The following is a 72,089-nucleotide window of genomic DNA, read 5'->3' as shown; positions in this document are numbered from 1 at the left end:
TGTGTTTCTCCTTGGCCCTTACACTGTTGTGGAGACCACTAGGAGTTCAGCTTTGTGCAGGATCATCTGACCTGGACTTTTGGCAAGACCTGTACAGCCCTCACACATGCTCAGATGCTACAGGACTTTTCAGACCAGTCCAGACAACAGTAGGCATCCATTCATTGTCTGCACTCTACAGATTCCTAGATGCACGACATTCATTACCATCAAATGCAGAATTTTCATCAAAAACTAATATATATATCATTCCAATCTGAATCAAGAAAATCGGAAATATCCCCAAATCCAAAGAGTGGATCCCCATTGTGATGCTACAAGTTGAAAATTCCACAGCTGACCTCATGGGATGGTTCACAGTTAAAAGACAGCTGCATGAAAAATATTACATGACCTTTCTGCTATTTAAAAAGTGGCATGTGAAGTACACATGCATGTCTTCCTCAGACATGGGTTCATTTGCAAGACACCTTGTGCAATTGAAAATACTCCAAAAGGGGAGAAATCAGAACCATGTCTCCAAAGTATTTCAGCAGAGACCAACTCCATCTGTCTATCTATCTCTCAGTGAGTGTGTGTGCTCTTGTGTGTGTTTGTGTGTCTTTGTTTGTGTTTGTACCATCATAGCTGATACTTCATTGCCCCCATTGGAAAACTGACTCAGATAATGCCATCTGCCAAACTCCTAAAAACCAAAGTTCTTGCTGATAGAATGAAACATTCCTTCCTGTTGGTTTGGATGTGTCCTTTAGGAATCACTGCTACATTTAGTATACTCAAATCATCACAGTAGATCAGGTAACAAAAACATATATATTTTAAAATAATAATAATATATTAATGGAAACAACAAATACAGGATAGAGTAACAACTGTGTTACTAAACAAGGTCAAGGACAATGGCAAACTATAGATTCAAACTTTGAAGAAAATAGTAAACAATGTAAATATTCCTGGGCTGCCTCAGCCCCGCCCAGGCACACAGCAACAGAATGGTTTTGCAAGCATCCTCCGGAGGGCAGGAGCCTTCTTTGCAGGACGAGAGGGAGGTTGAGGCTCGATCCACCCATCATTCTTTTGGGAGAGGCTCCTTTTCCTCAGCACAAAGTTGGATTTTTTGTGAGGATTCTTGGCATCAAATACGTTGGCCTCTGCTGGAATCCTCAGCTCTGGGGAGAGAGGGGTGTACAAAAAGAAGGTGGCACTCAGGAGGTGCTCCCTAGGACACGCCAACATCTGAGAGCCTGTGCCAGAAAAGGCCAGAGCCACACACCTGAGAGCTCTCCAATTCAGCACCAATACCAACAAAGACAGCCTCCACAGTCCTCCCTGAGGAAGAACTAGGCAGAGCACTTCAACAGACCTAATGTCTGTTCCTACCGAAGGCTTTGGACTCCAGAATATCTCAGGTCCTCTTGCATCTGCCAAAGCACACCACTAGGGTTTGCATCTGAAATCTCCCACAAAAGGCTCCTGTGCCGAAGATTCAGTCCCCACATGAGCCATCTTCATAGGTGGGTTTGGAGGGAAGCATTGGATGGTGAGTGCTCTGATGTCAACATGAAATTCTCATTCAAGATGAATACACTACTGGGGGGTGGGAGGGACTGGAAGAAAGGTTGAGCATGGTTGGAGTAAGACCTAAACAGGGTTGTGCCCTGGGCAACAGTACCTTGTTCCTGTTGGCTCCACTGAATCCTCATTCTCCAAGGAGAGGTCCTCCCTCTCCATCTTTCTCTCTCTCCCTCTCTGCCAGCCTCGTTCTCTCTCTCCCAGTCTATGCCTTTGTGGCAAGGGCTGAGGAGCTCTCCACTGCCACACACTAGAGCTTTATGGACAGCCTCAGTGCACAACCAAAGAGAAAGCTATGAAACCCAGAGAAAAAAGGCCTAGGATTCCTCCTCTGAGTTATATTCCTCAAGTATGGCCACAGTGAGGACAGGCTGACCAGCACGGATACCACGTTAGAGCCATGCTTCTGCGTTGGTGGAGCCCGCCTCCATGTGAACCAGGCTTCTGAGAATGGAGGCCACATTCCAATTACTGCCCTACTGAGAACAATGGTTCCAAAGACCAGCAAAGGGACTGCTTCCCTCCAACATGTTGTATGGCCCAGTGGTGCCATGACCCCGAGTGGGGGAATACAACAGCCGCTTCTCCTTCCTCTGAACATGTGTTTCCTGTCGCCCTCCTCTAACCTAGAGACTGTTCTCCATCCCTTCTGGGTTGGATGTGGAGATCTCTGCTATGAATTTCTTAGGCTACCAAGGCCCCAGACAGACTTCCTCTTCCATAGACTCTACTAACCTAACAGTAGGTTAAGATAGGAGACAAGTGATCCTAGAACTCATAGGGATGGTGGTCTTCAGGGTACATAGGCTGGGATAATGGCTGCTGTGGTGTTTGGCTCACAAAAACCAACCAACCAACCAACGAAAAAGCGCTGGCATTATTATCAGATGAGCTCTGTGGCTACGTGCTCAGGAAGCCCTCATCTGACTTTAGTTAGGGATCACAACCTGGCTATTGTGATCACTCCTTGCCTAGTGGACTCAGGTGCGTAAGACCATGGAATTTATGCAAAAACAGATGATTCAGGCTGTCTCCCAGGCTGTGTTTTCTTCCCAATTTCACCCTGTTACTGCTTGCTAGAATCCTGGCAATGCTCTGCCCAGGCAGTGGTTTTTTGGTCACACAGAAGGCTTTCAATAGTACTGCTTCAGTCCACAAAATGCCAGTTCCCTCTTTAGCCCATGCATTCCCATGTTCCTTTGAAACCACTCCTATCCCAGACCATGAAAACATACTGCTCCTGGAGAGAGGCTTTCCTCCTCACTCCTCAAAGATGTCAGCTTTGGATGCCTGTTCATGTCCAGGGGAGGGCACCTGGTGGGGAGCCGCAATATCCACCGGGGTATACCATTGGACCTCAAGACCTTCCACCAGCAGAAGTGCAGTTGGCTTTGTGCACGAACCCAACACACCTGTTGGAGTGTTCTTGGGGGTCAGAGACTACTCTTTGTTGCTAAGAGTTGACCTGAGTCCACATCCTGACCCTTGCTCTCTGCTATCTGATTGTCTCACTTACTCTGACGGCGAGAGATGATTTGGCCCAGCTCATAATCCTCTGGATTCTCCTCAGTGAGGAAGTGTAGGTCGAGGGCGCTGCGGATGACGACAGGAGCCCTATCGTGGCAGGTCACCTGGAGCAGCATGGGAGACAGGCCTTCAGGAAATGGGCCTTGAAGTGACTACTCAAGGACAGTGGGCAGGGGCATTCTGGAGGCACCTCCACTCTAAATACAAGGGCAACATCCATGACCCTACTACCCGAGGCTGACCTCCTGCTCATCGTGTGGGCTCTTCCCACAGGCTACTAGCCCAATCCTTGTACATAGGACTTCCTGGGCCTGCCATTGCTCTTTGTGGAGCTGCACTCCTCTCGGAGTGAAAGGACCCCACTACCTGCATACAGATGCAATCTCATCCCACAAGTTGGGAGGAATGGGACAATAGCCTCCAAGATCCCAGGTCTGCCCGAGGATGCAGGCGGCATTGGGAATGGCCTAGGCACAAAACCTAGAGGCTTTGGTCTGGATTGCCAGGGCCAAAAACAGACCCAGGAACATGACCACACACAGGAGAGCTGAAAGATAGCCACGAGAGCTCCTGGCCTCCAGAGGCTCAGTGCTGGCTGGGATGTAGGAGGCCACCTCATCCGGCAAGGGTGGTCATTGGGTTACCTGGACATTTAGTGTGCTTGCTCCACATCCATATCGACTCTGCAGAGAGACTCTCTCAGCTCCTTGTTCAAGGAACATGGAGAACCTCACACTGCTGTCCTCCTCCATAGACGTCAGCATCCCATACAAGGGAACCTGCAACCTAGTTCCTGTCCTATTCTCATCTGTCACCCATACCTGTCCCTGCCCTTCTGGACTGCATGCTGCCACCTGACACACAGACTCCCTCAGACATGGCAGTGGACAAGCTGCTGCACTCGCTCATCTCAGCTCCAGCCCTTCACACTGACCTCTCCCTTCTTGATTCCCATCTATCCTCCTGATCATCCAGAAGCTCCAAATTCAAGAGGGCATGAGTAGTCCATGGTATTGGACCAGTGTCTGCTCCCCACCCAGGTGTAAGCACCACGGGACACCCCTGCTCCCAGGCTTACCAGAACACTCTTGGCCATCTCTGGACTTTGTGTTTCTAAGTGGACACGAATTAAGCAGGTGTCTCCCACCTGCTTGTGGGAAAGCGGCCTGGAGGACTTGCAGGTTGATTCTGAGAACTGTGGGGGATGGAACATCAGCAAACCCAGAAACAGAAAGCCACCCCAGACTGTCAGTTGGCTCTATGGGCTTCCAGCAAATATGTCCAGGTGCTGAGGCTTCTTATTTCCTCAGGTCGGAGTGGAATGGCAGCACATGCACAGCTTGAATAAGGTAGGTGTTTACCTCCTTTCCCTTGACCTGGGGGCGTTTCCTCACCATGAAATATTGTATTCCCAGATTCATGGACAGACACACGAGTGAGTGGTCAGAGACCTTGATTTCTGCAGAGCGAAGTGGAGAGAATTGTTAGGTGGCACTCAAGGATTATACCACAAAACACCCACAACCCCTGAGAGTCTCCGCCAGGCCCATCACACTTTGGTATTTTGGGGCCAAGGCCCACTTTCTCTTGGCTGTCAGTTATCCTGAGCCCACTGTGGATCATGTCTCCCCACTGTCTGATTGTCCTACTTACTCTCATCCTCAGACATCATATACAGCAGCTCAAAGTTGTCCACATCCTCATGCTGCAACAAATTTTGGTCCAAGGCCCTGCGGATGAGGCTTGTCACCGTCTCCTGAAAGGTCACCTGGATCAGGGTGGGACAAATGTCATCAGAGAATGGCTTTTAGAAGAGCTACCCAGAAGACTGTGGTCAAACATTCAGGAGAAATCTCAGCTACATATACAAGGGCACAATCTTGTTATCCTGCTACCTGAGTGTGTCCTCCATATACCACATGGGTTCTTGCAATGTGCTACTAGAACAATCTTGGTACAAATATCTGCCTGTACCTGCCATCTCCCCTCCCCCTGGGGAGCCACATTCCACTCATGTCAAAGGACCAAACTGCCTATGCACAGACACACTCTCATCTCACTGAGATGAGAGCAATGGGCCAGGGATCTGCGCACCAAGTGTGATCTGGGATGCAGGCTGCCTTTGTGGGTGGAAGAGGCAGATGCACTGAAAATTTGGGTCCTGACTGCCACGACACAAAACAGACTCAGATACAAGAGTGTGCACTTGAGTGCTTCATGATAGCTTTGAGAGGCCCTGGCCTCTGGAAGCTCGGTGCGGGTCTGGTTGTAATGATGTACTTGACTCAGCACTGGCAGTCACTGAACATGTCTCCTCTGCAGCTGGACACCTGCAGCATTAGCGTGTCTACTGCACATCCATAGAAATTCTGCCAAGAACCCCTTTAGCTCCGTATTTACATACATGCAAAGCCTAACATTCCGAAGCTTTGGCATGACCCCCCAGGTGATCCCGACCCCAAATTCCTACACCTAGTCATGCTAAGGAGGTTCTCTTCCCTGCCACCAGGAACACATCCCCTCCTACACATGTGACAAGTCACTGCCACCTCCTCTGCTCCAACTTCACTCATTGAGAATACCAAGTTCTAGGCACTGCAGCCTGCACCCTGGACATATCTCTGCCTTCATCTGTCCACAGCACTTCCGTCTGCACTTCTGGCCTGCAAAACCCACAATACACAGGCCCACTCACCACTGAAGCTGGGCATGCTGATGCTCTCCCTCCTCAGGTCAAGCCCTTAAGACGGACCTCTCTCTTCTTTATTTCCCACCATAGCCCTGGGGTTGGCTGTGTCTCCTGCCTTCCACTGTGTGGACACCCAGGAGGCAGCCCTGCTGTCGGGCTTACCGGGATGCGCTTTGTCTCCCTCAGGCTCTGTCCCTCTAGGAGGACGTGAACAACGCGGCTGTCTTCCACCTGCTCGCTGGAGTGAAGCAGTGAGGAGCTGCTACTCACAGCTGCTGGGGTCCTGGATGCCACTGCCACAGAAGGTTCCAAGAACTGTGGGGGATGACAACATCAGCAAAGCCCAGCAACTGCACCCCACCCAGCCTGGCAGTTGGCTCTGTGGGCATTCTACAACATCCATCCAGAACCTGAGGTTCTTGTCCCCTTGGAGGATGTGGAGTGGCACCAGGAGTAAAGACTGAAGAAGGTGGCTGTTTTGGGAACAAGAGATCCAGCACCTGCTGGGTGGGGATGAAATCCCAGGAGATTAACCCCATGTTGCTGCTGAAATGTAGGTTCCTCCCACAAATGACAGGCAGGAGCTCATTCCTAAGCTGGTCCTGCCTGTAAGGTTCAAGGCTCTGAACCCTGGAGGGCTCCTCCGTGTTCTGATCATTTTCACCCTGGGTTGGGACCAAGAATGGTGGGTTCAAAATGGAAATGGTGACAAACAGAAAAATGACTTGTGCCAATACACTCGAGTCAAAGCACAATGGGACAGTTCCCATCAGTACAAACACACACACACACACACACACACACACACACACACACAAACACAGAGTCAGAATAGGAGTCCTGGGCCATTCATCAGGGATCAGACTAGAGGGCCTGCTGGGCTCACCTGCCCTGTGCTACTCACTGTTACTCTTGAGCTCCTCTGCGACAATCGCCAGAGGCTCTGGCGTCTAAGATGAAGCCTCACCCAGTGTATCCACAAAAGGGCTAGTTGGCCCCCCTGAGATTCCTGGGAGCCTGAGGCTCGGCATTGTCTGCAACCACAGGAGAACATCCTTCTCCCTCCAGTGGCTCCAACCAAGTGAGCTCGGATGGCTTGGTCAGTGAAGTGGGTGCCTGGATACCAGGGTTCCATGTTCTGTTTGATCCATTGTCAAGGCAATGATGTCATTTCCTGTGCCCATACCTGAGCCTCTTTTCACATAAGACCACTTTCAACAGCCCTATGGGCTGCCGATTTCTCCTCCATGCCTACCCATCTCAGGTGCGCAGGTGTTCACCAACAACTACCCAAACATCCCCACCAGCATCTGCCCTGCTTGGTGCCACTAGAGTTCCAGCTTGGAGCCTTCAAAAATGCATTCACAACCAGTCCTTCCCTCTCAGCAGCTTTTGGACCCTGGTCCCATCATTGTGCAACTCATGGTGTGCCCAGTCTTTTCTGGAAAGTAGGGTAGCATCTAATCTCTAGGGTTTATTGTGTCTATTGGCCCATAACACCCTCTGTTCTCTCTGAAACCAGAGATGGGACTCAGAGGAGGCTAAAGCACAAATGTAGAGATGGGATAATCACAAGAAAGGGAGAGACAAAGAATGCACCCTAACTCAATCAGGCCTGTGTCCCACACAGGGACATGGCCAATGTCCGTCCCATCGTGGCTGCAGTTCCCTCTCTACACCATGGCAAGTTGGAGGGGACTGAGATGCAGAGGCTGCTCCCCTCTGCCATACAACTTCCCAAGGCTTCTCCTAAGATTTCAAAAGGGCCAAGTGTGTCTAGTGTTGGGGTCTCACAGAGACTCCGAGGTACCACAGCATCCTGCTGCCCAGAACCGGTTCACCCCTCACCTCAAGGGGGCTCAGCCTCTGGATTCATGGGAATTGAAGTGGGTACAGGTGATGGGATATCACCTCCAAGACTGAGTTATGCCAAGTCCATGACCCCTGTCTGCATCCCTGTCTCCAGCACCACTCCCCCCTCTCTCTTTCCTCCTCAGAGCAAACAAATCCATTTAGCAAGTGTGTCCTGTGATAAAGACATGATGGTCACCCATCCTCTCATTACAAAAACACTGAGGCTCAGCCAACATGGATCCTACAGGGAACACAGGCATAAACTCAGACTCCGATCCTCCCAGCCGAGCCTCAGTGGAGCCTGGACTCCCAGCCTCCTGAGTCAAGGAAACAGAGGTTCCTAGCCGAGCCACCTTGGATGCAGCCGCACACAAACTGAACTCATCAATGCCCCTTGCTCTCAGTTGTGAGTAAGAGGGGAAGTGGTGTTTCACAACCCTGGACATCAAGTGCAGTCTCCAGGCTTTGGGGTGTGCCCTGGCCTCTGTCTATCTGCCCAGGCTCTCCAACCCACACTGGCCTCTTACCCAACCTCCTCCTAGGGCCAAACTCAATCCTGCCTCTCAATTTCTGCTGCCTTCCCCAACACACTGCTCCCCAAAATGAGCAGGGCTGGCTCTCGGTTATCATGCTGGTGCCAGCAGCAATGCCACCCCACTGACATAATTCTGAGTCCCAACCTAGGCACTCCAGCTGTCTTTGCCACACCTGGCCTGTTTGGGCTCTGGCTCTTGCTCTTTTCTTTCATGTGCATGTGTTTTGAGGTTTTGAGTTTCTCCCACTGCAGAACTGCAGCTGTGGCAGGGTAGAGCTCATGAGGGTGACATTCTGAGCCACATCCAATCCCATCAGGACTGTTCACTGGGGTGACTGCTGGAACACAGTGATGAGTGAACACATGGGAGGTGGTTGGACCCACCTTGCCTCTGAGTGGCTTCCTTTCAGGACAGGAATGTAGGCATGGGAGCCCCTGGCGTGGGATGCTTTGCACAAGGCGTGACCATGGGCTCTCTTTCCTGGCAAAAATGGCTCCACTCAGCATGGAGAGCACTGTCATTCCTGGTGGCTAACAACAGCCCTGGACCCCAGAAAGGAACCCACACTCAAGATTAACGTCTGAGTGTGCGTGTCCTCGAGGAAATGAGGTCTCCTGATCCCAGGTGCAAAGGGGTAAGTCCTCTAACTCCAGGGGCCATGAAGGGACATCTGAGTTTCCCTTGTCCTTCTTTCCCTCTCTAACTAACCACAGTTAGGACCCTGGCCTCATTCCCCAGTGAGGATCATTAGGCTCCATAAAGGACAGTCTCTAAGATGCTCAGTGGACCAACACCCTCTGCACAACCCATAACCCTATTCACCCAAGAGGCAAGAGGATTTCTATTCAGGAAAACCAGGAAAGGGAGAGCCTTTCTCAAGGACACAAGGACATTAGTGAGTGAGGGAGTGATTAATGGATGGAGAACTATTTCCAACACCAACTTCCAGGAGCATATATGGCCCCCTGGAGAATTCTGCAGTGTGTTGGTGATTAAGGAGAACGTGTGAATTCAGGGGTCACTAGGTCCTCTCAGCCATAAGGAGGGAAACTGCCATAAAGGAACTAGGACAAGGGTGCGAGGAATGCTCACTGGTGTGAGATCGGAAGGAAGGAAAGTGTACTCATTAGAAAAGTGTCGCCTGAAAATTCTTAGCCAGCCAAAAGCCGTGCGAACTTGTGTGGGAAAAGAGTCTTTGCACAGTGATGAAGCTAAGAGCTCACATGATGGAACACAGCATCAACTGGGACCAAATCCAATATCTGATATTCTTGTAGGAAGAGGAGAGTCTGGACCCAGATACCAGGGAGACTGGGGGATACCGGATATGTGAGGTTGGAGCCAGGGCGGGATGCCCATATGGGAACCACAGATCGTGGGCAGCAATAGGAGAGTGGGCAAGGGCTGGGAGAGTTGGGGAGACAGTCCCCTTGAAACCTGGGAGGGGTTATGGCACTGGGACAGCCCAACACCTACTGTGTTGAGCCTCTGGAGCTCAACGGAAGACACTTCCTCTGTTGTCGGCCACCCAGTTAACAGAGTTTGGTTGCAGCAGCCTAGGACCCAGCTGAAGGTCTGAGCATGTTGGCCATGCAGGTTGGATCTGGACCACAGACACCCTCATCAGAGATTGTAGGGTCTCAGCCCTGAGGCAAGACAGGCACTAAGTCAGGCCAGGTGGGGAAACGGATAGGCACACACTCTGGGGGCTGGTGCCTGTGTTACTGGGAGCACTTCTGATCGCAATTCCCTGATCTGCTGCCAACACAGGCTACAGAGGAGGGTACAGAAACACAGACCACGGATCTGCCCCACTCAGTGGGCCCAGGCCAACACCACACCCAGCAGCCTCGTGCCATACCCAATGAGTCTCGAAGCGGCCCCCTCTTCCCATCCTGAGAGCTCTTCCCTTCCTCATGTGCCAATAGCTCCCTACTGTCACTGGCAATATCTACTCTGTGAGATGTCAACATCCGTGGGTACTGTTCTCTCATCCCAGGACAGTGTGGTCCCACACACCCTGGTGAAATGGGCCACCTGGAGGCTGGACCTGGAGGTTGTTGAGGCTGAATGGCAGCGGTGGTCCTCTGGCACTTAATATTATTTAAGTTAAAAAAAAACAAAAACAAAAATAAAAAACGGGTCTTGGTGCTCAAAAATGTTTGATTTGCATATTCTCATCCCCTAACCCCAATATTTTCATTATTTCCTCACATATGAAATCTTACTAGCATAAAGGTAATTTCGTATTAAACAAAGTGGATTGAAATAACATTGGTAAAAATAATCAATCACCATACTTTCAATTTTTGTTCTGCTTTCCTATTAGAAACCACTTGGATACAAGAGAACAGAGGACAGACTCATGGAAATGCTTGAAATGACAAGAAGCTCCCACTCAAGCTCAGCATTCAGTCCTGGACAGGGTAACACCAGGCCACTTTGACATCTGTGCCAAAGAGTCTACCAGACAGAATCCTCTGACTGATCCCTGACTGAGCCATAGGAACTGGCTAGAAAAGCCTTCACATCCTCAATACATTCTTCACGTCAGAATACTTGACAACCATTGATATCCATCTCTCGTTAACTTGCTCCCCAGCCAACCATTCTTCAACAAATTCAAAGGAGTAACTCATGCAAGCACACAGAAAGGGGTGTTCACTACACACATCCATGTGCGAAAAAGACAACTGGTATTTCTTGTTTGGGCTATTTCAAATGAAATCCCTTCTGCATGACCTCCACAAACCAAAGGAAAATATTTGTGAAATTCCCACGTAGAAGACAAGATACACTTGCCAAGGAGGCAGTGGCAAGAATTTTGACACTCCAAATGTAGAGTGTGTGTTCAGGAAGCAGTCACAGTTTCCATGAGAAAGTCCCATGAAATCAATTAGGAAGATCCATGCTCTAGCCCTACCATGCAAGTGATGTGACTTGAAAGAGTCACTTAGTCTTAGTAACCATCATCACTAACAACTAAGTCAATGAATAAAGGTCCTCAGGTGCCAAGCTACAAAATGTGGGATGAGCATGGATGAGGATGGGTGGGAGAAGTCTCCAACTCTAACACAATTAGGGAAGGATGTGCTGACCTCAAGTGGCTGGGGGGCTGGGATCCTGCCACAGAGGGGGATTCCAAACCTCACATCCCCTGACCCAGGCCAGAAGACCAGGTAGAGTCCAAGGACCCTGGGGTGGCCCAATGGCAATAAAGGTCAAAAGGAACTAGGGATCTGCCTGGTCCCTCAATCCCCTACTCTGAGCAGGGCTGCATGACGAGGCCAGAGGCCATCCACAGCAATCTGCCTTTACAGGAAAACAGGGACTGCAGGCTGCCTCTGGCTCACTGAATCAGGGTGGTGTTTTCATAAAGCAAGACCACTTCCTCACATTTGACCAGCAGCTCATGTGTTGACAGCACAATGACTGACTTGACTCAGGCCCTGATGAATGAAATAGAAAATTCATAGCAAACCCATCTTTAGCTCTTCCACATCATCAGGGGCTCTGATTCAATTCCGTCCAGAAAGGTGTCTGAAATGATTTCTAAACATGCTGGGGACTCACCTCTGTGTGGAACTTTTCAGGAAAAAGGGGATCAAATCTCATGAAGCAACTCTTCTCTCTTCTAGCCCATGGGCAATGCAAGGAACCTGCATGATACCAGAGGCTCACTTCTCTCTTCTCATGTCTTCTGGAAAGGATTCGTTAATGCTTCCTGCAAGGTGAAGCAGAAGCCTGCATCCCCAGCTGCACAGAAGTGTTTTAGGGCAGTGTCTCCCTTAAAACCCAAAAATAAAAAAACAGGTCATTCAACAGGCACATGGATTCGAGTACATGTTCAATGATCCCTCCTCCCTGGAGCCTTCCACATGCCCATCTTCCACATTCACAGAGCAATGCTTGGCCATTCTCAAGACCAGGAGACCATGATGCTCATCACCAGGAAGTCAATAAGGAACATGAAGAGAGCAGCATGGATTGCAGAAGGTGGCACATCAAGGATCTTCAGCTCTGCTGCTAGAACACAAGAGCTTAACTTCAGTATTGACTTTTTGCCAACTACCAAGTACGATAGCAGTGTCAAGCCCAATATGCAGATATGCAAGTAGTAGGTGACACCCCGCATCCATTCACAAAAGTGGGCAACATCTGCATCAGAACAAGGAAGTATCTTACCCTTACTCATAAAAATCATCAGAAACAAAATAAAATGGATGCAAGACTTCTCATTTCACTATTAGGTAGCTGTTGGAATTCCCTATTAAATAATACCTCCTCCAAAATAAAAAGTATCTCAGACATGTGTCAACTATTCAATGGATGACATTTTAAAAACTATGGACTTTACTTAATATTTATGTATGCTATATCCCTGCCTAAGGCTCTATGAGAAAGGAGCACATAGAATTGGATCTTTGAAAATCTCACATTTGCTGATAAATATTACTGCTGATCTCAGGCATGGCGAAGTGAAAAGTGGGACTTTGGATATTCCAAGAATGCTATGTTGTGGGATTGGTGTCCCTGATTCATACATAGCATATGGTTTCTATGAAATCCAGTGAGGGAGCAGGAGTAACGAAGCTGATTGCACAGATGACCTCAGGGAATACTGACAGATAGGCCAAATGAAAAATATGCTCCAGCTAACCATTGGTATTTGGGCTTCTGATCCCAGTCCTGTTTTTAAAAAAGGTGCAGACAGGCAGTGTTCATTAAAAACTGTCTACCATGTAAAAGTGGGTAATTTAAATGGCATCTAGTTACACATCTGATAGAATGGTCTGGCAACATATGAATTTCATTCTAACAACAACAACAACAACAAAACATAGAAAATGAGACATAAAGATAAAACCTTGTCTTCACCAGGATGCCTAAAAATAGGTTTTATTTGGCTCATGCCAATAAATATCTTTCAATAGAATTTCTGATTTCTGAATGAATCCATTCAACTTCATACTGCACAGATCACAAGGTTTTCTTTACAGAATATTCTCTTCTTCTTCTTAAAGCCTCACATAGAAAATGTCTCACAGGACATAGGAGGGGAATGACCCAAAGGATGAGAGAATGGCTGGAACCGTTCTCAAATGTGCCCATGTAGCCTAAAGTTTGAAGGCATCTAATTGTACTCTAAAACAATTATGAACCTATTCGATCCATTATTAATAAATATCACCACTTTACCACTTGAACCAAATCACAGAAAATTGGAAACAGATGATCATTGGCTTTGATACCTTTACTTCTGTTTCATTACTCAGAGTCGATCAACTCTATACTTCAAGTGACACAGATTTATTACAGATTGCCTAAGATCCTAAGGATCTATTTTAGCTCAGCCCATGGTATTGCTTCATTATTTTATTATTTTGTAAGTAATAAAATATAACTTCATGTTGGATGATACATTCAAGCCATGAATATATCATCCAACATTGTTCTTCCCAAAATATTAGCCCAATTTCTGCGCGTGCTCACTTACTGTTCAGGAATTTTACTAATTGTTTGAAGGTTCTAGAGGACCTGTTAGACTCCTAATGGACAAACCATACAACATACTCCAGAGAACGGACGAGTGCCATAAGAAGAAAATAAGGTCAGCCTACAGCAATGGGCAGCTGCCTGCCCTCGGCTGGGAGGAGCCCTGGCCATGGCACCAGGGCTGCTGGGCAGCAGAAGCCTCCACAGCCCTGCAGGGAGCCTGGAGCACAGCTCTGCCTAACCATGCTCAGCCCTGGACAGATGCACATGAGATCGCATCACAGGCTCGAGTGTGACAGTCCCAGGTGCATGCCTGTCATGCCAGCCACCAGGGAGGCTGAGGCAAGAGGAACGTTTGAGGTCAGCCTTGGCAACTTAGACCCCGAGGCAAAGGGGAAATACTTTTACAGGGGTCTCTGAGGGTGTAGCTCAGGTAGGTCACTTGCCTCACAGGCTCAAGGCCCTGGGTTCAATCCCCAGAACCCACGTACACACAAAAAGTGAACTTGGAATATTGTTTAAAATGATGGGTCAGGTACACACAAGGACTTCAATATGACCTCTCAGAGGAGCTCAATTTGAGATCAGACTGAACAAAAGACCACCTGGACCATTGACTCAGTGTCTGAAACCCTCTGTGAGCATGGGAAGCACTGCTGGCAAGACACCAGAGGGCCAAAGCACTTGTGCCCCCTGCAGGGGCGTCTCTTGTCTACCGCCAAAGACTGTTCCCCTCCTGGGGCAGCTGAGAGCAAGCTGGGCCTTGGAGCAAGGACTAGTGCTTTAGATATAGACTATGCAAGCAAGGGGCAATGTCTTTAATAAAACTAAAATTAAAAAGTCACATTGAAAAAATTTTAAAAAGAAGAAAATAAGGTCAAGTAGAGGAAGCCCATTTTCACAGGAAAAAATCCCCCAGTGAAAAGCATCAGAATAGATACCAAGAAAAATACCAACAAAAACAGTGTGCTCCCACTATGTATCTACTCAACCTGCAAAAGTTAGAAAGCTAGATAATACAATCCTGGCCACAGGTAGAGCTATGCAGAAGAGCCACCTGGCAGTGCTTAGTCAAAGAAGTAAACATGCACACTTTGACCTAGAAATTCCACCTGTGTGTAAACCAGGCGGTGCTTAAGCAGTTTCACAAGGGGACATGCACAGGGAAATTTATCCTCAGGTTCTTATAGAGTTGTCTGTGCTTACAGGGAGTTGATGGTTGTCAAGATGCCCACAGCTGCGAAAGTCAAAATCTAAAAAAATAATAGATGCCAACCTGGATATATTAATAATCCCGTATCTATGATCACCTTCATAAGGTAGCTTCCCAACTTCTGTGTGGAAGTGAGTTTCTCCTTGGCCCTTACACTGTTGTGGAGACCACTAGGAGTTCAGCTTTGTGCAGGATCATCTGACCTGGACTTTTGGCAAGACCTGTACAGCCCTCACACATGCTCAGATGCTACAGGACTTTTCAGACCAGTCCAGAAAACAGTAGGCATCCATTCATTGTCTGCACTCTACAGATTCCTAGATGCACGACATTCATTACCATCAAATGCAGAATTTTCATCAAAAACTAATATATATATCATTCCAATCTGAATCAAGAAAATCGGAAATATCCCCAAATCCAAAGAGTGGATCCCCATTGTGATGCTACAAGTTGAAAATTCCACAGCTGACCTCATGGGATGGTTCACAGTCAAAAGACAGCTGCATGAAAAATATTACATGACCTTCCTGCTATGTGAAAAGTGGCATGTGAAGTACACATGCATGTCTTCCTCAGACATGGGTTCATTTGCAAGACACCTTGTGCAATTGAAAATACTCCAAAAGGGGAGAAATCAGAACCATGTCTCCAAAGTATTTGAGCAGAGACCAACTCCATCTGTCTATCTATCTCTCAGTGAGTGTGTGTGCTCTTGTGTGTGTTTGTGTGTCTTTGTTTGTGTTTGTACCATCATAGCTGATACTTCATTGCCCCCATTGGAAAACTGACTCAGATAATGCCATCTGCCAAACTCCTAAAAACCAAAGTTCTTGCTGATAGAATGAAACATTCCTTCCTGTTGGTTTGGATGTGTCCTTTAGGAATCACTGCTACATTTAGTATACTCAAATCATCACAGTAGATCAGGTAACAAAAACATATATATTTTAAAATAATAATAATATATTAATGGAAACAACAAATACAGGATAGAGTAACAACTGTGTTACTAAACAAGGTCAAGGACAATGGCAAACTATAGATTCAAACTTTGAAGAAAATAGTAATCAATGTAAATATTCCTGGGCTGCCTCAGCCCCGCCCAGGCACACAGCAACAGAATGGTTTTGCAAGCATCCTCAGGAGGGCAGGAGCCTTCTTTGCAGGACGAGAGGGAAGTTGAGGCTCGATCCACCCATCATTCTTTTGGGAGAGGCTCCTTTTCCTCAGCACAAAGTTGGATTTTTTGTGAGGATTCTTGGCATCAAATACGTTGGCCTCTGCTGGAATCCTCAGCTCTGGGGAGAGAGGGGTGTACAAAAAGAAGGTGGCACTCAGGAGGTGCTCCCTAGGACACGCCAACATCTGAGAGCCTGTGCCAGAAAAGGCCAGAGCCACACACCTGAGAGCTCTCCAATTCAGCACCAATACCAACAAAGACAGCCTCCACAGTCCTCCCTGAGGAAGAACTAGGCAGAGCACTTCAACAGACCTAATGTCTGTTCCTACCGAAGGCTTTGGACTCCAGAATATCTCAGGTCCTCTTGCATCTGCCAAAGCACACCACTAGGGTTTGCATCTGAAATCTCCCACAAAAGACTCCTGTGCCGAAGATTCAGTCCCCACATGAGCCATCTTCATAGGTGGGTTTGGAGGGAAGCATTGGATGGTGAGTGCTCTGATGTCAACATGAAATTCTCATTCAAGATGAATACACTACTGTTGGGGTGGGAGGGACTGGAAGAAAGGTTGAGCATGGTTGGAGTAAGACCTAAACAGGGTTGTGCCCTGGGCAACAGTACCTTGTTCCTGTTGGCTCCACTGAATCCTCATTCTCCAAGGAGAGGTCCTCCCTCTCCATCTTTCTCTCTCTCCCTCTCTGCCAGCCTCGTTCTCTCTCTCCCAGTCTATGCCTTTGTGGCAAGGGCTGAGGAGCTCTCCACTGCCACACACTAGAGCTTTATGGACAGCCTCAGTGCACAACCAAAGAGAAAGCTATGAAACCCAGAGAAAAAAGGCCTAGGATTCCTCCTCTGAGTTATTTTCCTCAAGTATGGCCACAGTGAGGACAGGCTGACCAGCGCGGATACCACGTTAGAGCCATGCTTCTGCGTTGGTGGAGCCCGTCTCCATGTGAACCAGGCTTCTGAGAATGGAGGCCACATTCCAAATACTGCCCTACTGAGAACAATGGTTCCAAAGACCAGCAAAGGGACTGCTTCCCTCCAACATGGCGTATGGCCCAGTGGTGCCATGACCCCGAGTGGGGGAATACAACAGCCGCTTCTCCTTCCTCTGAACATGTGTTTCCTGTCGCCCTCCTCTAACCCAGAGCCTGTTCTCCATCCCTTCTGGGTTGGATGTGGAGATCTCTGCTATGAATTTCTTAGGCTACCAAGGCCCCAGACAGACTTCCTCTTCCATAGACTCTACTAACCTAACAGTAGGTTAAGATAGGAGACAAGTGATCCTAGAACTCATAGGGATGGTGGTCTTCAGGGTACATAGGCTGGGATAATGGCTGCTGTGGTGTTTGGCTCACAAAAACCAACCAACCAACCAACGAAAAAGCGCTGGCATTATTATCAGATGAGCTCTGTGGCTACGTGCTCAGGAAGCCCTCATCTGACTTTAGTTAGGGATCACAACCTGGCTATTGTGATCACTCCTTGCCTAGTGGACTCAGGTGCGTAAGACCATGGAATTTATGCAAAAACAGATGATTCAGGCTGTCTCCCAGGCTGTGTTTTCTTCCCAATTTCATCCTGTTACTGCTTGCTAGAATCCTGGCAATGCTCTGCCCAGGCAGTGGTTTTTTGGTCACACAGAAGGCTTTCAATAGTACTGCTTCAGTCCACAAAATGCCAGTTCCCTCTTTAGCCCATGCATTCCCATGTTCCTTTGAAACCACTCCTATCCCAGACCATGAAAACATACTGCTCCTGGAGAGAGGCTTTCCTCCTCACTCCTCAAAGATGTCAGCTTTGGATGCCTGTTCATGTCCAGGGGAGGGCACCTGGTGGGGAGCCGCAATATCCACCGGGGTATACCATTGGACCTCAAGACCTTCCACCAGCAGAAGTGCAGTTGGCTTTGTGCACGAACCCAACACACCTGTTGGAGTGTTCTTGGGGGTCAGAGACTACTCTTTGTTGCTAAGAGTTGACCTGAGTCCACATCCTGACCCTTGCTCTCTGCTATCTGATTGTCTCACTTACTCTGACGGCGAGAGATGATTTGGCCCAGCTCATAATCCTCTGGATTCTCCTCAGTAAGGAAGTGTAGGTCGAGGGCGCTGCGGATGACGACAGGAGCCCTATCGTGGCAGGTCACCTGGAGCAGCATGGGAGACAGGCCTTCAGGAAATGGGCCTTGAAGTGACTACTCAAGGACAGTGGGCAGGGGCATTCTGGAGGCACCTCCACTCTAAATACAAGGGCAACATCCATGACCCTACTACCCGAGGCTGACCTCCTGCTCATCGTGTGGGCTCTTCCCACAGGCTACTAGCCCAATCCTTGTACATAGGACTTCCTGGGCCTGCCATTGCTCTTTGTGGAGCTGCACTCCTCTCGGAGTGAAAGGACCCCACTACCTGCATACAGATGCAATCTCATCCCACAAGTTGGGAGGAATGGGACAATAGCCTCCAAGATCCCAGGTCTGCCCGAGGATGCAGGCGGCATTGGGAATGGCCTAGGCACAAAACCTAGAGGCTTTGGTCTGGATTGCCAGGGCCAAAAACAGACCCAGGAACATGACCACACACAGGAGAGCTGAAAGATAGCCACGAGAGCTCCTGGCCTCCAGAGGCTCAGTGCTGGCTGGGATGTAGGAGGGCACCTCATCCGGCAAGGGTGGTCATTGGGTTACCTGGACATTTAGTGTGCTTGCTCCACATCCATATCGACTCTGCAGAGAGACTCTCTCAGCTCCTTGTTCAAGGAACATGGAGAACCTCACACTGCTGTCCTCCTCCATAGACGTCAGCATCCCATACAAGGGAACCTGCAACCTAGTTCCTGTCCTATTCTCATCTGTCACCCATACCTGTCCCTGCCCTTCTGGACTGCATGCTGCCACCTGACACACAGACTCCCTCAGACATGGCAGTGGACAAGCTGCTGCACTCGCTCATCTCAGCTCCAGCCCTTCTCACTGACCTCTCCCTTCTTGATTCCCATCTATCCTCCTGATCATCCAGAAGCTCCAAATTCAAGAGGGCATGAGTAGTCCATGGTATTGGACCAGTGTCTGCTCCCCACCCAGGTGTAAGCACCACGGGACACCCCTGCTCCCAGGCTTACCAGAACACTCTTGGCCATCTCTGGACTTTGTGTTTCTAAGTGGACACGAATTAAGCAGGTGTCTCCCACCTGCTTGTGGGAAAGCGGCCTGGAGGACTTGCAGGTTGATTCTGAGAACTGTGGGGGATGGAACATCAGCAAACCCAGAAACAGAAAGCCACCCCAGACTGTCAGTTGGCTCTATGGGCTTCCAGCAAATATGTCCAGGTGCTGAGGCTTCTTATTTCCTCAGGTCGGAGTGGAATGGCAGCACATGCACAGCTTGAATAAGGTAGGTGTTTACCTCCTTTCCCTTGACCTGGGGGCGTTTCCTCACGATGAAATATTGTATTCCCAGATTCATGGACAGACACACGAGTGAGTGGTCAGAGACCTTGATTTCTGCAGAGCGAAGTGGAGAGAATTGTTAGGTGGCACTCAAGGATTATACCACAAAACACCCACAACCCCTGAGAGTCTCCGCCAGGCCCATCACACTTTGGTATTTTGGGGCCAAGGCCCACTTTCTCTTGGCTGTCAGTTATCCTGAGCCCACTGTGGATCATGTCTCCCCACTGTCTGATTGTCCTACTTACTCTCATCCTCAGACATCATATACAGCAGCTCAAAGTTGTCCACATCCTCATGCTGCAACAAATTTTGGTCCAAGGCCCTGCGGATGAGGCTTGTCACCGTCTCCTGAAAGGTCACCTGGATCAGGGTGGGACAAATGTCATCAGAGAATGGCTTTTAGAAGAGCTACCCAGAAGACTGTGGTCAAACATTCAGGAGAAATCTCAGCTACATATACAAGGGCACAATCTTGTTATCCTGCTACCTGAGTGTGTCCTCCATATACCACCTGGGTTCTTGCAATGTGCTACTAGAACAATCCTGGTACAAATATCTGCGTGTACCTGCCATCTCCCCTCCCCCTGGGGAGCCACATTCCACTCATGTCAAAGGACCAAACTGATTATGCACAGACACACTCTCATCTCACTGAGATGAGAGCAATGGGCCAGAGATCTGCGCACCAAGTGTGATCTGGGATGCAGGCTGCCTTTGTGGGTGGAAGAGGCAGATGCACTGAAAATTTGGGTCCTGACTGCCACGACACAAAACAGACTCAGATACAAGAGTGTGCACTTGAGTGCTTCATGATAGCTTTGAGAGGCCCTGGCCTCTGGAAGCTCGGTGCGGGTCTGGTTGTAATGATGTACTTGACTCAGCACTGGCAGTCACTGAACATGTCTCCTCTGCAGCTGGACACCTGCAGCATTAGCGTGTCTACTGCACATCCATAGAAATTCTGCCAAGAACCCCTTTAGCTCCGTATTTACATACATGCAAAGCCTAACATTCCGAAGCTTCGGCATGACCCCCCAGGTGATCCCGACCCCAAATTCCTACACCTAGTCATGCTAAGGAGGTTCTCTTCCCTGCCACCAGGAACACATCCCCTCCTACACATGTGACAAGTCACTGCCACCTCCTCTGCTCCAACTTCACTCATTGAGAATACCAAGTTCTAGGCACTGCAGCCTGCACCCTGGACATATCTCTGCCTTCATCTGTCCACAGCACTTCCGTCTGCACTTCTGGCCTGCAAAACCCACAATACACAGGCCCACTCACCACTGAAGCTGGGCATGCTGATGCTCTCCCTCCTCAGGTCAAGCCCTTAAGACGGACCTCTCTCTTCTTTATTTCCCACCATAGCCCTGGGGTTGGCTGTGTCTCCTGCCTTCCACTGTGTGGACACCCAGGAGGCAGCCCTGCTGTCGGGCTTACCGGGATGCGCTTTGTCTCCCTCAGGCTCTGTCCCTCTAGGAGGACGTGAACAACGCGGCTGTCTTCCACCTGCTCGCTGGAGTGAAGCAGTGAGGAGCTGCTACTCACAGCTGCTGGGGTCCTGGATGCCACTGCCACAGAAGGTTCCAAGAACTGTGGGGGATGACAACATCAGCAAAGCCCAGCAACTGCACCCCACCCAGCCTGGCAGTTGGCTCTGTGGGCATTCTACAACATCCATCCAGAACCTGAGGTTCTTGTCCCCTTGGAGGATGTGGAGTGGCACCAGGAGTAAAGACTGAAGAAGGTGGCTGTTTTGGGAACAAGAGATCCAGCACCTGCTGGGTGGGGATGAAATCCCAGGAGATTAACCCCATGTTGCTGCTGAAATGTAGGTTCCTCCCACAAATGACAGGCAGGAGCTCATTCCTAAGCTGGTCCTGCCTGTAAGGTTCAAGGCTCTGAACCCTGAAGGGCTCCTCCGTGTTCTGATCATTTTCACCCTGGGTTGGGACCAAGAATGGTGGGTTCAAAATGGAAATGGTGACAAACAGAAAAATGACTTGTGCCAATACACTAGAGTCAAAGCACAATGGGACAGTTCCCATCAGTACAAACACACACACACACACACACACACACACACACACACACAGAGTCAGAATAGGAGTCCTGGGCCATTCATCAGGGATCAGACTAGAGGGCCTGCTGGGCTCACCTGCCCTGTGCTACTCACTGTTACTCTTGAGCTCCTCTGCGACAATCGCCAGAGGCTCTGGCGTCTAAGATGAAGCCTCACCCAGTGTATCCACAAAAGGGCTAGTTGGCCCCCCTGAGATTCCTGGGAGCCTGAGGCTCGGCATTGTCTGCAACCACAGGAGAACATCCTTCTCCCTCCAGTGGCTCCAACCAAGTGAGCTCGGATGGCTTGGTCAGTGAAGTGGGTGCCTGGATACCAGGGTTCCATGTTCTGTTTGATCCATTGTCAAGGCAATGATGTCATTTCCTGTGCCCATACCTGAGCCTCTTTTCACATAAGACCACTTTCAACAGCCCTATGGGCTGCCGATTTCTCCTCCATGCCTACCCATCTCAGGTGCGCAGGTGTTCACCAACAACTACCCAAACATCCCCACCAGCATCTGCCCTGCTTGGTGCCACTAGAGTTCCAGCTTGGAGCCTTCAAAAATGCATTCACAACCAGTCCTTCCCTCTCAGCAGCTTTTGGACCCTGGTCCCATCATTGTGCAACTCATGGTGTGCCCAGTCTTTTCTGGAAAGTAGGGTACATCTAATCTCTAGGGTTTATTGTGTCTATTGGCCCATAACACCCTCTGTTCTCTCTGAAACCAGAGATGGGACTCACAGGTGGCTAAAGCACAAATGTAGAGATGGGATAATCACAAGAAAGGGAGAGACAAAGAATGCACCCTAACTCAATCAGGCCTGTGTCCCACACAGGGACATGGCCAATGTCCGTCCCATCGTGGCTGCAGTTCCCTCTCTACACCATGGCAAGTTGGAGGGGACTGAGATGCAGAGGCTGCTCCCCTCTGCCATACAACTTCCCAAGGCTTCTCCTAAGATTTCAAAAGGGCCAAGTGTGTCTAGTGTTGGGGTCTCACAGAGACTCCGAGGTACCACAGCATCCTGCTGCCCAGAACCGGTTCACCCCTCACCTCAAGGGGGCTCAGCCTCTGGATTCATGGGAATTGAAGTGGGTACAGGTGATGGGATATCACCTCCAAGACTGAGTTATGCCAAGTCCATGACCCCTGTCTGCATCCCTGTCTCCAGCACCACTCCCCCCTCTCTCTTTCCTCCTCAGAGCAAACAAATCCATTTAGCAAGTGTGTCCTGTGATAAAGACATGACGGTCACCCATCCTCTCATTACAAAAACACTGAGGCTCAGCCAACATGGATCCTACAGGGAACACAGGCATAAACTCAGACTCCGATCCTCCCAGCCGAGCCTCAGTGGAGCCTGGACTCCCAGCCTCCTGAGTCAAGGAAACAGAGGTTCCTAGCCGAGCCACCTTGGATGCAGCCGCACACTACCTGAACTCATCAATGCCCCTTGCTCTCAGTTGTGAGTAAGAGGGGAAGTGGTGTTTCACAACCCTGGACATCAAGTGCAGTCTCCAGGCTTTGGGGTGTGCCCTGGCCTCTGTCTATCTGCCCAGGCTCTCCAACCCACACTGGCCTCTTACCCAACCTCCTCCTAGGGCCAAACTCAATCCTGCCTCTCAATTTCTGCTGCCTTCCCCAACACACTGCTCCCCAAAATGAGCAGGGCTGGCTCTCGGTTATCATGCTGGTGCCAGCAGCAATGCCACCCCACTGACATAATTCTGAGTCCCAACCTAGGCACTCCAGCTGTCTTTGCCACACCTGGCCTGTTTGGGCTCTGGCTCTTGCTCTTTTCTTTCATGTGCATGTGTTTTGAGGTTTTGAGTTTCTCCCACTGCAGAACTGCAGCTGTGGCAGGGTAGAGCTCATGAGGGTGACATTCTGAGCCACATCCAATCCCATCAGGACTGTTCACTGGGGTGACTGCTGGAACACAGTGATGAGTGAACACATGGGAGGTGGTTGGACCCGCCTTGCCTCTGAATGGCTTCCTTTCAGGACAGGAATGTAGGCATGGGAGCCCCTGGCGTGGGATGCTTTGCACAAGGCGTGACCATGGGCTCTCTTTCCTGGCAAAAATGGCTCCACTCAGCATGGAGAGCACTGTCATTCCTGGTGGCTAACAACAGCCCTGGACCCCAGAAAGGAACCCACACTCAAGATTAACGTCTGAGTGTGCGTGTCCTCGAGGAAATGAGGTCTCCTGATCCCAGGTGCAAATGGGTAAGTCCTCTAACTCCAGGAGCCATGAAGGGACATCTGAGTTTCCCTCGTCCTTCTTTCCCTCTCTAACTAACCACAGTTAGGACCCTGGCCTCATTCCCCAGTGAGGATCATTAGGCTCCATAAAGGACAGTCTCTAAGATGCTCAGTGGACCAACACCCTCTGCACAACCCATAACCCTATTCACCCAAGAGGCAAGAGGATTTCTATTCAGGAAAACCAGGAAAGGGAGAGCCTTTCTCAAGGACACAAGGACATTAGTGAGTGAGGGAGTGATTAATGGATGGAGAACTATTTCCAACACCAACTTCCAGGAGCATATATGGCCCCCTGGAGAATTCTGCAGTGTGTTGGTGATTAAGGAGAACGTGTGAATTCAGGGGTCACTAGGTCCTCTCAGCCATAAGGAGGGAAACTGCCATAAAGGAACTAGGACAAGGGTGCGAGGAATGCTCACTGGTGGGAGATCGGAAGGAAGGAAAGTGTACTCATTAGAAAAGTGTCGCCTGAAAATTCTTAGCCAGCCAAAAGTCGTGCGAACTTGTGTGGGAAAAGAGTCTTTGCACAGTGATGAAGCTAAGAGCTCACATGATGGAACACAGCATCAACTGGGACCAAATCCAATATCTGATATTCTTGTAGGAAGAGGAGAGTCTGGAAGCAGATACCAGGGAGACTGGGGGATACCGGATATGTGAGGTTGGAGCCAGGGCGGGATGCCCATATGGGAACCACAGATCGTGGGCAGCAATAGGAGAGTGGGCAAGGGCTGGGAGAGTTGGGGAGACAGTCCCCTTGAAACCTGGGAGGGGTTATGGCACTGGGACAGCCCAACACCTACTGTGTTGAGCCTCTGGAGCTCAACGGAAGACACTTCCTCTGTTGTCGGCCACCCAGTTAACAGAGTTTGGTTGCAGCAGCCTAGGACCCAGCTGAAGGTCTGAGCATGTTGGCCATGCAGGTTGGATCTGGACCACAGACACCCTCATCAGAGATTGTAGGGTCTCAGCCCTGAGGCAAGACAGGCACTAAGTCAGGCCAGGTGGGGAAACGGATAGGCACACACTCTGGGGGCTGGTGCCTGTGTTACTGGGAGCACTTCTGATCGCAATTCCCTGATCTGCTGCCAACACAGGCTACAGAGGAGGGTACAGAAACACAGACCACGGATCTGCCCCACTCAGTGGGCCCAGGCCAACACCACACCCAGCAGCCTCGTGCCATACCCAATGAGTCTCGAAGCGGCCCCCTCTTCCCATCCTGAGAGCTCTTCCCTTCCTCATGTGCCAATAGCTCCCTACTGTCACTGGCAATATCTACTCTGTGAGATGTCAACATCCGTGGGTACTGTTCTCTCATCCCAGGACAGTGTGGTCCCACACACCCTGGTGAAATGGGCCACCTGGAGGCTGGACCTGGAGGTTGTTGAGGTTGAATGGCAGCGGTGGTCCTCTGGCACTTAATATTATTTAAGTTAAAAAAAAAAAAACAAAAACAAAAAACGGGTCTTGGTGCTCAAAAATGTTTGATTTGCATATTCTCATCCCCTAACCCCAATATTTTCATTATTTCCTCACATATGAAATCTTACTAGCATAAAGGTAATTTCGTATTAAACAAAGTGGATTGAAATAACATTGGTAAAAATAATCAATCACCATACTTTCAATTTTTGTTCTGCTTTCCTATTAGAAACCACTTGGATACAAGAGAACAGAGGACAGACTCATGGAAATGCTTGAAATGACAAGAAGCTCCCACTCAAGCTCAGCATTCAGTCCTGGACAGGGTAAGACCAGGCCACTTTGACATCTGTGCCAAAGAGTCTACCAGACAGAATCCTCTGACTGATCCCTGACTGAGCCATAGGAACTGGCTAGAAAAGCCTTCACATCCTCAATACATTCTTCACGTCAGAATACTTGACAACCATTGATATCCATCTCTCGTTAACTTGCTCCCCAGCCAACCATTCTTCAACAAATTCAAAGGAGTAACTCATGCAAGCACACAGAAAGGGGTGTTCACTACACACATCCATGTGCGAAAAAGACAACTGGTATTTCTTGTTTGGGCTATTTCAAATGAAATCCCTTCTGCATGACCTCCACAAACCAAAGGAAAATATTTGTGAAATTCCCACGTAGAAGACAAGATACACTTGCCAAGGAGGCAGTGGCAAGAATTTTGACACTCCAAATGTAGAGTGTGTGTTTAGGAAGCAGTCACAGTTTCCATGAGAAAGTCCCATGAAATCAATTAGGAAGATCCATGCTCTAGCCCTACCATGCAAGTGATGTGACTTGAAAGAGTCACTTAGTCTTAGTAACCATCATCACTAACAAGTAAGTCAATGAATAAAGGTCCTCAGGTGCCAAGCTACAAAATGTGGGATGAGCATGGATGAGGATGGGTGGGAGAAGTCTCCAACTCTAACACAATTAGGGAAGGATGTGCTGACCTCAAGTGGCTGGGGGGGCTGGGATCCTGCCACAGAGGGGGATTCCAAACCTCACATCCCCTGACCCAGGCCAGAAGACCAGGTAGAGTCCAAGGACCCTGGGGTGGCCCAATGGCAATAAAGGTCAAAAGGAACTAGGGATCTGCCTGGTCCCTCAATCCCCTACTCTGAGCAGGGCTGCATGACGAGGCCAGAGGCCATCCACAGCAATCTGCCTTTACAGGAAAACAGGGACTGCAGGCTGCCTCTGGCTCACTGAATCAGGGTGGTGTTTTCATAAAGCAAGACCACTTCCTCACATTTGACCAGCAGCTCATGTGTTGACAGCACAATGACTGACTTGACTCAGGCCCTGATGAATGAAATAGAAAATTCATAGCAAACCCATCTTTAGCTCTTCCACATCATCAGGGGCTCTGATTCAATTCCGTCCAGAAAGGTGTCTGAAATGATTTCTAAACATGCTGGGGACTCACCTCTGTGTGGAACTTTTCAGGAAAAAGGGGATCAAATCTCATGAAGCAACTCTTCTCTCTTCTAGCCCATGGGCAATGCAAGGAACCTGCATGATACCAGAGGCTCACTTCTCTCTTCTCATGTCTTCTGGAAAGGATTCGTTAATGCTTCCTGCAAGGTGAAGCAGAAGCCTGCATCCCCAGCTGCACAGAAGTGTTTTAGGGCAGTGTCTCCCTTAAAACCCAAAAATAAAAAAAACAGGTCATTCAACAGGCACATGGATTCGAGTACATGTTCAATGATCCCTCCTCCCTGGAGCCTTCCACATGCCCATCTTCCACATTCACAGAGCAATGCTTGGCCATTCTCAAGACCAGGAGACCATGATGCTCATCACCAGGAAGTCAATAAGGAACATGAAGAGAGCAGCATGGATTGCAGAAGGTGGCACATCAAGGATCTTCAGCTCTGCTGCTAGAACACAAGAGCTTAACTTCAGTATTGACTTTTTGCCAACTACCAAGTACGATAGCAGTGTCAAGCCCAATATGCAGATATGCAAGTAGTAGGTGACACCCCGCATCCATTCACAAAAGTGGGCAACATCTGCATCAGAACAAGGAAGTATCTTACCCTTACTCATAAAAATCATCAGAAACAAAATAAAATGGATGCAAGACTTCTCATTTCACTATTAGGTAGCTGTTGGAATTCCCTATTAAATAATACCTCCTCCAAAATAAAAAGTATCTCAGACATGTGTCAACTATTCAATGGATGACATTTTAAAAACTATGGACTTTACTTAATATTTATGTATGCTATATCCCTGCCTAAGGCTCTATGAGAAAGGAGCACATAGAATTGGATCTTTGAAAATCTCACATTTGCTGATAAATATTACTGCTGATCTCAGGCATGGCGAAGTGAAAAGTGGGACTTTGGATATTCCAAGAATGCTATGTTGTGGGATTGGTGTCCCTGATTCATACATAGCATATGGTTTCTATGAAATCCAGTGAGGGAGCAGGAGTAACGAAGCTGATTGCACAGATGACCTCAGGGAATACTGACAGATAGGCCAAATGAAAAATATGCTCCAGCTAACCATTGGTATTTGGGCTTCTGATCCCAGTCCTGTTTTTAAAAAAGGTGCAGACAGGCAGTGTTCATTAAAAACTGTCTACCATGTAAAAGTGGGTAATTTAAATGGCATCTAGTTACACATCTGATAGAATGGTCTGGCAACATATGAATTTCATTCTAACAACAACAACAACAACAAAACATAGAAAATGAGACATAAAGATAAAACCTTGTCTTCACCAGGATGCCTAAAAATAGGTTTTATTTGGCTCATGCCAATAAATATCTTTCAATAGAATTTCTGATTTCTGAATGAATCCATTCAACTTCATACTGCACAGATCACAAGGTTTTCTTTACAGAATATTCTCTTCTTCTTCTTAAAGCCTCACATAGAAAATGTCTCACAGGACATAGGAGGGGAATGACCCAAAGGATGAGAGAATGGCTGGAACCGTTCTCAAATGTGCCCATGTAGCCTAAAGTTTGAAGGCATCTAATTGTACTCTAAAACAATTATGAACCTATTCGATCCATTATTAATAAATATCACCACTTTACCACTTGAACCAAATCACAGAAAATTGGAAACAGATGATCATTGGCTTTGATACCTTTACTTCTGTTTCATTACTCAGAGTCGATCAACTCTATACTTCAAGTGACACAGATTTATTACAGAATGCCTAAGATCCTAAGGATCTATTTTAGCTCAGCCCATGGTATTGCTTCATTATTTTATTATTTTGTAAGTAATAAAATATAACTTCATGTTGGATGACATATTCAAGCCATGAATATATCATCCAACATTGTTCTTCCCAAAATATTAGCCCAATTTCTGCGCGCGCTCACTTACTGTTCAGGAATTTTACTAATTGTTTGAAGGTTCTAGAGGACCTGTTAGACTCCTAATGGACAAACCATACAACATACTCCAGAGAACGGACGAGTGCCATAAGAAGAAAATAAGGTCAGCCTACAGCAATGGGCAGCTGCCTGCCCTCGGCTGGGAGGAGCCCTGGCCATGGCACCAGGGCTGCTGGGCAGCAGAAGCCTCCACAGCCCTGCAGGGAGCCTGGAGCACAGCTCTGCCTAACCATGCTCAGCCCTGGACAGATGCACATGAGTTCCCATCACAGGCTCGAGTGTGACAGTCCCAGGTGCATGCCTGTCATGCCAGCCACCAGGGAGGCTGAGGCAAGAGGAACGTTTGAGGTCAGCCTTGGCAACTTAGACCCCGAGGCAAAGGGGAAATACTTTTACAGGGGTCTCTGAGGGTGTAGCTCAGGTAGGTCACTTGCCTCACAGGCTCAAGGCCCTGGGTTCAATCCCCAGAACCCACGTACACACAAAAAGTGAACTTGGAATATTGTTTAAAATGATGGGTCAGGTACACACAAGGACTTCAATATGACCTCTCAGAGGAGCTCAATTGGAGATCAGACTGAACAAAAGACCACCTGGACCATTGACTCAGTGTCTGAAACCCTCTGTGAGCATGAGAAGCACTGCTGGCAAGACACCAGAGGGCCAAAGCACTTGTGCCCCCTGCAGGGGCGTCTCTTGTCTACCGCCAAAGACTGTTCCCCTCCTGGGGCAGCTGAGAGCAAGCTGGGCCTTGGAGCAAGGACTAGTGCTTTAGATATAGACTATGCAAGCAAGGGGCAATGTCTTTAATAAAACTAAAATTAAAAAGTCACATTGAAAAAATTTTAAAAAGAAGAAAATAAGGTCAAGTAGAGGAAGCCCATTTTCACAGGAAAAAATCCCCCAGTGAAAAGCATCAGAATAGATACCAAGAAAAATACCAACAAAAACAGTGTGCTCCCACTATGTAGCTACTCAACCTGCAAAAGTTAGAAAGCTAGATAATACAATCCTGGCCACAGGTAGAGCTATGCAGAAGAGCCACCTGGCAGTGCTTAGTCAAAGAAGTAAACATGCACACTTTGACCTAGAAATTCCACCTGTGTGTAAACCAGGCGGTGCTTAAGCAGTTTCACAAGGGGACATGCACAGGGAAATTTATCCTCAGGTTCTTATAGAGTTGTCTGTGCTTACAGGGAGTTGATGGTTGTCAAGATGCCCACAGCTGCGAAAGTCAAAAGCTAAAAAAATAATAGATGCCAACCTGGATATATTAATAATCCCGTATCTATGATCACCTTCATAAGGTAGCTTCCCAACTTCTGTGTGGAAGTGAGTTCCTCCTTGGCCCTTACACTGTTGTGGAGACCACTAGGAGTTCAGCTTTGTGCAGGATCATCTGACCTGGACTTTTGGCAAGACCTGTACAGCCCTCACACATGCTCAGATGCTACAGGACTTTTCAGACCAGTCCAGACAACAGTAGGCATCCATTCATTGTCTGCACTCTACAGATTCCTAGATGCACGACATTCATTACCATCAAATGCAGAATTTTCATCAAAAACTAATATATATATCATTCCAATCTGAATCAAGAAAATCGGAAATATCCCCAAATCCAAAGAGTGGATCCCCATTGTGATGCTACAAGTTGAAAATTCCACAGCTGACCTCATGGGATGGTTCACAGTCAAAAGACAGCTGCATGAAAAATATTACATGAACTTCCTGCTATGTGAAAAGTGGCATGTGAAGTACACATGCATGTCTTCCTCACACATGGGTTCATTTGCAAGACACCTTGTGCAATTGAAAATACTCCAAAAGGGGAGAAATCAGAACCATGTCTCCAAAGTATTTCAGCAGAGACCAACTCCATCTGTCTATCTATCTCTCAGTGAGTGTGTGTGCTCTTGTGTGTGTTTGTGTGTCTTTGTTTGTGTTTGTACCATCATAGCTGATACTTCATTGCCCCCATTGGAAAACTGACTCAGATAATGCCATCTGCCAAACTCCTAAAAACCAAAGTTCTTGCTGATAGAATGAAACATTCCTTCCTGTTGGTTTGGATGTGTCCTTTAGGAATCACTGCTACATTTAGTATACTCAAATCATCACAGTAGATCAGGTAACAAAAACATATATATTTTAAAATAATAATAATATATTAATGGAAACAACAAATACAGGATAGAGTAACAACTGTGTTACTAAACAAGGTCAAGGACAATGGGAAACTATAGATTCAAACTTTGAAGAAAATAGTAATCAATGTAAATATTCCTGGTCTGCCTCAGCCCCGCCCAGGCACACAGCAACAGAATGGTTTTGCAAGCATCCTCAGGAGGGCAGGAGCCTTCTTTGCAGGACGAGAGGGAGGTTGAGGCTCGATCCACCCATCATTCTTTTGGGAGAGGCTCCTTTTCCTCAGCACAAAGTTGGATTTTTTGTGAGGATTCTTGGCATAAAATACGTTGGCCTCTGCTGGAATCCTCAGCTCTGGGGAGAGAGGGGTGTACAAAAAGAAGGTGGCACTCAGGAGGTGCTCCCTAGGACACGCCAACATCTGAGAGCCTGTGCCAGAAAAGGCCAGAGCCACACACCTGAGAGCTCTCCAATTCAGCACCAATACCAACAAAGACAGCCTCCACAGTCCTCCCTGAGGAAGAACTAGGCAGAGCACTTCAACAGACCTAATGTCTGTTCCTACCGAAGGCTTTGGACTCCAGAATATCTCAGGTCCTCTTGCATCTGCCAAAGCACACCACTAGGGTTTGCATCTGAAATCTCCCACAAAAGGCTCCTGTGCCGAAGATTCAGTCCCCACATGAGCCATCTTCATAGGTGGGTTTGGAGGGAAGCATTGGATGGTGAGTGCTCTGATGTCAACATGAAATTCTCATTCAAGATGAATACACTACTGGGGGGTGGGAGGGACTGGAAGAAAGGTTGAGCATGGTTGGAGTAAGACCTAAACAGGGTTGTGCCCTGGGCAACAGTACCTTGTTCCTGTTGGCTCCACTGAATCCTCATTCTCCAAGGAGAGGTCCTCCCTCTCCATCTTTCACTCTCTCCCTCTCTGCCAGCCTCGTTCTCTCTCTCCCAGTCTATGCCTTTGTTTCAAGGGCTGTGGGGCTCTCCACTGCCACACACTAGAGCTTTATGGACAGCCTCAGTGCACAACCAAAGAGAAAGCTATGAAACCCAGAGAAAAAAGGCCTAGGATTCCTCCTCTGAGTTATTTTCCTCAAGTATGGCCACAGTGAGGACAGGCTGACCAGCACGGATACCACGTTAGAGCCATGCTTCTGCATTGGTGGAGCCCGCCTCCATGTGAACCAGGCTTCTGAGAATGGAGGCCACATTCCAAATACTGCCCTACTGAGAACAATGTTTCCAAAGACCAGCAAAGGGACTGCTTCCCTCCAACATGGCGTATGGCCCAGTGGTGCCATGACCCCGAGTGGGGGAATACAACAGCCGCTTCTCCTTCCTCTGAACATGTGTTTCCTGTCGCCCTCCTCTAACCTAGAGCCTGTTCTCCATCCCTTCTGGGTTGGATGTGGAGATCTCTGCTATGAATTTCTTAGGCTACCAAGGCCCCAGACAGACTTCCTCTTCCATAGACTCTACTAACCTAACAGTAGGTTAAGATAGGAGACAAGTGATCCTAGAACTCATAGGGATGGTGGTCTTCAGGGTACATAGGCTGGGATAATGGCTGCTGTGGTGTTTGGCTCACAAAAACCAACCAACCAACCAACGAAAAAGCGCTGGCATTATCAGATGAGCTCTGTGGCTACGTGCTCAGGAAGCCCTCATCTGACTTTAGTTAGGGATCACAACCTGGCTATTGTGATCACTCCTTGCCTAGTGGACTCAGGTGCGTAAGACCATGGAATTTATGCAAAAACAGATGATTCAGGCTGTCTCCCAGGCTGTGTTTTCTTCCCAATTTCATCCTGTTACTGCTTGCTAGAATCCTGGCAATGCTCTGCCCAGGCAGTGGTTTTTTGGTCACACAGAAGGCTTTCAATAGTACTGCTTCAGTCCACAAAATGCCAGTTCCCTCTTTAGCCCATGCATTCCCATGTTCCTTTGAAACCACTCCTATCCCAGACCATGAAAACATACTGCTCCTGGAGAGAGGCTTTCCTCCTCACTCCTCAAAGATGTCAGCTTTGGATGCCTGTTCATGTCCAGGGGAGGGCACCTGGTGGGGAGCCGCAATATCCACCGGGGTATACCATTGGACCTCAAGACCTTCCACCAGCAGAAGTGCAGTTGGCTTTGTGCACGAACCCAACACACCTGTTGGAGTGTTCTTGGGGGTCAGAGACTACTCTTTGTTGCTAAGAGTTGACCTGAGTCCACATCCTGACCCTTGCTCTCTGCTATCTGATTGTCTCACTTACTCTGACGGCGAGAGATGATTTGGCCCAGCTCATAATCCTCTGGATTCTCCTCAGTAAGGAAGTGTAGGTCGAGGGCGCTGCGGATGACGACAGGAGCCCTATCGTGGCAGGTCACCTGGAGCAGCATGGGAGACAGGCCTTCAGGAAATGGGCCTTGAAGTGACTACTCAAGGACAGTGGGCAGGGGCATTCTGGAGGCACCTCCACTCTAAATACAAGGGCAACATCCATGACCCTACTACCCGAGGCTGACCTCCTGCTCATCGTGTGGGCTCTTCCCACAGGCTACTAGCCCAATCCTTGTACATAGGACTTCCTGGGCCTACCATTGCTCTTTGTGGAGCTGCACTCCTCTCGGAGTGAAAGGACCCCACTACCTGCATACAGATGCAATCTCATCCCACAAGTTGGGAGGAATGGGACAATAGCCTCCAAGATCCCAGGTCTGCCCGAGGATGCAGGCGGCATTGGGAATGGCCTAGGCACAAAACCTAGAGGCTTTGGTCTGGATTGCCAGGGCCAAAAACAGACCCAGGAACATGACCACACACAGGAGAGCTGAAAGATAGCCACGAGAGCTCCTGGCCTCCAGAGGCTCAGTGCTGGCTGGGATGTAGGAGGCCACCTCATCCGGCAAGGGTGGTCATTGGGTTACCTGGACATTTAGTGTGCTTGCTCCACATCCATATCGACTCTGCAGAGAGACTCTCTCAGCTCCTTGTTCAAGGAACATGGAGAACCTCACACTGCTGTCCTCCTCCATAGAGGTCAGCATCCCATACAAGGGAACCTGCAACCTAGTTCCTGTCCTATTCTCATCTGTCACCCATACCTGTCCCTGCCCTTCTGGACTGCATGCTGCCACCTGACACACAGACTCCCTCAGACATGGCAGTGGACAAGCTGCTGCACTCACTCATCTCAGCTCCAGCCCTTCACACTGACCTCTCCCTTCTTGATTCCCATCTATCCTCCTGATCATCCAGAAGCTCCAAATTCAAGAGGGCATGAGTAGTCCATGGTATTGGACCAGTGTCTGCTCCCCACCCAGGTGTAAGCACCACGGGACACCCCTGCTCCCAGGCTTACCAGAACACTCTTGGCCATCTCTGGACTTTGTGTTTCTAAGTGGACACGAATTAAGCAGGTGTCTCCCACCTGCTTGTGGGAAAGCGGCCTGGAGGACTTGCAGGTTGATTCTGAGAACTGTGGGGGATGGAACATCAGCAAACCCAGAAACAGAAAGCCACCCCAGACTGTCAGTTGGCTCTATGGGCTTCCAGCAAATATGTCCAGGTGCTGAGGCTTCTTATTTCCTCAGGCCGGAGTGGAATGGCAGCACATGCACAGCTTGAATAAGGTAGGTGTTTACCTCCTTTCCCTTGACCTGGGGGCGTTTCCTCACGATGAAATATTGTATTCCCAGATTCATGGACAGACACACGAGTGAGTGGTCAGAGACCTTGATTTCTGCAGAGCGAAGTGGAGAGAATTGTTAGGTGGCACTCAAGGATTATACCACAAAACACCCACAACCCCTGAGAGTCTCCGCCAGGCCCATCACACTTTGGTATTTTGGGGCCAAGGCCCACTTTCTCTTGGCTGTCAGTTATCCTGAGCCCACTGTGGATCATGTCTCCCCACTGTCTGATTGTCCTACTTACTCTCATCCTCAGACATCATATACAGCAGCTCAAAGTTGTCCACATCCTCATGCTGCAACAAATTTTGGTCCAAGGCCCTGCGGATGAGGCTTGTCACCGTCTCCTGAAAGGTCACCTGGATCAGGGTGGGACAAATGTCATCAGAGAATGGCTTTTAGAAGAGCTACCCAGAAGACTGTGGTCAAACATTCAGGAGAAATCTCAGCTACATATACAAGGGCACAATCTTGTTATCCTGCTACCTGAGTGTGTCCTCCATATACCACCTGGGTTCTTGCAATGTGCTACTAGAACAATCCTGGTACAAATATCTGCCTGTACCTGCCATCTCCCCTCCCCCTGGGGAGCCACATTCCACTCATGTCAAAGGACCAAACTGCCTATGCACAGACACACTCTCATCTCACTGAGATGAGAGCAATGGGCCAGGGATCTGCGCACCAAGTGTGATCTGGGATGCAGGCTGCCTTTGTGGGTGGAAGAGGCAGATGCACTGAAAACTTGGGTCCTGACTGCCACGACACAAAACAGACTCAGATACAAGAGTGTGCACTTGAGTGCTTCATGATAGCTTTGAGAGGCCCTGGCCTCTGGAAGCTCGGTGCGGGTCTGGTTGTAATGATGTACTTGACTCAGCACTGGCAGTCACTGAACATGTCTCCTCTGCAGCTGGACACCTGCAGCATTAGCGTGTCTACTGCACGTCCATAGAAATTCTGCCAAGAACCCCTTTAGCTCCGTATTTACATACATGCAAAGCCTAACATTCCGAAGCTTTGGCATGACCCCCCAGGTGATCCCGACCCCAAATTCCTACACCTAGTCATGCTTAGGAGGTTCTCTTCCCTGCCACCAGGAACACATCCCCTCCTACACATGTGACAAGTCACTGCCACCTCCTCTGCTCCAACTTCACTCATTGAGAATACCAAGTTCTAGGCACTGCAGCCTGCACCCTGGACATATCTCTGCCTTCATCTGTCCACAGCACTTCCGTCTGCACTTCTGGCCTGCAAAACCCACAATACACAGGCCCACTCACCACTGAAGCTGGGCATGCTGATGCTCTCCCTCCTCAGGTCAAGCCCTTAAGACGGACCTCTCTCTTCTTTATTTCCCACCATAGCCCTGGGGTTGGCTGTGTCTCCTGCCTTCCACTGTGTGGACACCCAGGAGGCAGCCCTGCTGTCGGGCTTACCGGGATGCGCTTTGTCTCCCTCAGGCTCTGTCCCTCTAGGAGGACGTGAACAACGCGGCTGTCTTCCACCTGCTCGCTGGAGTGAAGCAGTGAGGAGCTGCTACTCACAGCTGCTGGGGTCCTGGATGCCACTGCCACAGAAGGTTCCAAGAACTGTGGGGGATGACAACATCAGCAAAGCCCAGCAACTGCACCCCACCCAGCCTGGCAGTTGGCTCTGTGGGCATTCTACAACATCCATCCAGAACCTGAGGTTCTTGTCCCCTTGGAGGATGTGGAGTGGCACCAGGAGTAAAGACTGAAGAAGGTGGCTGTTTTGGGAACAAGAGATCCAGCACCTGCTGGGTGGGGATGAAATCCCAGGAGATTAACCCCATGTTGCTGCTGAAATGTAGGTTCCTCCCACAAATGACAGGCAGGAGCTCATTCCTAAGCTGGTCCTGCCTGTAAGGTTCAAGGCTCTGAACCCTGAAGGGCTCCTCCGTGTTCTGATCATTTTCACCCTGGGTTGGGACCAAGAATGGTGGGTTCAAAATGGAAATGGTGACAAACAGAAAAATGACTTGTGCCAATACACTCGAGTCAAAGCACAATGGGACAGTTCCCATCAGTACAAACACACACACACACACACACACACACACACACACACACACACACAGAGTCAGAATAGGAGTCCTGGGCCATTCATCAGGGATCAGACTAGAGGGCCTGCTGGGCTCACCTGCCCTGTGCTACTCACTGTTACTCTTGAGCTCCTCTGCGACAATCGCCAGAGGCTCTGGCGTCTAAGACGAAGCCTCACACAGTGTATCCACAAAAGGGCTAGTTGGCCCCCCTGAGATTCCTGGGAGCCTGAGGCTCGGCATTGTCTGCAACCACAGGAGAACATCCTTCTCCCTCCAGTGGCTCCAACCAAGTGAGCTCGGATGGCTTGGTCAGTGAAGTGGGTGCCTGGATACCAGGGTTCCATGTTCTGTTTGATCCATTGTCAAGGCAATGATGTCATTTCCTGTGCCCATACCTGAGCCTCTTTTCACATAAGACCACTTTCAACAGCCCTATGGGCTGCCGATTTCTCCTCCATGCCTACCCATCTCAGGTGCGCAGGTGTTCACCAACAACTACCCAAACATCCCCACCAGCATCTGCCCTGCTTGGTGCCACTAGAGTTCCAGCTTGGAGCCTTCAAAAATGCATTCACAACCAGTCCTTCCCTCTCAGCAGCTTTTGGACCCTGGTCCCATCATTGTGCAACTCATGGTGTGCCCAGTCTTTTCTGGAAAGTAGGGTAGCATCTAATCTCTAGGGTTTATTGTGTCTATTGTCCCATAACACCCTCTGTTCTCTCTGAAACCAGAGATGGGACTCACAGGTGGCTAAAGCACAAATGTAGAGATGGGATAATCACAAGAAAGGGAGAGACAAAGAATGCACCCTAACTCAATCAGGCCTGTGTCCCACACAGGGACATGGCCAATGTCCGTCCCATCGTGGCTGCAGTTCCCTCTCTACACCATGGCAAGTTGGAGGGGACTGAGATGCAGAGGCTGCTCCCCTCTGCCATACAACTTCCCAAGGCTTCTCCTAAGATTTCAAAAGGGCCAAGTGTGTCTAGTGTTGGGGTCTCACAGAGACTCCGAGGTACCACAGCATCCTGCTGCCCAGAACCGGTTCACCCCTCACCTCAAGGGGGCTCAGCCTCTGGATTCATGGGAATTGAAGTGGGTACAGGTGATGGGATATCACCTCCAAGACTGAGTTATGCCAAGTCCATGACCCCTGTCTGCATCCCTGTCTCCAGCACCACTCCCCCCTCTCTCTTTCCTCCTCAGAGCAAACAAATCCATTTAGCAAGTGTGTCCTGTGATAAAGACATGACGGTCACCCATCCTCTCATTACAAAAACACTGAGGCTCAGCCAACATGGATCCTACAGGGAACACAGGCATAAACTCAGACTCCGATCCTCCCAGCCGAGCCTCAGTGGAGCCTGGACTCCCAGCCTCCTGAGTCAAGGAAACAGAGGTTCCTAGCCGAGCCACCTTGGATGCAGCCGCACACAAACTGAACTCATCAATGCCCCTTGCTCTCAGTTGTGAGTAAGAGGGGAAGTGGTGTTTCACAACCCTGGACATCAAGTGCAGTCTCCAGGCTTTGGGGTGTGCCCTGGCCTCTGTCTATCTGCCCAGGCTCTCCAACCCACACTGGCCTCTTACCCAACCTCCTCCTAGGGCCAAACTCAATCCTGCCTCTCAATTTCTGCTGCCTTCCCCAACACACTGCTCCCCAAAATGAGCAGGGCTGGCTCTCGGTTATCATGCTGGTGCCAGCAGCAATGCCACCCCACTGACATAATTCTGAGTCCCAACCTAGGCACTCCAGCTGTCTTTGCCACACCTGGCCTGTTTGGGCTCTGGCTCTTGCTCTTTTCTTTCATGTGCATGTGTTTTGAGGTTTTGAGTTTCTCCCACTGCAGAACTGCAGCTGTGGCAGGGTAGAGCTCATGAGGGTGACATTCTGAGCCACATCCAATCCCATCAGGACTGTTCACTGGGGTGACTGCTGGAACACAGTGATGAGTGAACACATGGGAGGTGGTTGGACCCACCTTGCCTCTGAGTGGCTTCCTTTCAGGACAGGAATGTAGGCATGGGAGCCCCTGGCGTGGGATGCTTTGCAAAAGGCGTGACCATGGGCTCTCTTTCCTGGCAAAAATGGCTCCACTCTGCATGGAGAGCACTGTCATTCCTGGTGGCTAACAACAGCCCTGGACCCCAGAAAGGAACCCACACTCAAGATTAACGTCTGAGTGTGCGTGTCCTCGAGGAAATGAGGTCTCCTGATCCCAGGTGCAAAGGGGTAAGTCCTCTAACTCCAGGGGCCATGAAGGGACATCTGAGTTTCCCTTGTCCTTCTTTCCCTCTCTAACTAACCACAGTTAGGACCCTGGCCTCATTCCCCAGTGAGGATCATTAGGCTCCATAAAGGAGAGTCTCTAAGATGCTCAGTGGACCAACACCCTCTGCACAACCCATAACCCTATTCACCCAAGAGGCAAGAGGATTTCTATTCAGGAAAACCAGGAAAGGGAGAGCCTTTCTCAAGGACACAAGGACATTAGTGAGTGAGGGAGTGATTAATGGATGGAGAACTATTTCCAACACCAACTTCCAGGAGCATATATGGCCCCCTGGAGAATTCTGCAGTGTGTTGGTGATTAAGGAGAACGTGTGAATTCAGGGGTCACTAGGTCCTCTCAGCCATAAGGAGGGAAACTGCCATAAAGGAACTAGGACAAGGGTGCGAGGAATGCTCACTGGTGGGAGATCGGAAGGAAGGAAAGTGTACTCATTAGAAAAGTGTCGCCTGAAAATTCTTAGCCAGCCAAAAGTCGTGCGAACTTGTGTGGGAAAAGAGTCTTTGCACAGTGATGAAGCTAAGAGCTCACATGATGGAACACAGCATCAACTGGGACCAAATCCAATATCTGATATTCTTGTAGGAAGAGGAGAGTCTGGAAGCAGATACCAGGGAGACTGGGGGATACCGGATATGTGAGGTTGGAGCCAGAGCGGGATGCCCATATGGGAACCACAGATCGTGGGCAGCAATAGGAGAGTGGGCAAGGGCTGGGAGAGTTGGGGAGACAGTCCCCTTGAAACCTGGGAGGGGTTATGGCACTGGGACAGCCCAACACCTACTGTGTTGAGCCTCTGGAGCTCAACGGAAGACACTTCCTCTGTTGTCGGCCACCCAGTTAACAGAGTTTGGTTGCAGCAGCCTAGGACCCAGCTGAAGGTCTGAGCATGTTGGCCATGCAGGTTGGATCTGGACCACAGACACCCTCATCAGAGATTGTAGGGTCTCAGCCCTGAGGCAAGACAGGCACTAAGTCAGGCCAGGTGGGGAAACGGATAGGCACACACTCTGGGGGCTGGTGCCTGTGTTACTGGGAGCATTTCTGATCGCAATTCCCTGATCTGCTGCCAACACAGGCTACAGAGGAGCGTACAGAAACACAGACCACGGATCTGCCCCACTCAGTGGGCCCAGGCCAACACCACACCCAGCAGCCTCGTGCCATACCCAATGAGTCTCGAAGCGGCCCCCTCTTCCCATCCTGAGAGCTCTTCCCTTCCTCATGTGCCAATAGCTCCCTACTGTCACTGGCAATATCTACTCTGTGAGATGTCAACATCCGTGGGTACTGTTCTCTCATCCCAGGACAGTGTGGTCCCACACACCCTGGTGAAATGGGCCACCTGGAGGCTGGACCTGGAGGTTGTTGAGGCTGAATGGCAGCGGTGGTCCTCTGGCACTTAATATTATTTAAGTTAAAAAAAAACAAAAACAAAAACAAAAAACGGGTCTTGGTGCTCAAAAATGTTTGATTTGCATATTCTCATCCCCTAACCCCAATATTTTCATTATTTCCTCACATATGAAATCTTACTAGCATAAAGGTAATTTCGTATTAAACAAAGTGGATTGAAATAACATTGGTAAAAATAATCAATCAACATACTTTCAATTTTTGTTCTGCTTTCCTATTAGAAACCAATTGGATACAAGAGAACAGAGGACAGACTCATGGAAATGCTTGAAATGACAAGAAGCTCCCACTCAAGCTCAGCATTCAGTCCTGGACAGGGTAAGACCAGGCCACTTTGACATCTGTGCCAAAGAGTCTACCAGACAGAATCCTCTGACTGATCCCTGACTGAGCCATAGGAACTGGCTAGAAAAGCCTTCACATCCTCAATACATTCTTCACGTCAGAATACTTGACAACCATTGATATCCATCTCTCGTTAACTTGCTCCCCAGCCAACCATTCTTCAACAAATTCAAAGGAGTAACTCATGCAAGCACACAGAAAGGGGTGTTCACTACACACATCCATGTGCGAAAAAGACAACTGGTATTTCTTGTTTGGGCTATTTCAAATGAAATCCCTTCTGCATGACCTCCACAAACCAAAGGAAAATATTTGTGAAATTCCCACGTAGAAGACAAGATACACTTGCCAAGGAGGCAGTGGCAAGAATTTTGACACTCCAAATGTAGAGTGTGTGTTTAGGAAGCAGTCACAGTTTCCATGAGAGAGTCCCATGAAATCAATTAGGAAGATCCATGCTCTAGCCCTACCATGCAAGTGATGTGACTTGAAAGAGTCACTTAGTCTTAGTAACCATCATCACTAACAAGTAAGTCAATGAATAAAGGTCCTCAGGTGCCAAGCTACAAAATGTGGGATGAGCATGGATGAGGATGGGTGGGAGAAGTCTCCAACTCTAACACAATTAGGGAAGGATGTGCTGACCTCAAGTGGCTGGGGGGCTGGGATCCTGCCACAGAGGGGGATTCCAAACCTCACATCCCCTGACCCAGGCCAGAAGACCAGGTAGAGTCCAAGGACCCTGGGGTGGCCCAATGGCAATAAAGGTCAAAAGGAACTAGGGATCTGCCTGGTCCCTCAATCCCCTACTCTGAGCAGGGCTGCATGACGAGGCCAGAGGCCATCCACAGCAATCTGCCTTTACAGGAAAACAGGGACTGCAGGCTGCCTCTGGCTCACTGAATCAGGGTGGTGTTTTCATAAAGCAAGACCACTTCCTCACATTTGACCAGCAGCTCATGTGTTGACAGCACAATGACTGACTTGACTCAGGCCCTGATGAATGAAATAGAAAATTCATAGCAAACCCATCTTTAGCTCTTCCACATCATCAGGGGCTCTGATTCAATTCCGTCCAGAAAGGTGTCTGAAATGATTTCTAAACATGCTGGGGACTCACCTCTGTGTGGAACTTTTCAGGAAAAAGGGGATCAAATCTCATGAAGCAACTCTTCTCTCTTCTAGCCCATGGGCAATGCAAGGAACCTGCATGATACCAGAGGCTCACTTCTCTCTTCTCATGTCTTCTGGAAAGGATTCGTTAATGCTTCCTGCAAGGTGAAGCAGAAGCCTGCATCCCCAGCTGCACAGAAGTGTTTTAGGGCAGTGTCTCCCTTAAAACCCAAAAATAAAAAAACAGGTCATTCAACAGGCACATGGATTCGAGTACATGTTCAATGATCCCTCCTCCCTGGAGCCTTCCACATGCCCATCTTCCACATTCACAGAGCAATGCTTGGCCATTCTCAAGACCAGGAGACCATGATGCTCATCACCAGGAAGTCAATAAGGAACATGAAGAGAGCAGCATGGATTGCAGAAGGTGGCACATCAAGGATCTTCAGCTCTGCTGCTAGAACACAAGAGCTTAACTTCAGTATTGACTTTTTGCCAACTACCAAGTACGATAGCAGTGTCAAGCCCAATATGCAGATATGCAAGTAGTAGGTGACACCCCGCATCCATTCACAAAAGTGGGCAACATCTGCATCAGAACAAGGAAGTATCTTACCCTTACTCATAAAAATCATCAGAAACAAAATAAAATGGATGCAAGACTTCTCATTTCACTATTAGGTAGCTGTTGGAATTCCCTATTAAATAATACCTCCTCCAAAATAAAAAGTATCTCAGACATGTGTCAACTATTCAATGGATGACATTTTAAAAACTATGGACTTTACTTAATATTTATGTATGCTATATCCCTGCCTAAGGCTCTATGAGAAAGGAGCACATAGAATTGGATCTTTGAAAATCTCACATTTGCTGATAAATATTACTGCTGATCTCAGGCATGGCGAAGTGAAAAGTGGGACTTTGGATATTCCAAGAATGCTATGTTGTGGGATTGGTGTCCCTGATTCATACATAGCATATGGTTTCTATGAAATCCAGTGAGGGAGCAGGAGTAACGAAGCTGATTGCACAGATGACCTCAGGGAATACTGACAGATAGGCCAAATGAAAAATATGCTCCAGCTAACCATTGGTATTTGGGCTTCTGATCCCAGTCCTGTTTTTAAAAAAGGTGCAGACAGACAGTGTTCATTAAAAACTGTCTACCATGTAAAAGTGGGTAATTTAAATGGCATCTAGTTACACATCTGATAGAATGGTCTGGCAACATATGAATTTCATTCTAACAACAACAACAACAACAAAACATAGAAAATGAGACATAAAGATAAAACCTTGTCTTCACCAGGATGCCTAAAAATAGGTTTTATTTGGCTCATGCAAATAAATATCTTTCAATAGAATTTCTGATTTCTGAATGAATCCATTCAACTTCATACTGCACAGATCACAAGGTTTTCTTTACAGAATATTCTCTTCTTCTTCTTAAAGCCTCACATAGAAAATGTCTCACAGGACATAGGAGGGGAATGACCCAAAGGATGAGAGAATGGCTGGAACCGTTCTCAAATGTGCCCATGTAGCCTAAAGTTTGAAGGCATCTAATTGTACTCTAAAACAATTATGAACCTATTCGATCCATTATTAATAAATATCACCACTTTACCACTTGAACCAAATCACAGAAAATTGGAAACAGATGATCATTGGCTTTGATACCTTTACTTCTGTTTCATTACTCAGAGTTGATCAACTCTATACTTCAAGTGACACAGATTTATTACAGATTGCCTAAGATCCTAAGGATCTATTTTAGCTCAGCCCATGGTATTGCTTCATTATTTTATTATTTTGTAAGTAATAAAATATAACTTCATGTTGGATGATATATTCAAGCCATGAATATATCATCCAACATTGTTCTTCCCAAAATATTAGCCCAATTTCTGCACGTGCTCACTTACTGTTCAGGAATTTTACTAATTGTTTGAAGGTTCTAGAGGACCTGTTAGACTCCTAATGAACAAACCATACAACATACTCCAGAGAACGGACGAGTGCCATAAGAAGAAAATAAGGTCAGCCTACAGCAATGGGCAGCTGCCTGCCCTCGGCTGGGAGGAGCCCTGGCCATGGCACCAGGGCTGCTGGGCAGCAGAAGCCTCCACAGCCCTGCAGGGAGCCTGGAGCACAGCTCTGCCTAACCATGCTCAGCCCTGGACAGATGCACATGAGTTCCCATCACAGGCTCGAGTGTGACAGTCCCAGGTGCATGCCTGTCATGCCAGCCACCAGGGAGGCTGAGGCAAGAGGAACGTTTGAGGTCAGCCTTGGCAACTTAGACCCCGAGGCAAAGGGGAAATACTTTTACAGGGGTCTCTGAGGGTGTAGCTCAGGTAGGTCACTTGCCTCACAGGCTCAAGGCCCTGGGTTCAATCCCCAGAACCCACGTACACACAAAAAGTGAACTTGGAATATTGTTTAAAATGATGGATCAGGTACACACAAGGACTTCAATATGACCTCTCAGAGGAGCTCAATTTGAGATCAGACTGAACAAAAGACCACCTGGACCATTGACTCAGTGTCTGAAACCCTCTGTGAGCATGGGAAGCACTGCTGGCAAGACACCAGAGGGCCAAAGCACTTGTGCCCCCTGCAGGGGCGTCTCTTGTCTACCGCCAAAGACTGTTCCCCTCCTGGGGCAGCTGAGAGCAAGCTGGGCCTTGGAGCAAGGACTAGTGCTTTAGATATAGACTATGCAAGCAAGGGGCAATGTCTTTAATAAAACTAAAATTAAAAAGTCACATTGAAAAAATTTTAAAAAGAAGAAAATAAGGTCAAGTAGAGGAAGCCCATTTTCACAGGAAAAAATCCCCTAGTGAAAAGCATCAGAATAGATACCAAGAAAAATACCAACAAAAACAGTGTGCTCCCACTATGTATCTACTCAACATGCAAAAGTTAGAAAGCTAGATAATACAATCCTGGCCACAGGTAGAGCTATGCAGAAGAGCCACCTGGCAGTGCTTAGTCAAAGAAGTAAACATGCACACTTTGACCTAGAAATTCCACCTGTGTGTAAACCAGGCGGTGCTTAAGCAGTTTCACAAGGGGACATGCACAGGGAAATTTATCCTCAGGTTCTTATAGAGTTGTCTGTGCTTACAGGGAGTTGATGGTTGTCAAGATGCCCACAGCTGCGAAAGTCAAAAGCTAAAAATATAATAGATGCCAACCTGGATATATTAATAATCCCGTATCTATGATCACCTTCATAAGGTAGCTTCCCAACTTCTGTGTGGAAGTGAGTTCCTCCTTGGCCCTTACACTGTTGTGGAGACCACTAGGAGTTCAGCTTTGTGCAGGATCATCTGACCTGGACTTTTGGCAAGACCTGTACAGCCCTCACACATGCTCAGATGCTACAGGACTTTTCAGACCAGTCCAGACAACAGTAGGCATCCATTCATTGTCTGCACTCTACAGATTCCTAGATGCAGGACATTCATTACCATCAAATGCAGAATTTTCATCAAAAACTAATATATATATCATTCCAATCTGAATCAAGAAAATCGGAAATATCCCCAAATCCAAAGAGTGGATCCCCATTGTGATGCTACAAGTTGAAAATTCCACAGCTGACCTCATGGGATGGTTCACAGTCAAAAGACAGCTGCATGAAAAATATTACATGACCTTCCTGCTATGTGAAAAGTGGCATGTGAAGTACACATGCATGTCTTCCTCAGACATGGGTTCATTTGCAAGACACCTTGTGCAATTGAAAATACTCCAAAAGGGGAGAAATCAGAACCATGTCTCCAAAGTATTTCAGCAGAGACCAACTCCATCTGTCTATCTATCTCTCAGTGAGTGTGTGTGCTCTTGTGTGTGTTTGTGTGTCTTTGTTTGTGTTTGTACCATCATAGCTGATACTTCATTGCCCCCATTGGAAAACTGACTCAGATAATGCCATCTGCCAAACTCCTAAAAACCAAAGTTCTTGCTGATAGAATGAAGCATTCCTTCCTGTTGGTTTGGATGTGTCCTTTAGGAATCACTGCTACATTTAGTATACTCAAATCATCACAGTAGATCAGGTAACAAAAACTTATATATTTTAAAATAATAATAATATATTAATGGAAACAACAAATACAGGATAGAGTAACAACTGTGTTACTAAACAAGGTCAAGGACAATGGCAAACTATAGATTCAAACTTTGAAGAAAATAGTAATCAATGTAAATATTCCTGGGCTGCCTCAGCCCCGCCCAGGCACACAGCAACAGAATGGTTTTGCAAGCATCCTCAGGAGGGCAGGAGCCTTCTTTGCAGGACGAGAGGGAGGTTGAGGCTCGATCCACCCATCATTCTTTTGGGAGAGGCTCCTTTTCCTCAGCACAAAGTTGGATTTTTTGTGAGGATTCTTGGCATCAAATACGTTGGCCTCTGCTGGAATCCTCAGCTCTGGGGAGAGAGGGGTGTACAAAAAGAAGGTGGCACTCAGGAGGTGCTCCCTAGGACACGCCAACATCTGAGAGCCTGTGCCAGAAAAGGCCAGAGCCACACACCTGAGAGCTCTCCAATTCAGCACCAATACCAACAAAGACAGCCTCCACAGTCCTCCCTGAGGAAGAACTAGGCAGAGCACTTCAACAGACCTAATGTCTGTTCCTACCGAAGGCTTTGGACTCCAGAATATCTCAGGTCCTCTTGCATCTGCCAAAGCACACCACTAGGGTTTGCATCTGAAATCTCCCACAAAAGGCTCCTGTGCCGAAGATTCAGTCCCCACATGAGCCATCTTCATAGGTGGGTTTGGAGGGAAGCATTGGATGGTGAGTGCTCTGATGTCAACATGAAATTCTCATTCAAGATGAATACACTACTGGGGGGTGGGAGGGACTGGAAGAAAGGTTGAGCATGGTTGGAGTAAGACCTAAACAGGGTTGTGCCCTGGGCAACAGTACCTTGTTCCTGTTGGCTCCACTGAATCCTCATTATCCAAGAAGAGGTCCTCCCTCTCCATCTTTCTCTCTCTCCCTCTCTGCCAGCCTCGTTCTCTCTCTCCCAGTCTATGCCTTTGTGGCAAGGGCTGAGGAGCTCTCCACTGCCACACACTAGAGCTTTATGGACAGCCTCAGTGCACAACCAAAGAGAAAGCTATGAAACCCAGAGAAAAAAGGCCTAGGATTCCTCCTCTGAGTTATTTTCCTCAAGTATGGCCACAGTGAGGACAGGCTGACCAGCGCGGATACCACATTAGAGCCATGCTTCTGCTTTGGTGGAGCCCGCCTCCATGTGAACCAGGCTTCTGAGAATGGAGGCCACATTCCAAATACTGCCCTACTGAGAACAATGGTTCCAAAGACCAGCAAAGGGACTGCTTCCCTCCAACATGGCGTATGGCCCAGTGGTGCCATGACCCCGAGTGGGGGAATACAACAGCCGCTTCTCCTTCCTCTGAACATGTGTTTCCTGTCGCCCTCCTCTAACCTGGAGCCTGTTCTCCATCCCTTCTGGGTTGGATGTGGAGATCTCTGCTATGAATTTCTTAGGCTACCAAGGCCCCAGACAGACTTCCTCTTCCATAGACTCTACTAACCTAACAGTAGGTTAAGATAGGAGACAAGTGATCCTAGAACTCATAGGGATGGTGGTCTTCAGGGTACATAGGCTGGGATAATGGCTGCTGTGCTGTTTGGCTCACAAAAACCAACCAACCAACCAACGAAAAAGCGCTGGCATTGTTATCAGATGAGCTCTGTGGGTACGTGCTCAGGAAGCCCTCATCTGACTTTAGTTAGGGATCACAACCTGGCTATTGTGATCACTCCTTGCCTAGTGGACTCAGGTGCGTAAGACCATGGAATTTATGCAAAAACAGATGATTCAGGCTGTCTCCCAGGCTGTGTTTTCTTCCCAATTTCATCCTGTTACTGCTTGCTAGAATCCTGGCAATGCTCTGCCCAGGCAGTGGTTTTTTGGTCACACAGAAGGCTTTCAATAGTACTGCTTCAGTCCACAAAATGCCAGTTCCCTCTTTAGCCCATGCATTCCCATGTTCCTTTGAAACCACTCCTATCCCAGACCATGAAAACATACTGCTCCTGGAGAGAGGCTTTCCTCCTCACTCCTCAAAGATGTCAGCTTTGGATGCCTGTTCATGTCCAGGGGAGGGCACCTGGTGGGGAGCCGCCATATCCACCGGGGTATACCATTGGACCTCAAGACCTTCCACCAGCAGAAGTGCAGTTGGCTTTGTGCACGAACCCAACACACCTGTTGGAGTGTTCTTGGGGGTCAGAGACTACTCTTTGTTGCTAAGAGTTGACCTGAGTCCACATCCTGACCCTTGCTCTCTGCTATCTGATTGTCTCACTTACTCTGACGGCGAGAGATGATTTGGCCCAGCTCATAATCCTCTGGATTCTCCTCAGTAAGGAAGTGTGGGTCGAGGGCGCTGCGGATGACGACAGGAGCCCTATCGTGGCAGGTCACCTGGAGCAGCATGGGAGACAGGCCTTCAGGAAATGGGCCTTGAAGTGACTACTCAAGGACAGTGGGCAGGGGCATTCTGGAGGCACCTCCACTCTAAATACAAGGGCAACATCCATGACCCTACTACCCGAGGCTGACCTCCTGCTCATCCTGTGGGCTCTTCCCACAGGCTACTAGCCCAATCCTTGTACATAGGACTTCCTGGGCCTGCCATTGCTCTTTGTGGAGCTGCACTCCTCTCGGAGTGAAAGGACCACACTACCTGCATACAGATGCAATCTCATCCCACAAGTTGGGAGGAATGGGACAATAGCCTCCAAGATCCCAGGTCTGCCCGAGGATGCAGGCGGCATTGGGAATGGCCTAGGCACAAAACCTAGAGGCTTTGGTCTGGATTGCCAGGGCCAAAAACAGACCCAGGAACATGACCACACACAGGAGAGCTGAAAGATAGCCACGAGAGCTCCTGGCCTCCAGAGGCTCAGTGCTGGCTGGGATGTAGGAGGGCACCTCATCCGGCAAGGGTGGTCATTGGGTTACCTGGACATTTAGTGTGCTTGCTCCACATCCATATCAACTCTGCAGAGAGACTCTCTCAGCTCCTTGTTCAAGGAACATGGAGAACCTCACACTGCTGTCCTCCTCCATAGACGTCAGCATCCCATACAAGGGAACCTGCAACCTAGTTCCTGTCCTATTCTCATCTGTCACCCATACCTGTCCCTGCCCTTCTGGACTGCATGCTGCCACCTGACACACAGACTCCCTCAGACATGGCAGTGGACAAGCTGCTGCACTCGCTCATCTCAGCTCCAGCCCTTCACACTGACCTCTCCCTTCTTGATTCCCATCTATCCTCCTGATCATCCAGAAGCTCCAAATTCAAGAGGGCATGAGTAGTCCATGGTATTGGACCAGTGTCTGCTCCCCACCCAGGTGTAAGCACCACGGGACACCCCTGCTCCCAGGCTTACCAGAACACTCTTGGCCATCTCTGGACTTTGTGTTTCTAAGTGGACACGAATTAAGCAGGTGTCTCCCACCTGCTTGTGGGAAAGCGGCCTGGAGGACTTGCAGGTTGATTCTGAGAACTGTGGGGGATGGAACATCAGCAAACCCAGAAACAGAAAGCCACCCCAGACTGTCAGTTGGCTCTATGGGCTTCCAGCAAATATGTCCAGGTGCTGAGGCTTCTTATTTCCTCAGGTCGGAGTGGAATGGCAGCACATGCACAGCTTGAATAAGGTAGGTGTTTACCTCCTTTCCCTTGACCTGGGGGCGTTTCCTCACGATGAAATATTGTATTCCCAGATTCATGGACAGACACACGAGTGAGTGGTCAGAGACCTTGATTTCTGCAGAGCGAAGTGGAGAGAATTGTTAGGTGGCACTCAAGGATTATACCACAAAACACCCACAACCCCTGAGAGTCTCCGCCAGGCCCATCACACTTTGGTATTTTGGGGCCAAGGCCCACTTTCTCTTGGCTGTCAGTTATCCTGAGCCCACTGTGGATCATGTCTCCCCACTGTCTGATTGTCCTACTTACTCTCATCCTCAGACATCATATACAGCAGCTCAAAGTTGTCCACATCCTCATGCTGCAACAAATTTTGGTCCAAGGCCCTGCGGATGAGGCTTGTCACCGTCTCCTGAAAGGTCACCTGGATCAGGGTGGGACAAATGTCATCAGAGAATGGCTTTTAGAAGAGCTACCCAGAAGACTGTGGTCAAACATTCAGGAGAAATCTCAGCTACATATACAAGGGCACAATCTTGTTATCCTGCTACCTGAGTGTGTCCTCCATATACCACCTGGGTTCTTGCAATGTGCTACTAGAACAATCCTGGTACAAATATCTGCCTGTACCTGCCATCTCCCCTCCCCCTGGGGAGCCACATTCCACTCATGTCAAAGGACCAAACTGCCTATGCACAGACACACTCTCATCTCACTGAGATGAGAGCAATGGGCCAGAGATCTGCGCACCAAGTGTGATCTGGGATGCAGGCTGCCTTTGTGGGTGGAAGAGGCAGATGCACTGAAAATTTGGGTCCTGACTGCCACGACACAAAACAGACTCAGATACAAGAGTGTGCACTTGAGTGCTTCATGATAGCTTTGAGAGGCCCTGGCCTCTGGAAGCTCGGTGCGGGTCTGGTTGTAATGATGTACTTGACTCAGCACTGGCAGTCACTGAACATGTCTCCTCTGCAGCTGGACACCTGCAGCATTAGCGTGTCTACTGCACATCCATAGAAATTCTGCCAAGAACCCCTTTAGCTCCGTATTTACATACATGCAAAGCCTAACATTCCGAAGCTTTGGCATGACCCCCCAGGTGATCCCGACCCCAAATTCCTACACCTAGTCATGCTAAGGAGGTTCTCTTCCCTGCCACCAGGAACACATCCCCTCCTACACATGTGACAAGTCACTGCCACCTCCTCTGCTCCAACTTCACTCATTGAGAATACCAAGTTCTAGGCACTGCAGCCTGCACCCTGGACATATCTCTGCCTTCATCTGTCCACAGCACTTCCGTCTGCACTTCTGGCCTGCAAAACCCACAATACACAGGCCCACTCACCACTGAAGCTGGGCATGCTGATGCTCTCCCTCCTCAGGTCAAGCCCTTAAGACGGACCTCTCTCTTCTTTATTTCCCACCATAGCCCTGGGGTTGGCTGTGTCTCCTGCCTTCCACTGTGTGGACACCCAGGAGGCAGCCCTGCTGTCGGGCTTACCGGGATGCGCTTTGTCTCCCTCAGGCTCTGTCCCTCTAGGAGGACGTGAACAACGCGGCTGTCTTCCACCTGCTCGCTGGAGTGAAGCAGTGAGGAGCTGCTACTCACAGCTGCTGGGGTCCTGGATGCCACTGCCACAGAAGGTTCCAAGAACTGTGGGGGATGACAACATCAGCAAAGCCCAGCAACTGCACCCCACCCAGCCTGGCAGTTGGCTCTGTGGGCATTCTACAACATCCATCCAGAACCTGAGGTTCTTGTCCCCTTGGAGGATGTGGAGTGGCACCAGGAGTAAAGACTGAAGAAGGTGGCTGTTTTGGGAACAAGAGATCCAGCACCTGCTGGGTGGGGATGAAATCCCAGGAGATTAACCCCATGTTGCTGCTGAAATGTAGGTTCCTCCCACAAATGACAGGCAGGAGCTCATTCCTAAGCTGGTCCTGCCTGTAAGGTTCAAGGCTCTGAACCCTGAAGGGCTCCTCCGTGTTCTGATCATTTTCACCCTGGGTTGGGACCAAGAATGGTGGGTTCAAAATGGAATTGGTGACAAACAGAAAAATGACTTTTGCCAATACACTAGAGTCAAAGCACAATGGGACAGTTCCCATCAGTACAAACACACACACACACACACACACACACACACACAGAGTCAGAATAGGAGTCCTGGGCCATTCATCAGGGATCAGACTAGAGGGCCTGCTGGGCTCACCTGCCCTGTGCTACTCACTGTTACTCTTGAGCTCCTCTGCGACAATCGCCAGAGGCTCTGGCGTCTAAGATGAAGCCTCACCCAGTGTATCCACAAAAGGGCTAGTTGGCCCCCCTGAGATTCCTGGGAGCCTGAGGCTCGGCATTGTCTGCAACCACAGGAGAACATCCTTCTCCCTCCAGTGGCTCCAACCAAGTGAGCTCGGATGGCTTGGTCAGTGAAGTGGGTGCCTGGATACCAGGGTTCCATGTTCTGTTTGATCCATTGTCAAGGCAATGATGTCATTTCCTGTGCCCATACCTGAGCCTCTTTTCACATAAGACCACTTTCAACAGCCCTATGGGCTGCCGATTTCTCCTCCATGCCTACCCATCTCAGGTGCGCAGGTGTTCACCAACAACTACCCAAACATCCCCACCAGCATCTGCCCTGCTTGGTGCCACTAGAGTTCCAGCTTGGAGCCTTCAAAAATGCATTCACAACCAGTCCTTCCCTCTCAGCAGCTTTTGGACCCTGGTCCCATCATTGTGCAACTCATGGTGTGCCCAGTCTTTTCTGGAAAGTAGGGTAGCATCTAATCTCTAGGGTTTATTGTGTCTATTGGCCCATAACACCCTCTGTTCTCTCTGAAACCAGAGATGGGACTCACAGGTGGCTAAAGCACAAATGTAGAGATGGGATAATCACAAGAAAGGGAGAGACAAAGAATGCACCCTAACTCAATCAGGCCTGTGTCCCACACAGGGACATGGCCAATGTCCGTCCCATCGTGGCTGCAGTTCCCTCTCTACACCATGGCAAGTTGGAGGGGACTGAGATGCAGAGGCTGCTCCCCTCTGCCATACAACTTCCCAAGGCTTCTCCTAAGATTTCAAAAGGGCCAAGTGTGTCTAGTGTTGGGGTCTCACAGAGACTCCGAGGTACCACAGCATCCTGCTGCCCAGAACCGGTTCACCCCTCACCTCAAGGGGGCTCAGCCTCTGGATTCATGGGAATTGAAGTGGGTACAGGTGATGGGATATCACCTCCAAGACTGAGTTATGCCAAGTCCATGACCCCTGTCTGCATCCCTGTCTCCAGCACCACTCCCCCCTCTCTCTTTCCTCCTCAGAGCAAACAAATCCATTTAGCAAGTGTGTCCTGTGATAAAGACATGACGGTCACCCATCCTCTCATTACAAAAACACTGAGGCTCAGCCAACATGGATCCTACAGGGAACACAGGCATAAACTCAGACTCCGATCCTCCCAGCCGAGCCTCAGTGGAGCCTGGACTCCCAGCCTCCTGAGTCAAGGAAACAGAGGTTCCTAGCCGAGCCACCTTGGATGCAGCCGCACACAAACTGAACTCATCAATGCCCCTTGCTCTCAGTTGTGAGTAAGAGGGGAAGTGGTGTTTCACAACCCTGGACATCAAGTGCAGTCTCCAGGCTTTGGGGTGTGCCCTGGCCTCTGTCTATCTGCCCAGGCTCTCCAACCCACACTGGCCTCTTACCCAACCTCCTCCTAGGGCCAAACTCAATCCTGCCTCTCAATTTCTGCTGCCTTCCCCAACACACTGCTCCCCAAAATGAGCAGGGCTGGCTCTCGGTTATCATGCTGGTGCCAGCAGCAATGCCACCCCACTGACATAATTCTGAGTCCCAACCTAGGCACTCCAGCTGTCTTTGCCACACCTGGCCTGTTTGGGCTCTGGCTCTTGCTCTTTTCTTTCATGTGCATGTGTTTTGAGGTTTTGAGTTTCTCCCACTGCAGAACTGCAGCTGTGGCAGGGTAGAGCTCATGAGGGTGACATTCTGAGCCACATCCAATCCCATCAGGACTGTTCACTGGGGTGACTGCTGGAACACAGTGATGAGTGAACACATGGGAGGTGGTTGGACCCACCTTGCCTCTGAGTGGCTTCCTTTCAGGACAGGAATGTAGGCATGGGAGCCCCTGGCGTGGGATGCTTTGCACAAGGCGTGACCATGGGCTCTCTTTCCTGGCAAAAATGGCTCCACTCAGCATGGAGAGCACTGTCATTCCTGGTGGCTAACAACAGCCCTGGACCCCAGAAAGGAACCCACACTCAAGATTAACGTCTGAGTGTGCGTGTCCTCGAGGAAATGAGGTCTCCTGATCCCAGGTGCAAAGGGGTAAGTCCTCTAACTCCAGGGGCCATGAAGGGACATCTGAGTTTCCCTCGTCCTTCTTTCCCTCTCTAACTAACCACAGTTAGGACCCTGGCCTCATTCCCCAGTGAGGATCATTAGGCTCCATAAAGGACAGTCTCTAAGATGCTCAGTGGACCAACACCCTCTGCACAACCCATAACCCTATTCACCCAAGAGGCAAGAGGATTTCTATTCAGGAAAACCAGGAAAGGGAGAGCCTTTCTCAAGGACACAAGGACATTAGTGAGTGAGGGAGTGATTAATGGATGGAGAACTATTTCCAACACCAACTTCCAGGAGCATATATGGCCCCCTGGAGAATTCTGCAGTGTGTTGGTGATTAAGGAGAACGTGTGAATTCAGGGGTCACTAGGTCCTCTCAGCCATAAGGAGGGAAACTGCCATAAAGGAACTAGGACAAGGGTGCGAGGAATGCTCACTGGTGGGAGATCGGAAGGAAGGAAAGTGTACTCATTAGAAAAGTGTCGCCTGAAAATTCTTAGCCAGCCAAAAGCCGTGCGAACTTGTGTGGGAAAAGAGTCTTTGCACAGTGATGAAGCTAAGAGCTCACATGATGGAACACAGCATCAACTGGGACCAAATCCAATATCTGATATTCTTGTAGGAAGAGGAGAGTCTGGACCCAGATACCAGGGAGACTGGGGGATACCGGATATGTGAGGTTGGAGCCAGGGCGGGATGCCCATATGGGAACCACAGATCGTGGGCAGCAATAGGAGAGTGGGCAAGGGCTGGGAGAGTTGGGGAGACAGTCCCCTTGAAACCTGGGAGGGGTTATGGCACTGGGACAGCCCAACACCTACTGTGTTGAGCCTCTGGAGCTCAACGGAAGACACTTCCTCTGTTGTCGGCCACCCAGTTAACAGAGTTTGGTTGCAGCAGCCTAGGACCCAGCTGAAGGTCTGAGCATGTTGGCCATGCAGGTTGGATCTGGACCACAGACACCCTCATCAGAGATTGTAGGGTCTCAGCCCTGAGGCAAGACAGGCACTAAGTCAGGCCAGGTGGGGAAACGGATAGGCACACACTCTGGGGGCTGGTGCCTGTGTTACTGGGAGCACTTCTGATCGCAATTCCCTGATCTGCTGCCAACACAGGCTACAGAGGAGGGTACAGAAACACAGACCACGGATCTGCCCCACTCAGTGGGCCCAGGCCAACACCACACCCAGCAGCCTCGTGCCATACCCAATGAGTCTCGAAGCGGCCCCCTCTTCCCATCCTGAGAGCTCTTCCCTTCCTCATGTGCCAATAGCTCCCTACTGTCACTGGCAATATCTACTCTGTGAGATGTCAACATCCGTGGGTACTGTTCTCTCATCCCAGGACAGTGTGGTCCCACACACCCTGGTGAAATGGGCCACCTGGAGGCTGGACCTGGAGGTTGTTGAGGCTGAATGGCAGCGGTGGTCCTCTGGCACTTAATATTATTTAAGTTAAAAAAAAACAAAAACAAAAACAAAAAACGGGTCTTGGTGCTCAAAAATGTTTGATTTGCATATTCTCATCCCCTAACCCCAATATTTTCATTATTTCCTCACATATGAAATCTTACTAGCATAAAGGTAATTTCGTATTAAACAAAGTGGATTGAAATAACATTGGTAAAAATAATCAATCACCATACTTTCAATTTTTGTTCTGCTTTCCTATTAGAAACCACTTGGATACAAGAGAACAGAGGACAGACTCATGGAAATGCTTGAAATGACAAGAAGCTCCCACTCAAGCTCAGCATTCAGTCCTGGACAGGGTAAGACCAGGCCACTTTGACATCTGTGCCAAAGAGTCTACCAGACAGAATCCTCTGACTGATCCCTGACTGAGCCATAGGAACTGGCTAGAAAAGCCTTCACATCCTCAATACATTCTTCACGTCAGAATACTTGACAACCATTGATATCCATCTCTCGTTAACTTGCTCCCCAGCCAACCATTCTTCAACAAATTCAAAGGAGTAACTCATGCAAGCACACAGAAAGGGGTGTTCACTACACACATCCATGTGCAAAAAAGACAACTGGTATTTCTTGTTTGGGCTATTTCAAATGAAATCCCTTCTGCATGACCTCCACAAACCAAAGGAAAATATTTGTGAAATTCCCACGTAGAAGACAAGATACACTTGCCAAGGAGGCAGTGGCAAGAATTTTGACACTCCAAATGTAGAGTGTGTGTTTAGGAAGCAGTCACAGTTTCCATGAGAGAGTCCCATGAAATCAATTAGGAAGATCCATGCTCTAGCCCTACCATGCAAGTGATGTGACTTGAAAGAGTCACTTAGTCTTAGTAACCATCATCACTAACAAGTAAGTCAATGAATAAAGGTCCTCAGGTGCCAAGCTACAAAATGTGGGATGAGCATGGATGAGGATGGGTGGGAGAAGTCTCCAACTCTAACACAATTAGGGAAGGATGTGCTGACCTCAAGTGGCTGGGGGGCTGGGATCCTGCCACAGAGGGGGATTCCAAACCTCACATCCCCTGACCCAGGCCAGAAGACCAGGTAGAGTCCAAGGACCCTGGGGTGGCCCAATGGCAATAAAGGTCAAAAGGAACTAGGGATCTGCCTGGTCCCTCAATCCCCTACTCTGAGCAGGGCTGCATGACGAGGCCAGAGGCCATCCACAGCAATCTGCCTTTACAGGAAAACAGGGACTGCAGGCTGCCTCTGGCTCACTGAATCAGGGTGGTGTTTTCATAAAGCAAGACCACTTCCTCACATTTGACCAGCAGCTCATGTGTTGACAGCACAATGACTGACTTGACTCAGGCCCTGATGAATGAAATAGAAAATTCATAGCAAACCCATCTTTAGCTCTTCCACATCATCAGGGGCTCTGATTCAATTCCGTCCAGAAAGGTGTCTGAAATGATTTCTAAACATGCTGGGGACTCACCTCTGTGTGGAACTTTTCAGGAAAAAGGGGATCAAATCTCATGAAGCAACTCTTCTCTCTTCTAGCCCATGGGCAATGCAAGGAACCTGCATGATACCAGAGGCTCACTTCTCTCTTCTCATGTCTTCTGGAAAGGATTCGTTAATGCTTCCTGCAAGGTGAAGCAGAAGCCTGCATCCCCAGCTGCACAGAAGTGTTTTAGGGCAGTGTCTCCCTTAAAACCCAAAAATAAAAAAACAGGTCATTCAACAGGCACATGGATTCGAGTACATGTTCAATGATCCCTCCTCCCTGGAGCCTTCCACATGCCCATCTTCCACATTCACAGAGCAATGCTTGGCCATTCTCAAGAGCAGGAGACCATGATGCTCCTCACCAGGAAGTCAATAAGGAACATGAAGAGAGCAGCATGGATTGCAGAAGGTGGCACATCAAGGATCTTCAGCTCTGCTGCTAGAACACAAGAGCTTAACTTCAGTATTGACTTTTTGCCAACTACCAAGTACGATAGCAGTGTCAAGCCCAATATGCAGATATGCAAGTAGTAGGTGACACCCCGCATCCATTCACAAAAGTGGGCAACATCTGCATCAGAACAAGGAAGTATCTTACCCTTACTCATAAAAATCATCAGAAACAAAATAAAATGGATGCAAGACTTCTCATTTCACTATTAGGTAGCTGTTGGAATTCCCTATTAAATAATACCTCCTCCAAAATAAAAAGTATCTCAGACATGTGTCAACTATTCAATGGATGACATTTTAAAAACTATGGACTTTACTTAATATTTATGTATGCTATATCCCTGCCTAAGGCTCTATGAGAAAGGAGCACATAGAATTGGATCTTTGAAAATCTCACATTTGCTGATAAATATTACTGCTGATCTCAGGCATGGCGAAGTGAAAAGTGGGACTTTGGATATTCCAAGAATGCTATGTTGTGGGATTGGTGTCCCTGATTCATACATAGCATATGGTTTCTATGAAATCCAGTGAGGGAGCAGGAGTAACGAAGCTGATTGCACAGATGACCTGAGGGAATACTGACAGATAGGCCAAATGAAAAATATGCTCCAGCTAACCATTGGTATTTGGGCTTCTGATCCCAGTCCTGTTTTTAAAAAAGGTGCAGACAGGCAGTGTTCATTAAAAACTGTCTACCATGTAAAAGTGGGTAATTTAAATGGCATCTAGTTACACATCTGATAGAATCGTCTGGCAACATATGAATTTCATTCTAACAACAACAACAACAACAAAACATAGAAAATGAGACATAAAGATAAAACCTTGTCTTCACCAGGATGCCTAAAAATAGGTTTTATTTGGCTCATGCCAATAAATATCTTTCAATAGAATTTCTGATTTCTGAATGAATCCATTCAACTTCATACTGCACAGATCACAAGGTTTTCTTTACAGAATATTCTCTTCTTCTTCTTAAAGCCTCACATAGAAAATGTCTCACAGGACATAGGAGGGGAATGACCCAAAGGATGAGAGAATGGCTGGAACCGTTCTCAAATGTGCCCATGTAGCCTAAAGTTTGAAGGCATCTAATTGTACTCTAAAACAATTATGAACCTATTCGATCCATTATTAATAAATATCACCACTTTACCACTTGAACCAAATCACAGAAAATTGGAAACAGATGATCATTGGCTTTGATACCTTTACTTCTGTTTCATTACTCAGAGTCGATCAACTCTATACTTCAAGTGACACAGATTTATTACAGAATGCCTAAGATCCTAAGGATCTATTTTAGCTCAGCCCATGGTATTGCTTCATTATTTTATTATTTTGTAAGTAATAAAATATAACTTCATGTTGGATGACATATTCAAGCCATGAATATATCATCCAACATTGTTCTTCCCAAAATATTAGCCCAATTTCTGCGCGCGCTCACTTACTGTTCAGGAATTTTACTAATTGTTTGAAGGTTCTAGAGGACCTGTTAGACTCCTAATGGACAAACCATACAACATACTCCAGAGAACGGACGAGTGCCATAAGAAGAAAATAAGGTCAGCCTACAGCAATGGGCAGCTGCCTGCCCTCGGCTGGGAGGAGCCCTGGCCATGGCACCAGGGCTGCTGGGCAGCAGAAGCCTCCACAGCCCTGCAGGGAGCCTGGAGCACAGCTCTGCCTAACCATGCTCAGCCCTGGACAGATGCACATGAGTTCCCATCACAGGCTCGAGTGTGACAGTCCCAGGTGCATGCCTGTCATGCCAGCCACCAGGGAGGCTGAGGCAAGAGGAACGTTTGAGGTCAGCCTTGGCAACTTAGACCCCGAGGCAAAGTTGAAATACTTTTACAGGGGTCTCTGAGGGTGTAGCTCAGGTAGGTCACTTGCCTCACAGGCTCAAGGCCCTGGGTTCAATCCCCAGAACCCACATACACACAAAAAGTGAACTTGGAATATTGTTTAAAATGATGGATCAGGTACACACAAGGACTTCAATATGACCTCTCAGAGGAGCTCAATTTGAGATCAGACTGAACAAAAGACCACCTGGACCATTGACTCAGTGTCTGAAACCCTCTGTGAGCATGGGAAGCACTGCTGTCAAGACACCAGAGGGCCAAAGCACTTGTGCCCCCTGCAGGGGCGTCTCTTGTCTACCGCCAAAGACTCTTCCCCTCCTGGGGCAGCTGAGAGCAAGCTGGGCCTTGGAGCAAGGACTAGTGCTTTAGATATAGACTATGCAAGCAAGGGGCAATGTCTTTAATAAAACTAAAATTAAAAAGTCACATTGAAAAAATTTTAAAAAGAAGAAAATAAGGTCAAGTAGAGGAAGCCCATTTTCACAGGAAAAAATCCCCCAGTGAAAAGCATCAGAATAGATACCAAGAAAAATACCAACAAAAACAGTGTGCTCCCACTATGTATCTACTCAACATGCAAAAGTTAGAAAGCTAGATAATACAATCCTGGCCACAGGTAGAGCTATGCAGAAGAGCCACCTGGCAGTGCTTAGTCAAAGAAGTAAACATGCACACTTTGACCTAGAAATTCCACCTGTGTGTAAACCAGGCGGTGCTTAAGCAGTTTCACAAGGGGACATGCACAGGGAAATTTATCCTCAGGTTCTTATAGAGTTGTCTGTGCTTACAGGGAGTTGATGGTTGTCAAGATGCCCACAGCTGCGAAAGTCAAAAGCTAAAAAAATAATAGATGCCAACCTGGATATATTAATAATCCCGTATCTATGATCACCTTCATAAGGTAGCTTCCCAACTTCTGTGTGGAAGTGTGTTTCTCCTTGGCCCTTACACTGTTGTGGAGACCACTAGGAGTTCAGCTTTGTGCAGGATCATCTGACCTGGACTTTTGGCAAGACCTGTACAGCCCTCACACATGCTCAGATGCTACAGGACTTTTCAGACCAGTCCAGACAACAGTAGGCATCCATTCATTGTCTGCACTCTACAGATTCCTAGATGCACGACATTCATTACCATCAAATGCAGAATTTTCATCAAAAACTAATATATATATCATTCCAATCTGAATCAAGAAAATCGGAAATATCCCCAAATCCAAAGAGTGGATCCCCATTGTGATGCTACAAGTTGAAAATTCCACAGCTGACCTCATGGGATGGTTCACAGTCAAAAGACAGCTGCATGAAAAATATTACATGACCTTCCTGCTATGTGAAAAGTGGCATGTGAAGTACACATGCATGTCTTCCTCAGACATGGGTTCATTTGCAAGACACCTTGTGCAATTGAAAATACTCCAAAAGGGGAGAAATCAGAACCATGTCTCCAAAGAATTTCAGCAGAGACCAACTCCATCTGTCTATCTATCTCTCAGTGAGTGTGTGTGCTCTTGTGTGTGTTTGTGTGTCTTTGTTTGTGTTTGTACCATCATAGCTGATACTTCATTGCCCCCATTGGAAAACTGACTCAGATAATGCCATCTGCCAAACTCCTAAAAACCAAAGTTCTTGCTGATAGAATGAAACATTCCTTCCTGTTGGTTTGGATGTGTCCTTTAGGAATCACTGCTACATTTAGTATACTCAAATCATCACAGTAGATCAGGTAACAAAAACATATAAATTTTAAAATAATAATAATATATTAATGGAAACAACAAATACAGGATAGAGTAACAACTGTGTTACTAAACAAGGTCAAGGACAATGGCAAACTATAGATTCAAACTTTGAAGAAAATAGTAATCAATGTAAATATTCCTGGGCTGCCTCAGCCCCGCCCAGGCACACAGCAACAGAATGGTTTTGCAAGCATCCTCAGGAGGGCAGGAGCCTTCTTTGCAGGACGAGAGGGAGGTTGAGGCTCGATCCACCCATCATTCTTTTGGGAGAGGCTCCTTTTCCTCAGCACAAAGTTGGATTTTTTGTGAGGATTCTTGGCATCAAATACGTTGGCCTCTGCTGGAATCCTCAGCTCTGGGGAGAGAGGGGTGTACAAAAAGAAGGTGGCACTCAGGAGGTGCTCCCTAGGACACGCCAACATCTGAGAGCCTGTGCCAGAAAAGGCCAGAGCCACACACCTGAGAGCTCTCCAATTCAGCACCAATACCAACAAAGACAGCCTCCACAGTCCTCCCTGAGGAAGAACTAGGCAGAGCACTTCAACAGACCTAATGTCTGTTCCTACCGAAGGCTTTGGACTCCAGAATATCTCAGGTCCTCTTGCATCTGCCAAAGCACACCACTAGGGTTTGCATCTGAAATCTCCCACAAAAGGCTCCTGTGCCGAAGATTCAGTCCCCACATGAGCCATCTTCATAGGTGGGTTTGGAGGGAAGCATTGGATGGTGAGTGCTCTGATGTCAACATGAAATTCTCATTCAAGATGAATACACTACTGGGGGGTGGGAGGGACTGGAAGAAAGGTTGAGCATGGTTGGAGTAAGACCTAAACAGGGTTGTGCCCTGGGCAACAGTACTTTGTTCCTGTTGGCTCCACTGAATCCTCATTCTCCAAGGAGAGGTCCTCCCTCTCCATCTTTCTCTCTCTCCCTCTCTGCCAGCCTCGTTCTCTCTCTCCCAGTCTATGCCTTTGTGGCAAGGGCTGAGGAGCTCTCCACTGCCACACACTAGAGCTTTATGGACAGCCTCAGTGCACAACCAAAGAGAAAGCTATGAAACCCAGAGAAAAAAGGCCTAGGATTCCTCCTCTGAGTTATTTTCCTCAAGTATGGCCACAGTGAGGACAGGCTGACCATCACGGATACCACGTTAGAGCCATGCTTCTGCATTGGTGGAGCCCGCCTCCATGTGAACCAGGCTTCTGAGAATGGAGGCCACATTCCAAATACTGCCCTACTGAGAACAATGGTTCCAAAGACCAGCAAAGGGACTGCTTCCCTCCAACATGGCGTATGGCCCAGTGGTGCCATGACCCCGAGTGGGGGAATATAACAGCCGCTTCTCCTTCCTCTGAACATGTGTTTCCTGTCGCCCTCCTCTAACCTAGAGCCTGTTCTCCATCCCTTCTGGGTTGGATGTGGAGATCTCTGCTATGAATTTCTTAGGCTACCAAGGCCCCAGACAGACTTCCTCTTCCATAGACTCTACTAACCTAACAGTAGGTTAAGATAGGAGACAAGTGATCCTAGAACTCATAGGGATGGTGGTCTTCAGGGTACATAGGCTGGGATAATGGCTGCTGTGGTGTTTGGCTCACAAAAACCAACCAACCAACCAACGAAAAAGCGCTGGCATTATTATCAGATGAGCTCTGTGGCTACGTGCTCAGGAAGCCCTCATCTGACTTTAGTTAGGGATCACAACCTGGCTATTGTGATCACTCCTTGCCTAGTGGACTCAGGTGCGTAAGACCATGGAATTTATGCAAAAACAGATGATTCAGGCTGTCTCCCAGGCTGTGTTTTCTTCCCAATTTCATCCTGTTACTGCTTGCTAGAATCCTGGCAATGCTCTGCCCAGGCAGTGGTTTTTTGGTCACACAGAAGGCTTTCAATAGTACTGCTTCAGTCCACAAAATGCCAGTTCCCTCTTTAGCCCATGCATTCCCATGTTCCTTTGAAACCACTCCTATCCCAGACCATGAAAACATACTGCTCCTGGAGAGAGGCTTTCCTCCTCACTCCTCAAAGATGTCAGCTTTGGATGCCTGTTCATGTCCAGGGGAGGGCACCTGGTGGGGAGCCGCAATATCCACCGGGGTATACCATTGGACCTCAAGACCTTCCACCAGCAGAAGTGCAGTTGGCTTTGTGCACGAACCCAACACACCTGTTGGAGTGTTCTTGGGGGTCAGAGACTACTCTTTGTTGCTAAGAGTTGACCTGAGTCCACATCCTGACCCTTGCTCTCTGCTATCTGATTGTCTCACTTACTCTGACGGCGAGAGATGATTTGGCCCAGCTCATAATCCTCTGGAGTCTCCTCAGTAAGGAAGTGTAGGTCGAGGGCGCTGCGGATGACGACAGGAGCCCTATCGTGGCAGGTCACCTGGAGCAGCATGGGAGACAGGCCTTCAGGAAATGGGCCTTGAAGTGACTACTCAAGGACAGTGGGCAGGGGCATTCTGGAGGCACCTCCACTCTAAATACAAGGGCAACATCCATGACCCTACTACCCGAGGCTGACCTCCTGCTCATCGTGTGGGCTCTTCCCACAGGCTACTAGCCCAATCCTTGTACATAGGACTTCCTGGGCCTGCCATTGCTCTTTGTGGAGCTGCACTCCTCTCAGAGTGAAAGGACCCCACTGCCTGCATACAGATGCAATCTCATCCCACAAGTTGGGAGGAATGGGAAAATAGCCTCCAAGATCCCAGGTCTGCCCGAGGATGCAGGCGGCATTGGGAATGGCCTAGGCACAAAACCTAGAGGCTTTGGTCTGGATTGCCAGGGCCAAAAACAGACCCAGGAACATGACCACACACAGGAGAGCTGAAAGATAGCCACGAGAGCTCCTGGCCTCCAGAGGCTCAGTGCTGGCTGGGATGTAGGAGGCCACCTCATCCGGCAAGGGTGGTCATTGGGTTACCTGGACATTTAGTGTGCTTGCTCCACATCCATATCGACTCTGCAGAGAGACTCTCTCAGCTCCTTGTTCAAGGAACATGGAGAACCTCACACTGCTGTCCTCCTCCATAGACGTCAGCATCCCATACAAGGGAACCTGCAACCTAGTTCCTGTCCTATTCTCATCTGTCACCCATACCTGTCCCTGCCCTTCTGGACTGCATGCTGCCACCTGACACACAGACTCCCTCAGACATGGCAGTGGACAAGCTGCTGCACTCGCTCATCTCAGCTCCAGCCCTTCACACTGACCTCTCCCTTCTTGATTCCCATCTATCCTCCTGATCATCCAGAAGCTCCAAATTCAAGAGGGCATGAGTAGTCCATGGTATTGGACCAGTGTCTGCTCCCCACCCAGGTGTAAGCACCACGGGACACCCCTGCTCCCAGGCTTACCAGAACACTCTTGGCCATCTCTGGACTTTGTGTTTCTAAGTGGACACGAATTAAGCAGGTGTCTCCCACCTGCTTATGGGAAAGCGGCCTGGAGGACTTGCAGGTTGATTCTGAGAACTGTGGGGGATGGAACATCAGCAAACCCAGAAACAGAAAGCCACCCGAGACTGTCAGTTGGCTCTATGGGCTTCCAGCAAATATGTCCAGGTGCTGAGGCTTCTTATTTCCTCAGGTCGGAGTGGAATGGCAGCACATGCACAGCTTGAATAAGGTAGGTGTTTACCTCCTTTCCCTTGACCTGGGGGCGTTTCCTCACGATGAAAGATTGTATTCCCAGATTCATGGACAGACACACGAGTGAGTGGTCAGAGACCTTGATTTCTGCAGAGCGAAGTGGAGAGAATTGTTAGGTGGCACTCAAGGATTATACCACAAAACACCCACAACCCCTGAGAGTCTCCGCCAGGCCCATCACACTTTGGTATTTTGGGGCCAAGGCCCACTTTCTCTTGGCTGTCAGTTATCCTGAGCCCACTGTGGATCATGTCTCCCCACTGTCTGATTGTCCTACTTACTCTCATCCTCAGACATCATATACAGCAGCTCAAAGTTGTCCACATCCTCATGCTGCAACAAATTTTGGTCCAAGGCCCTGCGGATGAGGCTTGTCACCGTCTCCTGAAAGGTCACCTGGATCAGGGTGGGACAAATGTCATCAGAGAATGGCTTTTAGAAGAGCTACCCAGAAGACTGTGGTCAAACATTCAGGAGAAATCTCAGCTACATATACAAGGGCACAATCTTGTTATCCTGCTACCTGAGTGTGTCCTCCATATACCACCTGGGTTCTTGCAATGTGCTACTAGAACAATCCTGGTACAAATATCTGCCTGTACCTGCCATCTCCCCTCCCCCTGGGGAGCCACATTCCACTCATGTCAAAGGACCAAACTGCCTATGCACAGACACACTCTCATCTCACTGAGATGAGAGCAATGGGCCAGGGATCTGTGCACCAAGTGTGATCTGGGATGCAGGCTGCCTTTGTGGGTGCAAGAGGCAGATGCACTGAAAATTTGGGTCCTGACTGCCACGACACAAAACAGACTCAGATACAAGAGTGTGCACTTGAGTGCTTCATGATAGCTTTGAGAGGCCCTGGCCTCTGGAAGCTCGGTGCGGGTCTGGTTGTCATGATGTACTTGACTCAGCACTGGCAGTCACTGAACATGTCTCCTCTGCAGCTGGACACCTGCAGCATTAGCGTGTCTACTGCACATCCATAGAAATTCTGCCAAGAACCCCTTTAGCTCCGTATTTACATACATGCAAAGCCTAACATTCCGAAGCTTTGGCATGACCCCCCAGGTGATCCCGACCCCAAATTCCTACACCTAGTCATGCTAAGGAGGTTCTCTTCCCTGCCACCAGGAACACATCCCCTCCTACACATGTGACAAGTCACTGCCACCTCCTCTGCTCCAACTTCACTCATTGAGAATACCAAGTTCTAGGCACTGCAGCCTGCACCCTGGACATATCTCTGCCTTCATCTGTCCACAGCACTTCCGTCTGCACTTCTGGCCTGCAAAACCCACAATACACAGGCCCACTCACCACTGAAGCTGGGCATGCTGATGCTCTCCCTCCTCAGGTCAAGCCCTTAAGACGGACCTCTCTCTTCTTTATTTCCCACCATAGCCCTGGGGTTGGCTGTGTCTCCTGCCTTCCACTGTGTGGACACCCAGGAGGCAGCCCTGCTGTCGGGCTTACCGGGATGCGCTTTGTCTCCCTCAGGCTCTGTCCCTCTAGGAGGACGTGAACAACGCGGCTGTCTTCCACCTGCTCGCTGGAGTGAAGCAGTGAGGAGCTGCTACTCACAGCTGCTGGGGTCCTGGATGCCACTGCCACAGAAGGTTCCAAGAACTGTGGGGGATGACAACATCAGCAAAGCCCAGCAACTGCACCCCACCCAGCCTGGCAGTTGGCTCTGTGGGCATTCTACAACATCCATCCAGAACCTGAGGTTCTTGTCCCCTTGGAGGATGTGGAGTGGCACCAGGAGTAAAGACTGAAGAAGGTGGCTGTTTTGGGAACAAGAGATCCAGCACCTGCTGGGTGGGGATGAAATCCCAGGAGATTAACCCCATGTTGCTGCTGAAATGTAGGTTCCTCCCACAAATGACAGGCAGGAGCTCATTCCTAAGCTGGTCCTGCCTGTAAGGTTCAAGGCTCTGAACCCTGAAGGGCTCCTCCGTGTTCTGATCATTTTCACCCTGGGTTGGGACCAAGAATGGTGGGTTCAAAATGGAATTGGTGACAAACAGAAAAAAGACTTTTGCCAATACACTAGAGTCAAAGCACAATGGGACAGTTCCCATCAGTACAAACACACACACACACACACACACACACACACACAGAGTCAGAATAGGAGTCCTGGGCCATTCATCAGGGATAAGACTAGAGGGCCTGCTGGGCTCACCTGCCCTGTGCTACTCACTGTTACTCTTGAGCTCCTCTGCGACAATCGCCAGAGGCTCTGGCGTCTAAGATGAAGCCTCACCCAGTGTATCCACAAAAGGGCTAGTTGGCCCCCCTGAGATTCCTGGGAGCCTGAGGCTCGGCATTGTCTGCAACCACAGGAGAACATCCTTCTCCCTCCAGTGGCTCCAACCAAGTGAGCTCGGATGGCTTGGTCAGTGAAGTGGGTGCCTGGATACCAGGGTTCCATGTTCTGTTTGATCCATTGTCAAGGCAATGATGTCATTTCCTGTGCCCATACCTGAGCCTCTTTTCACATAAGACCACTTTCAACAGCCCTATGGGCTGCCGATTTCTCCTCCATGCCTACCCATCTCAGGTGCGCAGGTGTTCACCAACAACTACCCAAACATCCCCACCAGCATCTGCCCTGCTTGGTGCCACTAGAGTTCCAGCTTGGAGCCTTCAAAAATGCATTCACAACCAGTCCTTCCCTCTCAGCAGCTTTTGGACCCTGGTCCCATCATTGTGCAACTCATGGTGTGCCCAGTCTTTTCTGGAAAGTAGGGTAGCATCTAATCTCTAGGGTTTATTGTGTCTATTGGCCCATAACACCCTCTGTTCTCTCTGAAACCAGAGATGGGACTCAGAGGAGGCTAAAGCACAAATGTAGAGATGGGATAATCACAAGAAAGGGAGAGACAAAGAATGCACCCTAACTCAATCAGGCCTGTGTCCCACACAGGGACATGGCCAATGTCCGTCCCATCGTGGCTGCAGTTCCCTCTCTACACCATGGCAAGTTGGAGGGGACTGAGATGCAGAGGCTGCTCCCCTCTGCCATACAACTTCCCAAGGCTTCTCCTAAGATTTCAAAAGGGCCAAGTGTGTCTAGTGTTGGGGTCTCACAGAGACTCCGAGGTACCACAGCATCCTGCTGCCCAGAACCGGTTCACCCCTCACCTCAAGGGGGCTCAGCCTCTGGATTCATGGGAATTGAAGTGGGTACAGGTGATGGGATATCACCTCCAAGACTGAGTTATGCCAAGTCCATGACCCCTGTCTGCATCCCTGTCTCCAGCACCACTCCCCCCTCTCTCTTTCCTCCTCAGAGCAAACAAATCCATTTAGCAAGTGTGTCCTGTGATAAAGACATGACGGTCACCCATCCTCTCATTACAAAAACACTGAGGCTCAGCCAACATGGATCCTACAGGGAACACAGGCATAAACTCAGACTCCGATCCTCCCAGCCGAGCCTCAGTGGAGCCTGGACTCCCAGCCTCCTGAGTCAAGGAAACAGAGGTTCCTAGCCGAGCCACCTTGGATGCAGCCGCACACAAACTGAACTCATCAATGCCCCTTGCTCTCAGTTGTGAGTAAGAGGGGAAGTGGTGTTTCACAACCCTGGACATCAAGTGCAGTCTCCAGGCTTTGGGGTGTGCCCTGGCCTCTGTCTATCTGCCCAGGCTCTCCAACCCACACTGGCCTCTTACCCAACCTCCTCCTAGGGCCAAACTCAATCCTGCCTCTCAATTTCTGCTGCCTTCCCCAACACACTGCTCCCCAAAATGAGCAGGGCTGGCTCTCGGTTATCATGCTGGTGCCAGCAGCAATGCCACCCCACTGACATAATTCTGAGTCCCAACCTAGGCACTCCAGCTGTCTTTGCCACACCTGGCCTGTTTGGGCTCTGGCTCTTGCTCTTTTCTTTCATGTGCATGTGTTTTGAGGTTTTGAGTTTCTCCCACTGCAGAACTGCAGCTGTGGCAGGGTAGAGCTCATGAGGGTGACATTCTGAGCCACATCCAATCCCATCAGGACTGTTCACTGGGGTGACTGCTGGAACACAGTGATGAGTGAACACATGGGAGGTGGTTGGACCCACCTTGCCTCTGAGTGGCTTCCTTTCAGGACAGGAATGTAGGCATGGGAGCCCCTGGCGTGGGATGCTTTGCACAAGGCGTGACCATGGGCTCTCTTGCCTGGCAAAAATGGCTCCACTCAGCATGGAGAGCACTGTCATTCCTGGTGGCTAACAACAGCCCTGGACCCCAGAAAGGAACCCACACTCAAGATTAACGTCTGAGTGTGCGTGTCCTCGAGGAAATGAGGTCTCCTGATCCCAGGTGCAAAGGGGTAAGTCCTCTAACTCCAGGGGCCATGAAGGGACATCTGAGTTTCCCTCGTCCTTCTTTCCCTCTCTAACTAACCACAGTTAGGACCCTGGCCTCATTCCCCAGTGAGGATCATTAGGCTCCATAAAGGACAGTCTCTAAGATGCTCAGTGGACCAACACCCTCTGCACAACCCATAACCCTATTCACCCAAGAGGCAAGAGGATTTCTATTCAGGAAAACCAGGAAAGGGAGAGCCTTTCTCAAGGACACAAGGACATTAGTGAGTGAGGGAGTGATTAATGGATGGAGAACTATTTCCAACACCAACTTCCAGGAGCATATATGGCCCCCTGGAGAATTCTGCAGTGTGTTGGTGATTAAGGAGAACGTGTGAATTCAGGGGTCACTAGGTCCTCTCAGCCATAAGGAGGGAAACTGCCATAAAGGAACTAGGACAAGGGTGCGAGGAATGCTCACTGGTGGGAGATCGGAAGGAAGGAAAGTGTACTCATTAGAAAAGTGTCGCCTGAAAATTCTTAGCCAGCCAAAAGTCGTGCGAACTTGTGTGGGAAAAGAGTCTTTGCACAGTGATGAAGCTAAGAGCTCACATGATGGAACACAGCATCAACTGGGACCAAATCCAATATCTGATATTCTTGTAGGAAGAGGAGAGTCTGGACCCAGATACCAGGGAGACTGGGGGATACCGGATATGTGAGGTTGGAGCCAGGGCGGGATGCCCATATGGGAACCACAGATCGTGGGCAGCAATAGGAGAGTGGGCAAGGGCTGGGAGAGTTGGGGAGACAGTCCCCTTGAAACCTGGGAGGGGTTATGGCACTGGGACAGCCCAACACCTACTGTGTTGAGCCTCTGGAGCTCAACGGAAGACACTTCCTCTGTTGTCGGCCACCCAGTTAACAGAGTTTGGTTGCAGCAGCCTAGGACCCAGCTGAAGGTCTGAGCATGTTGGCCATGCAGGTTGGATCTGGACCACAGACACCCTCATCAGAGATTGTAGGGTCTCAGCCCTGAGGCAAGACAGGCACTAAGTCAGGCCAGGTGGGGAAACGGATAGGCACACACTCTGGGGGCTGGTGCCTGTGTTACTGGGAGCACTTCTGATCGCAATTCCCTGATCTGCTGCCAACACAGGCTACAGAGGAGGGTACAGAAACACAGACCACGGATCTGCCCCACTCAGTGGGCCCAGGCCAACACCACACCCAGCAGCCTCGTGCCATACCCAATGAGTCTCGAAGCGGCCCCCTCTTCCCATCCTGAGAGCTCTTCCCTTCCTCATGTGCCAATAGCTCCCTACTGTCACTGGCAATATCTACTCTGTGAGATGTCAACATCCGTGGGTACTGTTCTCTCATCCCAGGACAGTGTGGTCCCACACACCCTGGTGAAATGGGCCACCTGGAGGCTGGACCTGGAGGTTGTTGAGGCTGAATGGCAGCGGTGGTCCTCTGGCACTTAATATTATTTAAGTTAAAAAAAAAAAACAAAAACAAAAAACGGGTCTTGGTGCTCAAAAATGTTTGATTTGCATATTCTCATCCCCTAACCCCAATATTTTCATTATTTCCTCACATATGAAATCTTACTAGCATAAAGGTAATTTCGTATTAAACAAAGTGGATTGAAATAACATTGGTAAAAATAATCAATCACCATACTTTCAATTTTTGTTCTGCTTTCCTATTAGAAACCACTTGGATACAAGAGAACAGAGGACAGACTCATGGAAATGCTTGAAATGACAAGAAGCTCCCACTCAAGCTCAGCATTCAGTCCTGGACAGGGTAAGACCAGGCCACTTTGACATCTGTGCCAAAGAGTCTACCAGACAGAATCCTCTGACTGATCCCTGACTGAGCCATAGGAACTGGCTAGAAAAGCCTTCACATCCTCAATACATTCTTCACGTCAGAATACTTGAAAACCATTGATATCCATCTCTCGTTAACTTGCTCCCCAGCCAACCATTCTTCAACAAATTCAAAGGAGTAACTCATGCAAGCACACAGAAAGGGGTGTTCACTACACACATCCATGTGCGAAAAAGACAACTGGTATTTCTTGTTTGGGCTATTTCAAATGAAATCCCTTCTGCATGACCTCCACAAACCAAAGGAAAATATTTGTGAAATTCCCACGTAGAAGACAAGATACACTTGCCAAGGAGGCAGTGGCAAGAATTTTGACACTCCAAATGTAGAGTGTGTGTTTAGGAAGCAGTCACAGTTTCCATGAGAGAGTCCCATGAAATCAATTAGGAAGATCCATGCTCTAGCCCTACCATGCAAGTGATGTGACTTGAAAGAGTCACTTAGTTTTAGTAACCATCATCACTAACAACTAAGTCAATGAATAAAGGTCCTCAGGTGCCAAGCTACAAAATGTGGGATGAGCATGGATGAGGATGGGTGGGAGAAGTCTCCAACTCTAACACAATTAGGGAAGGATGTGCTGACCTCAAGTGGCTGGGGGGCTGGGATCCTGCCACAGAGGGGGATTCCAAACCTCACATCCCCTGACCCAGGCCAGAAGACCAGGTAGAGTCCAAGGACCCTGGGGTGGCCCAATGGCAATAAAGGTCAAAAGGAACTAGGGATCTGCCTGGTCCCTCAATCCCCTACTCTGAGCAGGGCTGCATGACGAGGCCAGAGGCCATCCACAGCAATCTGCCTTTACAGGAAAACAGGGACTGCAGGCTGCCTCTGGCTCACTGAATCAGGGTGGTGTTTTCATAAAGCAAGACCACTTCCTCACATTTGACCAGCAGCTCATGTGTTGACAGCACAATGACTGACTTGACTCAGGCCCTGATGAATGAAATAGAAAATTCATAGCAAACCCATCTTTAGCTCTTCCACATCATCAGGGGCTCTGATTCAATTCCGTCCAGAAAGGTGTCTGAAATGATTTCTAAACATGCTGGGGACTCACCTCTGTGTGGAACTTTTCAGGAAAAAGGGGATCAAATCTCATGAAGCAACTCTTCTCTCTTCTAGCCCATGGGCAATGCAAGGAACCTGCATGATACCAGAGGCTCACTTCTCTCTTCTCGTGTCTTCTGGAAAGGATTCGTTAATGCTTCCTGCAAGGTGAAGCAGAAGCCTGCATCCCCAGCTGCACAGAAGTGTTTTAGGGCAGTGTCTCCCTTAAAACCCAAAAATAAAAAAAACAGGTCATTCAACAGGCACATGGATTCGAGTACATGTTCAATGATCCCTCCTCCCTGGAG

Source organism: Urocitellus parryii, chromosome Y, assembly GCF_045843805.1.
Source record: "Urocitellus parryii isolate mUroPar1 chromosome Y, mUroPar1.hap1, whole genome shotgun sequence".
Classification (NCBI taxonomy): Eukaryota; Metazoa; Chordata; class Mammalia; order Rodentia; family Sciuridae; genus Urocitellus; species Urocitellus parryii.
Note: the sequence above shows the minus strand (reverse complement) of the source record.